Source organism: Ylistrum balloti, unplaced genomic scaffold, assembly GCF_031769215.1.
Source record: "Ylistrum balloti isolate Yb309-2 unplaced genomic scaffold, AGI_CSIRO_Ybal_v1 Utg369642, whole genome shotgun sequence".
Taxonomy (NCBI): domain Eukaryota; kingdom Metazoa; phylum Mollusca; class Bivalvia; order Pectinida; family Pectinidae; genus Ylistrum; species Ylistrum balloti.
The window spans coordinates 517,436-589,524 of NW_026781902.1; the positions used below are offsets into that span (position 1 = coordinate 517,436).

Consider the following 72,089-nt stretch of genomic DNA (forward strand, 5'->3'; position numbering starts at 1 on the left):
GTGTGTAAGTACAGGTAGGGAGTAAATAAGGGTACATTTGGTGTGAGGTGTATAGGTACAGGTAGAGAGTAAATAAGGGTACACTTTGTGTGAGGTGTATAGGTACAGGTAGGGAGTAAATAATGGTACACTTTGTGTGAGGTGTATAGGTACAGTTAGGGAGTAAATAAGGGTACACTTTGTGTGAGGTGTATAGGTACAGGTAGGGAGTAAATAAGGTTACACTTTGTGTGAGATGTATAGGTACAGTTAGGGAGTAAATAAGGGTACACTTTGTGTGAGGTGTATAGGTACAGGTAGGGAGTAAATAAGGTTACACTTTGTGTGAGATGTATAGGTACAGGTAGTAAGTAAGTAAGGGTACACTTTGTGTAAGATGATTAGGTACAGGTAGGGAGTAAATAAGGGTACACTTTGTGTGAGGTGTATAGGCACAGTTAGGAGTAAATAAGGGTACACTTTGTGTGAGATGTATAGGTACAGTTAGGGAGTAAATAAGGGTACACTTTGTGTGAGGTGTATTGGTACATGTAGGGAGTAAATAAAGGGTACACTTTGTGTGAGGTGTATTGGTACAGGTAGGGAGTAAATAAGGGTACACTTTGTGTGAGGTGTATAGGTACAGGTAGTAAGTAAGTAAGGGTACACTTTGTGTAAGATGATTAGGCACAGGTAGGGAGTAAATAAGGGTACACTTTGTGTGAGGTGTATAGGCACAGTTAGGAGTAAATAAGGGTACACGTTGTGTGAGATGTATAGGCACAGTTAGGGAGTCAATAAGGGTACACTTTGTGTGAGCTGTATAGGTACAGGTAGGGAGTAAATAAAGGGTACACTTTGTGTGAGTTGTATAGGCACAGTTAGGGAGTAAATAAGGGTACACTTTGTGTGAGGTGTATAGGTACAGTTAGGGAGTCAATAAGGGTACACTTTGTGTGAGGTGTATAGGCACAGTTAGGGAGTAAATAAGGTTACACTTTGTGTGAGATGTATAGGTACAGGTAGGGAGTAAATAAGGGTACACTTTGTGTGAGATGTATAGGTACAGTTAGGGAGTAAATAAGGGTACACTTTGCGTGAGGTGTATTGGTACACTTTGTGTGAGGTGTATTGGTACAGGTAGGGAGTAAATAAAGGGTACACATTGTTTAAGATGTATAGGTGTTTCGTTACAGTCAGGGTTATATTTGAGTAGATATTGACATTTGTGCGAATCAGTCACAAGAACAAGTTTGATGTAAGATGTATGATTAATGGTACAATAAATGTCATTTTGTGCAGGATAATTATCGTGTCGTGTATGAAATATTAACACGAGAGGGAACATAGTAATGTTTTCCTGGAAAGATACATCATTTCTAACGACCATATATGTCATAATAGAATAAAGTTCAATTCTTAGGTAGAGGATTGTGTGCATGAAACTTGACCGTGATCATTGGGGAAATAGATTTTTTTCTCGTTTTGTTTGTTTGTTAAGATTTTGTTTTATGTTATCAGCTTTTACTTAATGAATATATTAAACTTTATCATTTACAATTTCGCCTGCTTGTTTAAGAAACAAATTCAGTGCACCTACCAAGAATATTTTTGAATGTTTAAAATACACTTATACCTTTCTTGGCAGTTGCTGACGGACGATGCTTGCAAAACGAACGGTAATGATTACATGTATATTGTGTGGAGTTCGATAGCGATGCTTCATTAGAGTTTAAATTTAAACATTTCTTATCATGTTTATCTTCGGTGTTCCGTCTGTTAATTGGAACTGATAACACAGATGGTGCTTAAGTTCATTAGCATGAAATTAGGGGAATCAGCGGTGTTTTAGGCGATGTGATCTGAAATATAAATACATGCTGTACTTTGGTTCACTGAAGCATTTGTCCTCGTTTTTATAGATGTATACTGACAGACTATTGACAAACGATAAACTGTGTTATACCTCACGGGGAAGTCACACAGTAATTACATATAGTAGATATACTGTGTTATACCACACGGGGAAGTCACACAGTAATTACATATAGTAGACATACTGTTTTATACCACACGGGGAAGTCACACAGTAATTACATATAGTAGACATACTGTGTTATACCACACGGGGAAGTCACACAGTAATTACATATAGTAGACATACTGTTTTATACCACACGGGGAAGTCATACAGTAATTACATATAGTAGACATACTGTGTTATACCACACGGGGAAGTCACACAGTAATTACATATAGTAGATATAATGTGTTATACCACACGGGGAAGTCACACAGTAATTACATATAGTAGATATACTGTTTTATACCACACGGGGAAGTCACACAGTAATTACATATAGTAGATATACTGTGTTATACCACACGGGGAAGTCACACAGTAATTACATATAGTAGATATACTGTTTTATACCACACGGGGAAGTCACACAGTAATTACATATAGTAGATATACTGTGTTATACCACACGGGGAAGTCACACAGTAATTACATATAGTAGACATACTGTGTTATACCACACGGGGAAGTCATACAGTAATTACATATAGTAGATATACTGTTTTATACCACACGGGGAAGTCACACAGTAATTACATATAGTAGATATACTGTTTTATACCACACGGGGAAGTCACACAGTAATTACATATAGTAGACATACTGTTTTATACCACACGGGGAAGTCACACAGTAATTACATATAGTAGATATACTGTTTTATACCACACGGGGAAGTCACACAGTAATTACATATAGTAGATATACTGTGTTATACTACACGGGGAAGTCACACAGTAATTACATATAGTAGATATACTGTGTTATACCACACGGGGAAGTCACACAGTAATTACATATAGTAGATATACTATTTTATACCACACGGGGAAGTCACACAGTAATTACATATAGTAGACATACTGTTTTATACCACACGGGGAAATCACACAGTAATTACATATAGTAGATATACTGTGTTATACTACCCGGGGAAGTCACACAGTAATTACATATAGTAGATATACTGTTTAATGCAATGAACAATACATGCAATTGGCAGGGTCCTGTTCGGCGATTCACAGAGAATCAAGAAAAACAGTTCTCACACTTTTTATAATGTTGACCTGGTCTGTTGAATACACCCATTCTTACTACATGTATATGTATATGTGATTTACAAGTCCTTGTTATACAGTATCAACTTCAGAAAGATTTCAAATGTCTATGTTAATTCATGTAGTTTCGCTAAAAACACATGAAATAATTTTTTTTTCTTTTGCATTTTAAATCATAATTGAACAGAACTTTATCTAAACTCGCTATACATGAAGAGAATGACACTGACCAAGGGATTCTGAATTTTGAATGTTACTTCACACAACTAGAAACACATTATGACATTAAATGTTGAATCTCGCTGTTGATGGTTTTTCTCGCCTCCAACTCTTCTTGATAAAAATGGATATTGAGGTGTCAAAACAATAACAATAGTCGATTAACTACACAATTAGAATCCTGATAATTCCTATTTCATAATGTATTGACAAAGTCTTTTATACATACTAAACATCATTGGAAATAGCTGCTTATCTCAACTTTTCATTACGACGAAGCCAACGTGGGTAGCTTTCCACCAAGTTGTATGGTAAACGTGATGATTTAAATTTTCCTTCTTTGTTTTTTTTTCATTTCTGGATAAAAACATTCCTACATCCAAATCGTAGACGATAATAAATGACTTCGTGTCAATGCGAAATGAAGTTGGGCATTCTTTGGTGCTTGTTAGTTTGCCTGGTACTTAAATGGTTCTTCAACTTATTCTCGTATGGGAACGTAATAACATTTACTTGGAATGACTACGATTTGCATGGTAGATATTGTCGATGAAGTAGAAGACGTTTACCTTTCCAGAACACCTGGTCTCAATCTTCTTGCACTTTACAAGAATCTTCATGTAAGTATTTCTTTTGTTAATATTTTGCCGTAGTTTTTATGGCATTTGAGTTTAGATTAAAATTTTGTCAAAAGAAAAAACAAACTTCTTCTTTACTCGTAACAATCACGTATGGGACCTATTACTGTGTTAAATTAGGAATCACTGAGCAGTGTGACTTGTTTTCATGTGTTTCATTATCGTGAGTCATTTCCGGTATTTCCATGGGGATGATTGCCGACGGATATGGCAATATATAAAGCCAATAAGCACTGTTCATTTTGATCCTTGTGAATGTAACATCGGTATTACATACAGTTTTAACTGGGGGTGGCATTAACAACAAATAATTGATAGCCAATAAATATAGCGATATTAATTAGGTTTTAATGAATCAAGTATTGCATGTGTAAGATCAGACTGACGTCAACAAAACTCATCAAACGGTTATGTAATTGATTTCGAAATCAAATTTTTGAAGTTTTCCTACATCTCATAACCTAATATTGACAATAAGTAATTAACTGAACGCTACATTTATAGACAAATCAGGGCATGTTTGTGTAGTCTTTTGATTAGGAAGACAATGCATGTGTTGCCCTTTTCTGCTGGCCCCAGGGGTTAGATCAAACGATTATATAAATTACCTGAGGCACGCTTTTCTGGCATGACCTCATTGAAGCACCATTAGATTACGCAGGTATATGAGTCGTTGAAATAGGTAAACTGCAGCCACGATGTTTGTGCTTAGTACGGAAACATGTTATTACGATTTACAACTTATGGAAGCACATACAAACGGTTAAACTATGTACATTGGAACTAGAATAGTTAAGATAATGATATAAAGATCATCCCTACTCGATACGGAAACATCTGTTATTGTACAACACGAGAACACTATAAATATCAGCGGAGAAGCGAAATATACCTTAGTATTCTGAAAAAAAAACAAAAATCAAACCCCCAGTTGCCACCTGTGACAGGTGGTACAGGTATCATAAATGTCATTCATTCACCCATATGTCGAGTAACATTCTGAATATGAAAGTGAATAAGAACGAGTTGAATCGATTTTGTGCGATGCATATTATTGTTATCTATATTTAACAAGAATGTAAAGCCATATGATGAAGTTTTATATTACACTCTCTCCTTTTTACTGATGTTCCATATCAAGCTACATAAATGTCTTTGTTTTCTTGTCATGAATCAGTCTGTTGTATTCTGCTGGAAATGTGAGAGTATGAACTATCATAATGTTCGTGATCTTCCAGCCGATTATTTACAATGGAACAAACTACGTCTGTTTCTTGAATTGTTTATGTTTTCTAATGAGGTTGAATTGTCAAAAGCCATCAGAATGGATTAACGCAAACCTGAATAGGAATTCCAGTACAACTTTGAATATATTTTTGAACATTTAATAATGAATGCAGTTTTTTGCACATCAGCCTTCAAAGTAACATTCACCAAGTTTGGGCGATGACAGTCTCATTATAAGCAATATGACATCTCTTTTCTCATTCCAATTTCTATTTTGACAAACTTTTTATCATGTCCAAATGCATCATTGACCGAATAGACAGGTTGACTGAACAACAAGTACTCGTTGTCACTACCAAATGGCACACACGCATGATGGGGCCCAATATGCGAAGTTGGTGGTGAACATGTATTATTGATAAGCTGTGAGGTATTTTCACATGATTTACAGGACAGCATTTGACAGTACTAGTGAACAATAAAAGTTAATATCATTTTGCAACAAAATCGAATTTCAAAAATTCAAAAATTGAAATACTTGAAAAAAAAATATGTATATACCTTGAATTTTATAAGTTCTCTAAGTTCCTCCTCCACAACTAACGATCTGTGCTAGTTATGCTGATCTCGTTCAAGCTGTCTGGTATTTAAACATTTCTTTAGGCACATTATAACAATTCTTTGTTCTTTATTTATCTATGTTTATGCGGTTGACGTCATATAACTAGGAATTCGTTTTGTTAACAATTTTCTGGGTTTATATGATCATAAAATAAATCTTATTTTGCATTAGGTTTTAACGCCATAACATCTTAAAAACGTTTTCTATTTATATAGAATCATAAAATGAATCTTATTCCTTAGCGGAGACAAGAAAAGTTCTTCTAAGGAAAATTTAATAACTATTTCTGAGTTTGGCCACCTAATCGAAAAACAACAGAAAAAGACAAATTACAACCCGCAAGTAGGAAAATAAGATGTTTGTTTGGTAAATCGTGTCGAAACAGCACAACATGGTGTGTAAATACTACATATCAACTGAAATTCGTGTTCAACATACTTACATGTCGGCGTATCCCTCTCTTTACAACAATGCTTAGATATATCATAAAACCAAATGAAAGGTAGCATTTATAAGAGAGCATGCAGCAAGTCATCGTCAAACGGTATCCGTAACTCACGTGATTTCCTCACATCGATAGGCTATGACTGACAAAGATATCTTTGAACTGGAACTGGTTACAGCACATTTACGATATAACATTTGTGCACAAATTACAGGAAGGTATTCTGTTGTGTTCCTTAACCTTCTTGATAGTAAACTAGATTTGTTGTATTTACACATCTTGATTGTTTATGTATTAATGTAAAGGAATTACATTGTATCTATATAGAAAACTGTAGACTTATACTCAGGTGTTAGATTTTGAACAGTATGACATGATATGTGACAATAACTAATTCTGACTACAGTTCTGTTTTATCTCAAACTCAGAGTCAGACTACCCAGACGACATGGCTATACCTTTCTATATCAATAAGCTGTACAATTTGTTGACATTTTACAGTACATCGTACTTCAGCAAAAGCACATTGCTAGATATCACTGATAATGGGTTTTGAATCGCCATCTTAACATTCAGACATAAATTTAATATAAGGAGTCCAGCCCTCGAGCCGCTTTTTATCCACTGAGATACGTGCACAGAGGATTGTAAAGGAACAGCGAATGTCTATACGATTGAAAATATTACATTGGCCAATGAAAGTTTCCGTTCTTGAATTCACAACCTTTACATACCGCAATCCAAGATGTCTCATTGGACTTAGTTGTGACAATGTAAAAAATCATTATAATATGTTTTGCAGTCGACAGCAGTTTGCGTGGGATACGGTACAAGCCTTTTAAACAAAAATATTGTTGACAGTGTCTCAGTGTTTTTAAATGTATTTAGAAACGTATCTGCAATGCTGCTTGTTAATTGGTTTTCAAACTTCTACCCGCAGATCTAGAGTTCCATAGTCCAGCTATGCTGGAACTAAAACTGAACATTACCAAACCCCGAAAGTCTTGAAGAAACGTGTGACACATACATTTATTTACATCTAAAAGGTTAATATGTATCTTGATGGATGAGAGGATGACATTTTTTGAACGCGTGAAGCATTTCAAATCTCGGAAGAGGAGTAGTAAAAGCGATACTTTAACCATTAACGAAGCTTTACTATCAGTGCCGATAAGTTCTTTTTTCTAAAAAACATGCCCCTTTCCTAACTCGCCGTGCCCAAATCTTTATACATGTTTAAGTCGCCCTGTTATTGCAGTCATTGGCATTGTATAGTTATAGTAAGCGACACCTAATTTGAACCATATCCTTGCTAAGAGGATAATAATACATACCAAAAGAGTGCAGCTCTCTATGACAGGAAAGGGAACGACAAGTCAAGCGCATTTTCCGTAATATTTCAAAGGAACTAAATTACTTATATTTGTATATGAATTGTGTAATATCAGAAAAACAGAATCTAAACAATCACTTTAATTTCATTACAAAGTAAAACAATCAGTATCTGCCGTTCATGCACTGAACCAATGGAAATATTCGAAAGAAGGGCGTATAACATGATTTAAAGAGCAGTAAATAAGACAGCAAAGTATCAAATTATAATAAAACTTAACATTATTCACAGCAAAGAATGATGTGAAAACTACAACCACACGCCAAACTTCACGTAATCGTTAATTGGTAGAGCGAACAAAAATAGGTAATGTTACGAAAAGTGTAAAGTTGTAATCAGCAGCATGTCATTGTGCTAAAAACATTTCATCAATACACTTAGGGCTAAATATCAGCAGACTTGATATCTAGGACGCACGGGTGTAATTCTACAATGATATTCCAATTACAAACCAAACAAACAAAAAAGGGAATATTCATCTAACTTGTATGACCCCGTTCTATTAGCGGGGTGCATCTGCACTTTAGATTCGTTTGTAATCACATGAGGCGGTACACACTTGTGAATTATTATAGGTAGTATTTCAGCACTCATTATTACAGTCTCTGCGCTTTAATGAAAAAGAGCTGCAAATCGTAATATCAGACTGTGACAAATTAGTGGTGTACGGGGTACATGCACTCTTATCTGTATGTTAACTTAGCAATACATTGCCACACAACGATAAATGTGTGTTTATGTGGTAAAGATACAAGTACCTTGCAATGAGTTATTTATTGATGCTTTACGTCCTATTAACAGCCAGAGTCATTGAAGAAGTTGCCATGTTTGGAAGGGTAGGAAAGCCGGATTCTTAGAGTAAAACCACCGACCAGCAGGCAGTACCTTGCGACTGCCCCACGTGATCTAGAGGTGCAGGGATAACGATAAATAATAATAATAAAAAAATAATAAAAAAACCAAAACACGAGTTTTTAAAAACAACCGCTTTCAGTACGTGCACAAGCATCACAGTATGTTGTCGTGCATCAGAGCAAGCACCTGTCAGATTAAAATCATAAAAGTGCAACTTTCTGTCGTTTTTTATAATACACTATGTAAAAGGTCGTTTTACCAGAAATATATACTTTTATTCACATGGAATATATAACGGTTATATAGAGATCCTGAAATAACTATAGATAATAAAGAAAACTAATCATCGACTGTAAAGGCTATTTATAGTTTTAGGGTATTTCCAAAGTGATCAGGAGCAAGCACTTGTTTAACGGGACCTGACTAATTTTGCCAACACAGTAGGATTTGCTGCTAACTGTGTGTACATCACAAGTTATTTCATGTTATGACTCAGCAAAATAATGACATGTCACAATCAAGGCAAAAAAATTACCCGCGCTGAGCTTGAACATGAACTGAATGTCAAAACCGCGACCTGTCAGTAAACCGGTTTGCCGCTAAGAGATTAACAAGGCGTTCATCTTGCCACCAAATCACATCAAAGGCATTGTAAGAAAACCAAATTGTATTCATGTGATTATGATGATATAGGTCTACATGTGTATTTAGTTTTAGATGTATGAGGCACATAAATGTAAACATGTATGGACATCCCTTCGTGTATACTTCCCTTACTAACAAAGCACATATAGATAATGTATTTTGCGGATTGACAATAACACGAAACGAAGTTTTGCTTTTGATATACTACAAGAAACGATGTATGAAGCTACAGATTATATTAATATGACTTTACGCTGAATGAATAAAAATAAGAAAAAGGTCGTATTGGAAAGTGTTTACCTGTGATAGAAAACATTAAAAAATCACGCACAGACATAAACTCTATCAATGAAAAAATACGTTGAGCACTGAATTGTCCGAGCACTAAATCTAGCAAAGTATCCGATCACAGACCTCTAGTAAACAAGCACAAAAAAGAGTTTCACTTGGAATTGTGGGGATCAACTTTCGTCAGAAAGTTCGTACTGGTGTGACGGTTTCATTTTTATCGTTCCTAAAGATGCACACAACCAAGCAAACTTGTTTAACTTAAAGGTAAACAGGTAACTCACTACTACAGGATGGTAAAACTAATTAAGAAGTCAACATTTAATTGGGTAATTACGTTTCTCAACAAATTCAAAATCAAAAACGTATTTTATATACTGGCGGTTGACTAAACTATTAATTCTGTTATACAAACATTATCGTATGTAATGAAATTTGGGCAGACAAAAATAAACTTTTCCAATTTTAACAAGATGTTATATTTGAAAAACGATTTGGTAACCATGGCGACAACCGCGAATCAGTAAATCTCTGGTATCCTTTAGTTCCTACCCTAGTAGTTCACAATACTATGAAATCCGTAAACAATTTTTTGTTCACTTCCGTCATCAAAATGATTGTAAATTTATATTTTTCAGGCATTTCTGGTTGCTATGGTAACATCATTATTGGTAAAATATGAATTTTGTCGAAAGATTTGAAAAGCTGATATTCTCATGTTTCTTGAAGTTGCTTCCAAAAAGTTGACAAAAAGGCGTGAAAATTCATGTTGAAGCAAAATGACTTCAGTTTCATTAAAACTCCTGGGAGGTAAGGGGCTATGTAGTTGGTGAGAATACTGACTAGAAGGGTATCTTGAAGAATCTGGAATATCAAATGTATTACGATTTTGTATCGTATTCTGATATCATAGATATAGTCATAACACATTGAAATAAAACATAAAAGGAAATCTAATATTGGATAGTGATTTTTGGCAAACAGGTCAACACAGACAAGACTGACATAAATGAAAAAGAAATAAGAGGCAAAAAGAATGTTTAATGCTTTGAAACAATGCAGATCTTTGTAAATCATGTTATCTGGAATATTTAAAAGATTTAACTGGATGTAGGATTTCTTACACAAAGAAACTTAAGTGTACCAATAATTGATTTACATTCCAGAAAAGAAACGTTTTTCGTGTTTTTCCTTGACAGCAGAGTGGACAAAACTAGATACTTTTCATGAAGGATATACGCCGTTGTGCAAGAATCCAGAGATAAAAACTGTCGAATATTCTCTTCATTGAAATATGTCACATCAGGATAGAGACAATAGTACTTTTATCCTACCATTCATTAAACCAACCATTTTCATGTTTTTTAACATCTGCTGTAGGTGACAACATTTTGTATAACATTGCCACCCATTTTATAAAAGTAAATGATACATGTCAATGTAAAAGAGTAATCGCCCTATGATCCTCTAAGTTTGTCTATATACAAGTATTGTTGGTACGTCAGTAGTGTAAGATATGTTAAAATGTTTTTTACCGGTAATGCTGATCAGAAATCGATTGTAATGTCATAACACGGAACATAACGTTACGCCAGTAACTGAAAATGACTCCCTCTGTTTAATTGCGTCCTTAACATTGTGTCTTTACTTACAACCAGTCAAAATGCAACTTTAGTGAACCATATGATAAAGGGTATCTTAAATTTTATAATTTTGTTGAGACTAGAACAAAAAAAAAAAAAAACTCACTCCTTAGAGAAACTTTTAACTATGAACTTCTCGTCTCTTCGTTGATGAAGTGCATTTCGAGAGCATCAATAATTCAATTTGTAGAACTTATTAAAACATACTACAGCAGGTATCTGCCTAAAACGCAGCTGCTACACCGGAATATATGGAGTGCCTGAGCATTTCAACACCGTCTGAGGGCAACTGAAATACAGTTTTAATATGACGACAAATGAGTCTGGAAGATATAAGCTATCACATAACAACCTCCCAGATATCTATCAAGGCGACAAGGATGTTTTACCTGTTGATACTTAGCATGCTAGTAAAAAATGAACAACAGTACGTTTAGGCGTACTCCTTCAATCAACTCACCAGAGTACAAAGTACTGAAACGGTAAAGTTGTCTTGTTGGCCAATCAAAATCTTAGCTGATGGTTTAATCGTTTTAACCTTTAGGTTGTTATTGAGAGAATGTCGCTATGTGACCATTGATATTATTTTGTCTAAGGACTGAATAGCACTTACAATGGTAAAAATTGCTAAAATAAATCACCGAGAACATCCTAAATTGCTCCAGTAGAAATATATGGCTACGTATCCAGACATTACGTGAACATATGAATGTGGCTGTTACCTGTCCTTGAACATTTCTCTAACAATGTTATATCTAGTTCACCATTCATGCGATAGTAAAACTGGTCGAGACCGCCATTTTAAGGTCAATCATGATATTAAAGAGAAAAAAAAAACAAATAAAAAAAATATTCAAAAGGAAAAAGTTTGAATTTTGCCAAAAGGACATTCAAAATATGAACAGAAATTATACAATCAACACCTGCTTGTTTACAAACCAATAAAGCACCTGCTTTTGAACGGATAATTTATCGATAAATGAAGGGCCATTTATAAGCAAAAGATAGCTAAACCTATAAAGGAACCGTCTGCTTTTTATTGACAATCACCACCTTTTAAATTAAGCCAATTTCAAGTTATGCTGCGTTTCTTAAGTGAACATATATGAGCATCGAAGAAGCCGAATACCGCATATACATGAGATTGACAGAAACACAAGTCATCATGGCAAGTTTTGGAAGCAGGAATATTACCATGGAGGAACGGAAATACCATCGCATAGGTATCCATGTGACCATGCATATTATAATTAAAAAGAGTTAAATGGTTCTTGTAGGCTACTATATAATCAAAAATTGGAATTGACAGTAAGTCTATATATGTATCCAGATAAACGCCACAAATGCATATTAGACTATAACAAATAAAACTGAAATTAATGAACAAGGTCATTATCAGATGTACTTTGCTCTTGAAAAAAATAGATCAATAAATTTCATAAGAGAACATAAGTAAGACGTCAAACAGCGTGAGACAAACGCTGAGATTAAACAAAAGCCATATTGCGGATGTCGCCGAAGAAGCAGAAGATGCCTACATTGCCGGAACACTTTCTCTTTTTTGTGAACATATGAACACTGTAGATAAAGGAAACTGCAATGCTATCGTCAAGAAATGGAAAATTCACGATAACGATCTCAATAAAACGCTTATTATAAAGATGTATAGAAAGGTGCGACTGTTCATTTCATTGTAGGATGAGATCAGAGAGTGTGTTTATTAGCTCAGACGCAACAAAAATCTGTTAACGGGAAGTTGAATATTTGTATTTATTATAATTGTATTCTAAATATATTCACTGTAATTATAGTCTTATTTTTTAACATATATATCCTTGTGTTGTTTCTTCGCATATTAAAAATATTGAAGATAATTATATTTTCGAGATTTAAGACTTGTTTAATTATTCGAAACTCAAATCTCATGCTGGATGGAGGTTAACTGATGCTAAAGGTTGAAAGTCTTCTGTAATCTTAGGAAAACCAAACGATTCGAAAATTTATCGCTCAAATCATTGCCGTCTTATTGTATTAACAAGCATCATCTGGTTTCATTTGCCACAATATTTTGTAATGTTAAAAGTCTCTAATACACAGCTGAAAATAGAACAACGACCGACAATCTTCTCGCAATATTGGAGAGTTCACGACAGACTTGTGCCGTAGATCATCAACTGCTGCTCGTCCTGACAGCAAGTAATGTGATTCGGACAGGCCAAACAAATATGTCAGACTACTGTGGATACACGTAACATGGTATCATTTCAAGCACGTCATTTACCAACTGTCTCCCTGTAAAGGATATCTTGTTTTTCTTTGACAAGTTTGCCCTCGTTTTATCGTGGTTAGTTTTAATTAAGATTTCGTTGACATTGGTATACCATTTTGGAAGTGTTCGATGCTCCTTAGTCTGCTTGTTGCTTTTATTGTTATGCTGTTTATTCTCTTTCGGGAACGTGAAATTACTTACTTGGATTGACCAAAATTTGCTTGATTGGTATCATCGTTGATGCAGAAGACGCCTACCTTACTCTTTCGGAACACCTGGTCTTCTTCTCCGTGTATATTTTCAGAAGAGTTTATAATATTTTTTTGATCATATCTTATCCTATTTTTATTGAATATGAGTTTGGACCATGATTCTGTTGACAAGTGTATAAATTGTTTTCATCAATATGGCGATTTGCTGTTTCGTACACTTTTTGTAATGTGTTGTTGACCTTTTTTGTAGTTATCGATACATTTATGACAAGATTGTATTAAAATCTATGAATAGCATCTAAAGAATTTAATTATCTCTTAACGAGGATATCTAATCGGAAACTGTGTAGAAATAGATAAATACACATTAACAATAAGGAGATATTGTGGTATATAATAAATATCGCACTTTAATGTTCCAAGGCTAGACTTATTTGAGTAGTGACTTGGCTAATGATATATACATTACGTATTTAAAGTTCTCTCGAAATGATCCGATTTATAAAAATTATGACATGTTTCAATGGTTGCGCTGGTGCAACTCGATCTAGTTTTTGACGTGACAATTTTCCCCAAAGAACCCTTTTAACTTTCAACATATCAGCCTTTTACCATCACTGGTAAGTCTTAGAAGGACGAAACAGCTGTAAAATGAAGTTTTGTTTGGTTATATGGTATCTTATTCTAAACTTACATAGAAAGGTGTTGTTCTCTGTTACGTCTTTTGACAAGTTATAACAAGCTGTAACATACCTTCCTAACAGATCAATAATCTTGAATTCAGATACAGTTAGATACTCATATCCATGCTTACAAGAGATGGAGATGACTCATAAGAGATATTTACATGCTATCAGGTTAAACTTAACGTATATTTTTTACCATTACAAATCATTAGACAGGGTCGAATTTCAAGTAACTGTAGTCTTAAATATTTCTTCATAAACTGAAAGATAAATTCACAATAAAAAGCTCCCTGAGGTGCCGATGGATGAAAATTATGGGGAACCTGGTGGTTCCGTTGTTGTTTAACCTTGTTCTCATTAGAGAACTCGACATTACTTGCTTTTATTGACCAAGATCTACATGGTGGGTGTCGTCGCTGAAACAGAAGATGCTTACTCTTCCAGAACATCTGGTCTTATTCTTGTACTTTTCGATATATTTTTTCTTTTGTTCATAGAAGTATTTTACCCTAGTTTCATCTACATTGAATTTGAATTAAGATTCTGCTGATATATTACAACTTTCCTCAGTCATCTTTAAAGATATTATTAATATTAATTATTAATGTACATTCATGGACGAGAGTCGAAATCCGTAAGGATAACGTAAGTAGATAACTGTCAAGATAGGCTCTTTCTTCATACACTAAATCTAGTGCATTGTAAATTTTGTGTTCAAAATACTAAGCGAAAATATCCGGTAGTGATGTTAAATACCAAAATTTAAAACGTTCATGTGGCGTCTTGGGTAGATATAAAAACTCATAATGATTCGACGACGTTAAGTTTGTTTGTTTGTTCGTTTGTTTGTTTGTTTGTTTGTCTGTGTGTGTGGTTTTTTTTTTTTTTTTTTTTTTTGACGATTTTTGTGATCTATTGAAGTGCATATTTACACAATGTTTTTACGCCTTCCTTCAGTAAAGAAGCAGACTTTATTTGTCATGGTATCGCCTCGTGTACAGCTATGACATTTAAAGATATACAAATGTTTCTATTTTCTACCGTTACATAATATATCTTACTCTATATAACACATAAGAGAAATGAAGAAAACTATCAACAGTAGTTATGACATTTCCTCGGAAACAGTCAGTCATTGTGAAAGCCTAATGACTGCAGATAGACGACTGATGATTGCTTTGATGATACGTATGAGTATCAAACGATGTTTTATCTAATTTCTACAATATGGTTCAATAGACATAACCGTACATATATTCTCCTCTGCCGCACAAAACACAAATCACGGCACAAGATGTTACCCAGAAATCTCATTACCAAAATGCTCCGTGGGGGGACCTACAGAGATTGCTTGTAAAGGCAAGCGATTCGTTCAAGGAAATATCAGATTATATTTTCGTAATCCATAAACCCTTGAGAATATATCTGAAACTATCCATTTATTCGTTATTTAGCCCAGGAACTGCATTGATAGAATACGTTAGGAAGAAAGGACACACAGACATAATCGAGAGCTTGGATTTGAGTGGCAAACTATGACTACACTGGTACGTCGTTCTCTGTTCAAAGGGCGATAACTCTTATTGTTTATGATTTTCATTACCTTTTAATAAAATAAATAAAAGGCCACCCGGTTGTGAACAAAATTTCCCCGTACAATTCAATTTTACTATAAAATGTAACTTGCGTGGAATTGTTAGCTACTCAATTTTTTAGAAGGATGGTGGCGGTATTTTTCATCTCTTTGTCGTATTTCATATAGAAATAGTTCGGTTAATACATCAGAAGTCAAACTAGATATGAAACATTCACGGATTGAGGCAAATATATGACGCATATTGAGGCTGGAATGACTTTACAAGTTTCTGACAAAACGCTACATTTCTTACTGAAGTGAAGGTTACCATTTAATTCAATTACATCCTGGCAACCATTTTACATCCATGTTTTATTATATATAAACCAGTTAAATAGACAGATTTTCCGAACTGCACTTAAATACCGATACACAATCTCATGCTTTCTATCAGGAACATAATCCAATGCTGTAAATACGTTAAGATAAAACTCTAGTAATAGTATGCTGTTAATGTCATTGGAAATTAAAAATCACATGTTTTCCTTACATGGGTAAAGGAACAAAAGATATATAATTAATGAGATTCGTTCAGAAGGGCAACTCCTTACATAGATTCCAGTGTGTTCACTTTTCACAAGCAGGTCGTCGTGCCCAAGTCAAGTTCAGTATTATGAATGGATTTCGATATCCGTTGACACTCGAGCAAACCAAATCTTCTGCTCTCATAAGTTTGAAACGATATCATCGTTTTATGAAAATTTTATAAATATTTTGTCAATGCGAGTTATGTCCATTTCTGTACTTCTCGATCGGATACAAACTCTCCATTTGGTGACGTCACGTTAGAAGGAAGGAGAGCTAGATAAAGAGGCGTGTCTGCACCTAAAACATATGAGATATGTATCTATAAATCTTTACCGTAATGTTTAATCAAATACTCACTATTTTATAGAAATTAGTTTTAGCACATGCGGTTATGTAGTTTCAACATTTGCACTGGAGTAAGAAAAGGGCTAAAACTGCATCAGAAGATATTGTCCATACACCATGTTCTGACATATAAATAGTATCATTATAATCGAGATGTTGATCAGTGCCATTCCCTGTTATTACAGATTATTTCAGTCGAAAAAGAACACTGTACCTTGCTCGGGGGTCTTTTTGCCTTGGCCTGACGTGAGATCCGTTTGGACATATCCGGGACAACACTGCAAACGTCATGAAAGTCTTGATAAGTTATAGCTTAATCAAAATGATATCTGATGAAACACTTCAAACAGTCACGACAGCATTATATATCATATCTTTGTTAAAGTTATATCCGGGACAACACTGAAAAAGTCATAACTGTCTTTATATATCATATCTTCGTTAAAGTTATATCCGGGACAACACTGAAAAAACCATAACTGACTTTATATATCATATCTTCGTTAAAGTTATATCCGGGACAACACTGAAAAAGTCATAATTGTCTTTATATATCATATCTTCGTTAAAGTTATATCCGGGACAACACTGAAAAAACCATAACTGACTTTATATATCATATTTTCGTCAGCGATATATCCGGGACAACACTGAAAAAACCATAACAATCTTTATATATCATATCTCCGTCAAACCAGATATCAGAAGTTTTTAAAATCCAGTTTGTAATGAAGTGAACGACATTGTTTGCAAGTATAGTTAAGATAGAAAGGATAAAATTTTGATTTCAACAACTGTTTCAAAGGCAAACATTTTTTTGTACAGTGTACAAGGAATACTTACACTATTGATAACAATACCCGGTCGACCGTCCTGACTAAGGGCACGGTGTTGTATGAAGGTCAACACAGTCATTCCTATTTTAGAAACACCGTATGCCATGTCAGCCCATCCTTGTTTTACGTGATCACCTGTTTGTGCTGCGCTGTAATTAACCAGACAATAGTTAACCAATATCTATAATAAACAAACAGTTTCAGAATCTATTTTGAACTTGACGTGGTGAAGGAGGAGTGTCAGGGAACCTTCATGTGACTATATTATGAATACATAATCAGCGACTGCTGTTTAAATACGTTACATGGTGGGTGCTTACTCTTCCGGCACACATGGTCTTATTTTCCTTGTACACGTTTAAGACTCTGCGTGTAAATCTTTCTTTTGTTCACATTTTGCCCTAATTTTATTTTATTTGAATTTTGATTCTGTTGATATATTGGTAATGCCTGTCTTTGAACTTCTGTCCCTACTAACTTCCATAAGTGTCATAAAAAGTAAGTTTGATGCTGAAATTTTACTGTGTACGATGTCTACCTATCATCCGGCCCTGATCATTTCTACATTCTGTATGTCGTCACTCACTTGATGAACTCCTGTACTAGAGATTTCAGTTGTGCTGTAGTAATGGTGCTGTCCTTAAACCTGGCCTGTATGTCCGAACTACACTTGACGATTGACCACTGGGCAGCCATACTCGACATATTAACAACTCTGGTCAGAGAAGAAAAAACAAAAACATTGTGACTAAATATCTCAAAATTAATACACACTGAAACTTGTGGTAGACGCGGAGGAGAACAGTTATGAATATTTCAAAAGATATTGAAAATCAGTGTACATTATTCAGATATATATGAACAAAACTTTGATTTACATACATCTGTTTCATCTTGTTTTAATTTGACAATTTCATTACCTGGCGTGCGGGCGGAGGAGAGGAAACAGAGCATCACACACGTCCACTTGGGAGAAGAAATTTACCCCACATGTAACGCGGGCCTGTTCCGAAAATGGCGATTCCGTGTCTTTCTGTACACAAATGCTGTTACTTATAAGGTTGACAAAACAGATATTCCAGACAAGCAACAGTAATGAAGAGACAACTGCGTAATAATTGTTTACTAATATAGAAAAATATGTCCGTGTTTATCAGGCTAGACCTTTGAGAGATGTGAAATAATTTATAACTGGTACATAAAAATGCCAACCTTAAATGCCATTCCGGCGTTGTTGACAAGAACATCGATTCCACCATAGTGTGCCTGTAAGTGGTCCCTCAGCCTGGTAATACTGGCGGGGTCGGTGATATCGAGCTGGTGGAACTTTGGGTTAAGACCTTCCTCCCTCAGACTCTGGACAGCCTTCAAACCGAGGTCCTCGTTTCTTGCTACAAGGATATTTTTTCTGAATAATACCACTCAAACGAATTGATTTTCACTTCGGTTAAGACGCCCTCGAATTAGATATAACAAATCTAAAAAAATCGCATTTACAGTATACTGTCCTTATAAATATGTGATGTTTGAAAGTAAAAAAGCGAAAATTGAAAAGCTAACCTCTTGTTGACTTAGTGTAGTAATTGTTTTGTTTGACGTGTATAGATATCAGACATTTTTGAGGTATATCTCAGGAATAAGGCAAATTATATCCTGGGTTATTGCGGTACACAGGTCATTGAGTGTTTGTAAGCCACACATGTTACCTGACAGGTATTTCTAACACAGGCACCTGACTTATCTTATCTACCTCCGACACAGGCCTCAGTCTTACTTCAACAAGGATCTTACCTGTCAGTCACACGTCCCCATTTAATCTCCGACACAGGCCCCAGTATTACTTCAACAAGGATCTTACCTGTCAGTCACACGTCCCCATTAAATCTCTGACACATGTCCCAGTCTTACTTCAACAGGGATCTTACCTGTCAGTCACACGTCCCCATTTAATCTCTTGACACAGGTCCCAGTCTTACTTCAACAGGGATCTTACCTGTCAGTCACACGTCCCCATTTAATCTCTGACACAGGCCCCAGTTTTTCTTCATTAAAGCTCTTACCTGTCAGTCACACGTCCCCATTTAATCTCTGACAAAGGCCCCAGTTTTTCTTCATTAAGGATCTTACCTGTCATTCACTCGTCCCCCCTTAATCTCCGACACAGGCCCCAGTCTTACTTCAACAAAGATCTTACCTGTCAAGTACACGTCCCCATTAAATCTCTGACACAGGCCCTTGACTATCTGCAGGCCAATGCCTTTATTTGATCCCGTCACCTACGCAATCATTAAGAAATGACGTTAAATCAGATTAAAGGCATGCCTACAACACAACGTGTAACACAGTCACTTTCTCTCAACGTTAATGTAATATCAAACAATAGTATACCATACATAAATACAATCGACACAAAATACTTTAGCTGTCGTAGTACAACTTAAGCTATAGGGGATTAAGTTCATGTGAACTTAAAGCGAGTGCTAACCCGAATATAGTATGATTACCTTCAAAATGGAACGGTGACAACAAAGAAAATATCGACATGATTTACTTAATCAAAATGAAATCCGGTAAAACTATTTAAATTCATGAACAACTGAAGATTAGCACAGAGCCTCTTCAAAATGTATAAGGATAGCAAGACCAGGTGTTCAGGAACGGTAAGCGTTTTCACCTGCCATGTAAATCGTGGTCAATAATGTCACGTTCTAAATGAGAACAAGGCAAACAACAACGGAACCACCAGGCATAATGAGTAGTCATATGAGCGAATAGGCTATATTGATTATAAAAAACCTGTATTTCTTTACTTAAATGACAGCAAATACCTGCGGTTAATTTCTCTAAACCAAATCTCACACACACAAACAAAATATGATGGTATTATAGTAGTCCGTGAGATAAACTAGTTTTGATATCATGAATCGATACGCACAAAGATGTATCATCGTAGTTAACGTTCTTGATTTATAAATTACATATACGAACACAGACACTGACATACCTTTAAATGGCACGATAATATAGAATAAATATTTAATCTTACCACTGCAACTGCTTTCGTTGTTGTCATCGTGTTGAAGAAATGGTCAACAATGTAACTTTCCTTGATTATAGTAAAATAACGCGAGGGAGAGTTCTAGTTATATATCTCAGCAGCACTCCTGTACAGGGGATTCGTAGAATTATAACTCACTGTTTATACATACATACAGGATGTTACACTGCGGCTTGCGTACACGCATATTTATCGTTACTGTGTAAACAATGACGAGAAAAGTGGAGTCATTCATCCTGGTGTAACTACAGTATCCTGTCTTTATTGCTGATTTTCCCTTTCAGGCAATCGATACAATCGATTGTTTTAAATAGAATTTTATTTGGTATTAGGATAATTAATTGTGTGTAGACACTGATATTATATCATACATTGTGATGATATGAAGTACATAATGCATATATAATATCATGTACGTGTTATATTTTAAGTATAGGTCAACAACTATGTTATAAAGATTTTGTTTTTTGTTTTTCCAGCTTTTGGATTACTAGTTATTTTATGAGTTAATTGGGGTCAAGGCCGAGCCTTCCTTTAAATCAGCGACCATCTGTATTTCCGTTGATCTACAATTACTAACTAAATAGTTGCTATCATGATATCATGAACGCAAAAATCCATATAAAGTTTTGATATCGCAATTTTCATATGTACTTTGTACCATGATAAGTAATTACTGAACAATCCACTTTATCGTATATTAAATCTATATTTGAAGTTCATAAATCCTAATCATAGAATAAGACAGCATATCAATGACGTGACTGCTACGAAATGGGTTTTCATTCGGCGATATATATCTTGAAGGATATACAGCATTATAACATGGCAGGCTATGTGTAGCGGTCTGTAACATCACGTTGTCGAGTGTAGAAATTCCGTATTATACCTCAAAATAAAATTTTGTCGAGATAACAAAAACTCGAAGAAGACATATTTCGTGCCCAAGATGACATCATTGATACCTGTCGTGTTTATTAAATCACTGACATTAATATGTAAAGACTGCTTACTTAAGAAATATACATATTACTTTTTACACGTCGTCTATTGAAACTAATGTGATTACATCTAGCGCTTGATTTGTAACTAAAAGACTTGTTCCTAATTTCACGATTTTCGGTCAAGATGTCGACAACTGACTAATAAACTCGAATTTAGAGAAGTGCACGTCGATGAAATTGGACGTGCTCGATGCTCGTGAATATGCCTTATGTGATATAAAGTTGAACGAGCTCAATGCTCATTAGTATGACTTATGTGATATAAAGTTGAACGAGCTCAATGCTCATTAGTATGCCTTTTGCGTCCATTGTTGTTCAAACTGTTAGCATTGGGGATCGCGGTATTACTCACTATGATTGACCAAGATTTACAAGACAGGTGTCGTCGATGAAGCAAAAGACGCTCATCCTTCTGGATCACATTGTCTTATTCTTCTTGTGTTTATCTTTTAAGTCTTTGTTTTGGTCATATGTTACCGCAGAGCTATCGACGTTGAGTTTCTTTGACATTTCGATATCTACACGTTGCCTTGTTCTATATTATGAAATAAAAGTTAATCAATGAAAGAAAACAATTATTCCACGATGTATGTTATCATCCTACGCAATATAGAGAGTCGTCTGGTGTGAATAATCCAGTAGAAATCTTAATCTTGTAAATTCAAGTAGGTCATCAGCTAACAAAATTACTGATCAATAATTATAACCACGTTGCGTAACTTAATCAACTAGGTTAATATTTTCATTACGAGGCGAAATAAAATATCATTACAAACATCTCATTGTTATGTTATAAATGTTTGGATAAAAACAGGTAAAGCTACCGAATGATATCATTAATGACATGAACTGGTGACATTAGGAATAAGATCAACACCTGTTCTATCCTACTCCTATTTAGGGGATATTAACTGGGGACATTAGAAATAAGATCAACACCTGTTCTATCCAACTCCTATTTAGGGGATATTAACTGGGGACATTAGAAATAAGATCAACACCTGTTCTATCCTACTCCTATTTAGGGGATATTAACTGGGGACATTAGGAATAAGATCGACACCTTTTATATCCTACTCCTATTTAGGGGATATTAACTGGGGACATTAGGAATAAGATCGACACCTTTTATATCCTACTCCTATTTAGGGGATATTAACTGGGGACATTAGAAATAAGATCAACACCTGTTCTATCCTACTCCTATTTAGGGGATATTAACTGGGGACATTAGGAATAAGATCAACACCTGTTCTATCCTACTCCTATTTAGGGGATATTAACTGGGGACATCAGGAATAAGATCAACACCTGTTATATCCTATTGATATGTCACGATCGACACGCCCTGTGAAATCCAGAGGTTTTATTTAATGTCATATAATTAGTTAATATTAAGTAGATTTAAAGGGATCTTTTGCTCCTCCTACGAATCTTTGTTTTCTTTTGTGATTGTCCCAATAATCATGTACTCTAGAAGATTCGATACAATCCCCAACCTCGAATCATCGTCTTTTCTAACCAACTGTTCGAGTTAGCTCCCTTCTTACATTACTCATTATTATACATGTATTGCGTACCATCGTTACTACAAACTCCATCTGTTCAGTTACCTCTCTATACTTTCCAATTGTTTTACTGTCAGTATCTAACTAAATCAGTACTACGTATCCTATAACCATACAACTTTTGACTTTGCCTTTGATTTACATCAACCTCAGAATTAATTTACTGCAGTGTGATTTTCGCATGCTATGGAAGCAGTACACAGATTCTCGGTGTATGAAGGTTTTAATCAAAATTAAGAAAAAAAAATCTTTGCTATAAATTGGTCTTGTCTTGCTGAAGTGGACAATTTCGGGTTTCATTTTTTCAGAATAATATTTTAGCTTTGTGTTGGAGATTACTATTTGGGCGATCTCGAACCTTTGTCTACGCACCAAAAACTAGCTTTACAGGAAGTGAAGTTTTCAAAGTGTTTATACTTGGTCACGCTGTGAAGGATTTCCGAGTTGGAATTTGCTAAAATGTAAGTAGTTTGTTACCATTGCTGTGTTGTTGATGTTAAGACAGGTATTCAGAAATCAATTTCTTCCTTAAAGCTGTAGCCGTAGGTTGGAATTAGCAATATTTTTTGCATTGTTAGCATTTTGAGTTGGTAGCCGTGGCAATCACATTTCAGAAATCAGAGGAAACTTTTGATTTCCACAGATTTTATCTCTCTACTTTTATTGTAATTGTTATGTAGTTTATAAATATATAGACATGTAAGTATGTATTTTTCATAACTAAACTGTTATACCTGTATATCTTAAAAAATTATCAATGATTTCAGGAAAAATGCAAATTAACTGCTTCTTGCTACCTATATTTGATTTTGCTTTGTTGAAATTATCGCCCTTTGTTCACAGCCATGGACATTATGAAGCTTGATATCCTTGTGGTGGCTGCCTCACTTAATAACATATGAAAACATAAATAAATATATTATATATATATATATAAATCTTTCTGAGCGATTAGAATTGTGTCTTGACTATAAGGACACAACCGCGCCAGCACAGACTGGTCTGTTCATCGGCTACCTGGGAAATAAAAAAAAAAAAGCAGAAAAAACTTAATGTTGTGTCATGTAAATGTAGGTATATATCAGAATGAATATTTTAAGAGTTAAAAATCTATTAAATACCTCACTACATCTTAAATAAATACGACCCGTAGGCAGAGACATAAACCTTGGAATAATGCCAATTCCCTGTCTTTGTTCCACTGCGAATATAATATTTGCTAACAGACACGAAGTACTCCATGTCAGGACACAGAATTACCTGATTTATGCTTAATGAAAATGGGGTTGGTGATTTTTTTTCACTTTCGTATGTAGTCTATGATAATAATTTCATATATGAAATAATGGGTACTAGTGTTAGGCATTGAATTGTAGACAAAACCTACATGCGTCATTCAGGCGACAATTTATAGTTTTCTATTTTGTCTGTTTGTTGTATTATACTTCTGAGTATTTCCTTCCTGTGTACAGGCGTAAGAATAGAAAGTAATGTCCCATGACTAGTCTGAGGTAACAATGAATGGAGTAAGATTGTAAGATTTATGACAGGTACCAGCTACTCGTACGTCCCTGGTACACCACTACGTTATGCACGGCTATTCAAACGCGACCTTGTTCCAATTTGTGTATTGTAGTCAACAGCAGTCGTATAGACCGGTTAAAACAAAACAAAACAATACGTCTGTTATTAATTGTGCATTCATCACCGAATAGCTGTAATCCAGGAAGTAATAATCGTTTGGCTAAGCACGAGCCACTCCTAACTCCTGACTCCTTCCTGGTCTGTTCATTTCTGTTGGAGGCGTGAAAATGCGATCATGGACGTATATTCAGCTTCTGTCTGGACTTGCATGTCTAGCAGGTAGGGATGAATTCACTTCTTCCGTCTAAGTAGCATTTATTTTAACGGGTTCGAAACAAGTAAGTTGGTTATTACCCAGTTTATATGATTGAATTCGTCATTCATGGCTGAATTGCCTTTCCCGATGTCTCTTAAGATTCCTTTGTTCCCAAGAATGCCATTCGATTTACACGGATCTCGTTGTGATTTGCAATACCAATTTATGCGAGAGACTGTCGGGGCCATTTTGGAAAAAAATATATTTATATATTTCTCCTTAAACGCGATAAATTTCTCTTTAAAACGTTTTAGGTATTTCGTTAAAACGAGTTTACAACCATATTCGTCGTTTTAACATTATGCTTATCTCGTTTTAACGTATTTGTTATATATACAGTCGAACCTCGTTATCTCGATCTCGTCGGGACCACGGGGAAACCTTGAGATAAGCGACTATTCCATTTAAGTGAGCTCAAATATTTTGTGTAGAGTTATGCAGGAACCGACGAAATGCTTCGAGTCAAATGGGATATTCGAGTTATACGAGTTCGAGATAACGAGGGGTGACTCTTTAATAGGTAAAGCTAGTTGATATAAAATTGTCGGGTTAAAACGAAAAAAACTCGCATGTTTTAACTACATATACACATATATATCTATTTTCAAATTTAAATTCTCATATACTAAGAAAGAATGTGCATTAATACAGCCGACCAAATTCACCATGACCGAATTCAGGAAGTGAATTTTTTTTTTGAAAAATTGCCAAATCAACGCGTGTGTTACGCCTGTTTTATTTATAAATTGACCTATTCTTAATGTCTCTGTAAGAAAACACAAATAATAGTGATAAAGGAAGTTAAATAATTTTCTCTACTTTTAAACATTAGCAATCTATTTGTGATTGATCAGTCGGCGAGATATCAAATGTAAAAAAAAATGTAATAGATGTTTGATGACGGAAGGGAAAACAAGTAACATTAACTATCATTGTATGTGTAATAAAATGTCGAAGTATTTCATTTAGATATGGTTACTTAAGAATTACTTTAGGTAATAATACTGCAAATAACAGTACGCACAACCGGGAAATGTTACATCCGCGACTAAACGAAAACTGAAAAAAAATTCATAATTATTTTTTCCTTAACTTATAATAAATGTTTTGGTCATGTTTCAGGTGCGGAATATTACGTATTGATGGCAGGTGAAAAGGGCAATAAGGGAAATATAGAAATTTATAATGGCACAACCTGGTTTGACCTATGTCCGGACGGATGGGATGACTCTGACGCGTCAGTCATGTGTCGTATGCTGGGATACTCAGGGTAAGAGAAAGTTTGATATATATATATATATTTATCATTGTTGGTCAGTTATACGTCACATTGTCAAGATAGAGTTTTATACAATAATTTAACTGTAGGTCAGTTAAATGGTTCATATAGTAAGATGAATTTAAAATTACCGTTCTTTTTTAATCAGTTATATGGTACACAGACTACTAGGAAGTTTAATATACAATAGTTCAACTGTAGATCAGGGTCAGTAGTTACGGAATACACCATAGTTTAAATGTTTATCAGTTACAGGTACACAGAATATGAGAAATTTTTCATATACGGTAGTCTAACTATCAATCAGAAATAATATACACAAAATATACAAGGTCAGAGGAAATTTATAGACAAGAGTTTAATTGTTGATCAGTTTTTGGGTTCACAGGGTTAGAGGAGAGGGAATTTATATACAATAGTTTAAATGTTGGTCAGTTATAGGGTCCGCAGGGTATGAGGAAGTTAAATATACAATTGTTGAAATATTGGTCAGTTAAAGAATAAACACGGTGAGAAATTTTAATATGCAATAGTTTAAATGTTGGTCAGTTATGAAGAACACAACTTAAGAGGAAATGCCAAATACGGCACTATCGGTCTATCATAATCTTTTGGCTAGACATTTGGAGCATGTCCTAAATACCTCTGCATAATATACACAAAGCATTGTCATCTTTACAAAAGTTTATTGCTCAAAGAAATAAAAAGATTATTAGTAAATACTGCACATAAATGACACTATTATGGCATAAAGCAATGCATGTTTCTGAAGTAAACAGATTTTGTTTCGTTAACGGTGTAAAGAATGTAAAAGATTAATAACTTGAGGTTTTGCCTTAAAGTGAATAAAACAGTACATTGTTATCCTTTGTCCATCTGGGGCAAAACTGGAAACCCAGGAGGAGGATAAGGAAAGTAAAATCTTAAATGAATAACGCAAATTAACTGAAGATTAATTTCTATCAAGCAGGTTTTCTTGAATATCATTAAAACACATATGATTTCTTGAAGTCTTGTAGGATGCCTTAGAATTCTTATAAACAATTTTCAGAAAACAACTCTAAATCAGACCTTTTTGAGGAGTTTCGGTTAAAAATTCAACTTTGCGTACTAAAACTTTTTGTAATAGGAAAAAGGAAACCAAATTTGAGACAAAATGTAGGAAGCATTTGCTGATCTGACACGGATTAAAGATATATATTATAACATGACATTTCTGTACCTTTTGATTTTCGACGAATGAATTCTCACTTTCCAGTGACAGTGCTAACGCTAGCGTTAATAATGACAATGTAACGGTTTCTTCCCTGGGACAAGACAAATTTGATTGTGATGGTAGCGAAACATCTCTTGACGATTGCCCAACAAGTAGTAATAATGCCACTGCTTGTGAAAATACTACTCGTTCGCACCTATCATGTGCTGAGGGTGAGTGCATTCTGTAAATATTATCATAACACATTGTCATGTAAGCTGCGCTTATAGATTTAACATTTAGACAACTCTCTGTTGATCGTTAAAGCGATATTTTGCATGCGTTGACTAGTGTCTAGATGCAGCCAAGCGATCCCAATGTTTAACTGCTCACTTGCCTTATTTTTGAAATGCGATTTAAATGTGGAAATGTTTGTAAAGCATCTAGACGTAATGATACATGTTATGTATTTTGCAGAAAAGTAAACAAAAGCATCCATTCAATCATTTGTTCTCTGAACTATCAGCGTTGTCATTGACGCCCAAGTCGCCCTAGGTAAAGCTCCCCTTCAAAAGGACTGTTAAGTTGCTGTTCTACAATACATCTGATTAAAATATTCATATTTAATTATTAGTATTATTCGTTCTTTGTATCTGTATTGAACTGTATTAGGATTGCTTTAAATACAACTCGATCAAAAACAATCCTTAATTATAATTACAGTTCCTGAGCCTAATGATTTCTTCCTTATGTCGTTTGGATCTGTGATCACAAAAATGAATCGAGCGACTGGTAGTCTGTCCATGGTGCAAGCTGGAACAATCTCACATGTCGTTGTTATTACTTATGACCATGCACAAAACGACATCATTTGGACGGACAATGTTTTGAGACAGATAGCGAAGTGTGATCTCAATGGAGGGAATATAACCGTAATTTTCCAGACTGGAAACGGTAAGGTTTAAACTGATGGTAGACATTACTATAAAGCCAACTTAGCCTTGTCACTCGACAAACGACACACTAGACAAAAACACCTTTCAATACAAGGTTTGATATAATACAACCAAATAGATTAATTTGAATATTAAACTGTCCATTTAGGATTTGTCTATGACAATAGAGGCATGGATTTTGATCTATATGAGACGCCACAGTATACAAAGGGAGGTGAATCTTATACAAGACTATTAAGCTAAGGTTTAAACAATTTCATAGTATACTCTTTTCGTTCTCTTTTCTTTCTGAAACAGTTAACGTATACATTTTATATATACGACTATATATACATGTATGTAACTCGCAATATCCTAATAATTAAATGAATTTTAAAAGATCAGATGGTTTTTAAGAACGTCCGATAGCTTTGTGTATTCATTACCGTTTCATTATTCAAATTAATTTAAACACGGGATGCCGGCGAGGGAAAACCTCAGGTACTCAAGTACACGAGCAGCATCTACCACCTGCATTTTCACAGGCTTGTGAAGAAAACGCAAAACAGAATAGTACCTTAATTAACAATGAATTTCTCCCATTTAATGGAATCATACCGTACATTAAAGATTAAAATTTATCTCTCAATGTATGTGATTCCTGTGATTTATTTTCCATTCCAGATAGTGTCATGGACGGCATTGCTATTGATGTAGAATCTCGACTGATCTTTTACACTGACACAGGATATGATGAAATCGGAGTAATCAATGCCGACACATATGACAGAACCGTTTTGATCAATACCGATCTGGATGAGCCAAGAGCCATTGTTTTGGATACCACGACAAGGTGATGAAACTTACACTAAGTCCATGTTATAAACGTCTGTTTAAAGTAGCCATTCGCATTTTATTATCTTTAGGTTATAGAAATAATCATGAATTTTGTATTGTTAGTACATGTATATAAATGGAAAATTGTTTAATGATTTCACGGTGTGGATTGTACAAAAGACACACAAGTAAATAGCATCATTTCATAAATAAGAGTGAGATACAAAAGTGCCAAACAACGAATTTAACTGCATCATGCAGCTGTTTGGTCCTTCTAGGTTTCGTCAGTGATGCTAAGGGCCTAAGATTTTAAATGGATGTTAGTTCTATCTTTTGTTTGTTATGTTTTTTCACAGAGAAATTTTCTGGACGGATTGGGGAACTAATGCATCAATTGTAAAAGCAAATTATGACGGTTCTGGTAGAACTAGTATTGTCAGTACGGGACTTGGCTGGCCAAATGCTATGGTGCTCGATGGTAAGTCATTGTATGTTAGCAGTGTATGTATTTTTATTTATTTATTTACAGTTTTTTCACAGATGTTTTCTTGTTTTCAGTAACACAAATATAATTGGTTTGATACATAATTAGAAAATCAAATAAGAAGAAGGGAAAATTGTTACCCCTTGTTAAGAGTGAAATAATGACACCAAGTGAGTGGCGAGTTTAATTAGAGTTCCGGCTCATCGTACAATTTTAGGGTGTCTGATATTAGCCAGTACCGTGTCATATAAATTTCATACTGTCAGGACACTGGGCGTAGTGACCAGCCGATGACCAGTTAATGTTGTAGTGTGCAAGATCAGGTCAATTAATGACCCCTGCTGGAGTTTCAAGAGTTTAAACAGACTTTAGAATTCCTTCACTCTTATCTTCATCTCTGATAATTATTACTTTCATCTGTTTGATTGTATCTGTAAATTATCTGTATCATGCATGTTTTAACCTCCGAGCTAGGCACACGTCACTCGTACCTTCCAGTCTTAATACAGTTTAGAACCGAAGACAAGAGTTAATTATTATTTTCTCTATTGTATCCGGAGGCTGAAGGTAACACCCATGCAAAGATAAATGTCCAAGTCTTTTTGTAAAATCTTCGAAGTAGTAGACACTGCTGGTGGAATGAAAGTCTCCGAGGTTTGATGTAACTTGTATGCCACGTTGTAATTAATTCCAATTGTGGCACGTTTTAAAATATCATTTGACGATGTTCGTAAATTATTTGATAAAAGAAAATTACGACATTTGTTGTATTATGGGGCTGGTACACGTCCACATCTAGATTTTAACTTTTCTTGCGATTACTTTGCAATTTCCTTAGTCGCCTCCTAGACTTCAAAATTTAGGTCCTTAGCATCACTGACGACTCCCACGACGAAATAGCAGTATGCTGCAGTTAAAATTATTGTATTGCTGTTTTGTATCTTTCTCAAAATTTGTATTTGGATATGCCATTTATTTGTGTGCCCTTTGTACATTCTTGTGTATGTTTCTGCAGGTGACGTGTTGATATGGTGCGATGCTCAAACGGATGTTTACGAAAGCGTATATAGAAACGGCACAGGGAGAACTACATTGTTATCATTATCTGGCACTCACTGCTTTGCGTTTACCATCTACGAAGATTACTTATATGTTAATGACTGGTTGGTTTCGTAAGTACTCTAACAATTTATCAAAACCAACAAGTTCTAAATGTACAGGTTATAAAACCCGTTGTGTCTTGTAGAGTGAATCACTGTTAATGACCCAATCAATCTTGTAGAGTGAACCACTGTAAATGACCCCATCAATCTTGTAGAGTGAACCACTGTTAATGACCCCGTGTACCATGTAGAATGAACCTCTGCAAATGAACCCATCAACCTTGTAGAGTGAACCACTTATTAATGACCCCATGTACCTTGTAGAGTGAACCACCGTAAATGATCCCATGTACCTTGTAGAATGAACCACTGTAAATGACCCCATGTACGCTGGAGAGTGAACCACTGTTAATGAACCCGTGTACCATGTAGAATGAACCTCTGCAAATGAACCCATCAACCATTGTAGAGTGAACCACTGTTAATGACCACATGAACCTTGTAGAATTAACCTCTGCAAATGAACCAATCAACCTTGTAGAGTGAACCACTGTTAATGACCCAATGTACCTTGTTGAATGAACCACTGTTAATGACCACATGAACCTTGTAGAGTGAACCTCTGTTAATTTTTTTATGAGTAAATATATATTGCCTTGCTATTCTGCTGTGAGTGAATTGTACAGTTATTTCTGTATCCTACATTTTCCCTACGTACATAATTCTTACACAAAAGGAAAGTTGCAGAGTATATATAACTTCTTTGTTATATATATAATCAAAATATTCTTTGAATACATGTATGTTTACTCTTGTTTGATAATAACCTTTATTTAATCTAAACTTTCTCTTGCTGAGCTAAACATCTAGGAATTATCTCAAACAGTTTGCATATGACATATAACCTTGTAAACTATATTTATAGACATCGTACATTTTCATAACGGCTGACTTTAAAAACATCAAGAAAATACCAACATTTCTGCATAATATAATTCAAACTAAAATTCCATTAAACTAGGACAGAGTAAGAGTAGAGAAAGCGTCTTCTGCTTCACCGGCGACACATGTAAACGCTGGTCAATCCAAGTAAGTAATGTCACATTCTAAAATGAAAACAGGGTAAACAACAACGGAACAAGCAGGCAAACTAACGAGCATGAAACACGATAAACAACAACGGATCCAACAGTCAGACTAACGAGCATTAAACACGAGTGAGTATGAGAGATAGACTGAATGATAATTAGAGAAGATAAGGAAATAATGAAAGCAAGATGAAATATCTTCTTTACAGTGCAACATTGTGTAGAAGAATTTGATTCCATGGCTTCTAAACCTTGTATTCCACAAACTGATGCAAAATAAGGTATTCTTTAACCATAAAGATCAATATTCACTTGACGCCATCAGTTGACATGCCCGTTATATAAACAAACCAGAAATAAGCGCCATTTAAGGTATTGTGATTGGTACCCATCGTATGGTCATTAAGACGTGATTATCTTTGCACAGAAACGTCGATGTTTCACGACAAAATGACCTCTCCATTTAATGAATTACACTGTCGGTAATGAATATCTTAGTCTAGTTGAATCAAGTCTGGATGTGTTTGATACTAGTCTGCAGACTCCTTACCGTATTCGCCTTTGAAAACGTGACACTACTTACTTGGATTGATCAAGACCTACACGTTGGGTGTCGTCGATGTAACAGCAGATGCTTCATCTTTCGGAATATCTAGTATTTTACTTCTTGTTGTACGCTTTCAAAAGTCTGCTTGTAAATCTTTGTTTTGTCCATACTTTGATTAGTTTTATTGAATCTGAGTGTAGATCGTGATTATATTCAGATGTTGTTAAGACACTATAATAACGCTTAATATGGTTTTTGTTTGCAAAATTAATTCATTTTGGCCGTCAAATGTCATAACAAAGCAGTTCAATGCGCAAATCTAGCAAAATTTCTAGATCTGAATAAGTGATGTCTTAATCACTATGAAAAAAATGTCTTTTTTAAATTCGTTTACAGAAGAGTTATTCAAGTGAAAAAGGATGGGTCCAATGCTGTTACCTTTGGACCAGAGTTGTCCAAACGATATGGAATATTTCACTACATAAAAGGTAATATCAAATAAAGTGGTAAAGACGTCTTGTATTCGTTAAATATTTGTTCATGTGATAATTTCAGTCACAAAATTCTACTCATTTTACGGAAAATGTACTTGAAATTGTTACCTCCTTTAAAATGCATTGTGTGAAGAAGGAAACTTAATTATCATATCGCGTAAATGTTTCTTAAATGATAGTATTGTAAATTCATCGTATATAACGCGCGTCTTCAAATATAACATAATTCGCTGATGAATATTAATTTTATTGGAATTTGTATGTTAATTGAATTTCCATGTTTACTTATGATCTGATTCAATTATTTCATATTGACGAGAAGAATAAATATATGAAGAATATGATTACGTATATATGTATATGATTCATTCAAAGTAATTTACAATTCATATTTGTTGATTCTTATTCAAAGTAATTTACAATTTATATTTGTTGATTTTTATTCAAAGTAATTTACAATTTATATTTGTTGATTCTTTTTACCTTTGCTTCCATATCATGATTATGTATTTGCTTGCATGTGTGGCTTTGCATCGTAGTTTAATTTGATATTGGAAAGTGTCATAAGTTTATATTCTGTGTTAACTATATTAAAACATCACAATGGTCGTTATGAAAGATTAAAGGTAAGTTGCATTTCTTAATTAATGTGGAGCATTAAAATCATGACGAGGATTCGTGCAACATCTTAACGTGAGTGGGTTTTGTGATATATCATTCATTATTATTTTTCATCATTTTGTCCTGGCATATTAAGTGCAAAATGTATTGAAGGTATTTGGAGCAATTATTGACTTTTCATTTGATGACTATTACTTGTATGTTACTATATCTATCTTCCAACTTCACATCGATTTTCTGTCTTTTCTCTACAGATATGAATATTCAAATTCCCTCTGTTTTACATATATTGCATCACAATCAAACGTAATTGCAACTTAAAAAATATGTTTTGTCGTCATGCAAATATAGCTAGTACATTGTATGTAGATATTTTTCTTTCAATATGTCATTGTATGTTAAACTTATCTCTTTATATATATATATATATATGTGTGTGTGTGTGTGTGTGTGTGTGTTTATGTGTGTATGTATGTAAAGAAATTGTCGTTTTTATGTCATTGTATGAATACATTGTCTTTTTACATGAGATGAATGTTGACATGTCTTTTTGTGTCCTCTACCGAATGAGTAACATTTGTTATTATAATTAAAAATCACAAGCAATATTATTTTCCTAAAACAAATATAATACCTGACGGAGTCCTGGGAAGACATAAATGTAACTTGGAATCAAAGCAGGTAAGTAGTTATGTGAACAATTAATCAACACCGATCGATAGAAAGAGTTCTATCAAATGAAAACAGAAACAAAAATGATCAAGACAAAGTGAATCATCCATGCACATGTATATTATGAGAAACATTATCACATTGAGAATCAGATGACCAAGCACGTTTTAATAGTATCACTGTATTCATCCATATGTTCTAACCCTTTAGTGTAACGATATTCCGGAATTATAGATATACTGATAGTCTTATTACTTTGCTTCGACGTATTTTAATCTACGTGGTTGAAGTCACTTATCTCCTTCAGCATGGCGTCAATATTTACCTGTAACTAGAGGTGTAAGCTTTAATATACATATGTTTATTGGATCATGCACATGACTACTTGGCAAAAAAGGCTCACGTTTAAAATGATCCGAAGTTAACCGAATACACTTCTGTCATCGTGAATATGACGATTGTTTGTAAAGCTGTATTGCAAGGATAAGTTATGTAAGTAGTTTTGTTTCCTTTTCAGAATCGTTAGAAACATCTAGTAAAGATACTGTAGAAACGAGTCATGTAACAGGGTCCAACTGTTATGGAATGTAAGTATCAAATCATATTCAACGTGACCACAATGTTTCATGAGGTTTAATTGAAGGCTTGTACTCATGTTAAGAACATAATTATTAATCTAAATATGACGAAAAACTTGATTTGTTCAATAGTTATTGTTAATTACATTAAGTTATATATACAAGTACCTAAATTTTCAAGTTTCTCACATTCATAGATATTCCTATCAGACCTCGATTTATTTCTAATGCTCGTGTTTGGTTAAAATACTATTTTGTTTGTAATAATTACCCAACCTTGCTAATTATACAATGAAAGCATTTGTCCAAAATAACCCAGATATTTTTTTTTACTTCCAGTAACTGCTGCAATCACTCCATTCCCCATTACAAGGAGTCCGCGTTAGAACCGTCAATTGAGTCATCTGTTGTATTTATTGGTGTTTCGTAATAAAATTTGAGCTGATATATATATAATTTTTTTTCTCATATCATTATGATTTTGTTGTTAATTAGTAAAATCCTTTACGTAATAAACCATTCATGTTCTGCTTTGTATGTGATGTTAGAAGACGTCATATATGAAATTGAAAATCTCATTAAAGATCTAAATTAACAAGGTAAAGTTAACACAGCAATCTTTAGTGTACTGCCGGCACATATGTGCGCATGACGAAGTCGACAATGTATTTCTATTGATTGAGTCAATATTCTATCAAACTAAAGTTTCATCAATATAGACTGAGGACACTACAGTGTAAGTCAAATATCCTACGGAATATGTATGAACAAGAACTCATATTAACACTCATGTTATTATCTTGTCTATTCATATTAAAGTACATTTGATTTGTTCAACACATTGAGATATTTCCGCAGCGTGTTATCTAGGCATTCAATTCTTTTACTGCAGGATATTTAAAATCAATAGAATGTATATAGGTTAAGAATAGTGTCACCCAAAACCTTGAACAACAATTGAGTTTAATTACATACACAAACAAATTCTAACCGATAAATTTGGTTTGGTGTTATATCGACTTATGTTCTGTCAACAACCATGGTCATTTTAGGCATTAATTTAAATAAATTGTATAAATAGTTTTTATCCACATCCAAGATTTATATGAATTTTACCCGTTTTTCCAATTATGACCTTTGTAACGAATATCCTTATAATATACTGACATAAGTCTTCCAGCAAGCTAACGACTATTTTATTTCAGCTCTCACAATCTATCTATCAATATACATCAAACATTTTAAATCATAAATGTAAGAATATTTTAAATTATGTCAAGAAAAATGCTTTGTTACCAAATTCACTGTTAAAATATAGCTTTTTCGATCCATTTTTATTGATATCGTGTTACCATAACCTGTACAAAAAATTTAATAGTGAAACGTCCATTATCAAACGTATTCATTTTGTACTACTAAATCGCATTGAAAAAATATGTCAAGATTTTTATAGTCTACATATTTTGTTCCCCCAATACCCTTTGTTGCGTACTGTGTCGTTAACATATTAACTTATTTTATGTTAGTTATGATTACAACACATGACGAAAGTTACAGTATTAGAAAAAAAAAACAAAACAAAAACAAAACAAACATCCCCCCCCCAAAAAAAAAAAAAAAAAAAAAGAAACAAAAAAAAAATAAATAAATAAATAAATAAATAAACAAGCAATTAAAAAAATAAAACAATGTTTTATTTGGTAAAATTTATTCAGATTGTAAACATATTATTACCTGTAACTGATCTTTTTCCCATTTTCATTTCTTGCCAGTGACAATACACATTCAACTTTGCAAAAAAAAAAAAAAAAAAAAAAACACTTACTACCTTGCTTTGCTATTTAACACCACGAAAACGTTTCAAGAATGCATTTAAATATATCTGCTCCTGTGTCTAACCACGTGGCATTATACTGTGTTCTTTAAGGACCATAACTTGAAAACATTGTGATATAAAAAACATCTTAATATATTCAAAAGATCAAAAACGTGTTGAATTAGTGCACGTGATTATTTATCCTCATTGTAATTACTAATCGCTATAGGACGGCGATTGAGGAAAACTCGATCGAAAGAAAAGCCAAAATCTAGATGAGAAAATGCACAAGTGTGACGTGTCGTCTATGGTTCGACCCAGTCATCACTGGCGATTCCACCCCGAACGGAGTTTAACAATAATCTAGTAGAGCAAATATATACAAAATGAAATATATAGCCTTTTCTAGCTCAGGGACATTGCCTTTGTCTGAGCAATCACTTTCCGTGATCACGTACAACCTGTACTGAGAAATATATACAGGAAAAGAGTAACACTTAAGAAAAGAAAGAGCTAATTTAGATATATAGGGGAACAGAAAATAATAATTCAACAAAACCTACAGTGCGCCTACTTGTTGAAAACGTGACAGACAGCCTAACTACTGATCCGTTACCGTCTACAGCCCACGTGTTTACTAGACCGAGATAGCTTACACCCTTACTACCATGAGAATATAGACACCGACAGTACACCAATAATTGTCACGTACTCCTTACGTCTACACTATTCCCCCTATACCCAGATTCACACAGCCACACAGCATACACAGGACTGCATGTGAGCTGACCCTTGAGCTCCCTTCCTGCTCGAGTTTGTCATATATAACTCCCTTGGTGCTCCCCGCTAGCGTCCTTACTGAATGTATATTTGGGTATACGATGAAAATAGAAATGTAATTATATTACAACGGTCAAACCGTCTACAAAATATGGCAGTGAAAAAGGGAAAAGAAACCCCGTCCGTTCTCTCACGCGACACACAGCCAAACTCCCCTGTTAGAGAAAAACCAGAGGGCGACTTCCCATCCATACTATAAGACAAGTCGTCAGCATTTGTTATAACTAGCTTGGTTCCTAACCTTCTCAAAACGACCAGAACAGAAGGCCAGACACACCACGGTAACGGTGGCCTCCGGTCGATTGTTTCACATTACTAGGGGCCGGACAGAGAGGCCGAATTGCCGAGGACATCTCCCAATATAGAAATTGCAATTCGTCTTTACTGCCAAACACCGCACCTTAAACATTACACACGAGTTCCATCACACAAGCACCAATATTCAATAGATTTAGCAATTTTATATCTGGTAACTCTAGAACAACATTATGTACATGTGTATATTCCGAACCGTGCCAATGAGTTAATTAAAACGTGGTATACAGGTAAAGATTATGCAACTAACGGGCGTGTAGAAACGATAAAGATCCTTTAAGGTAAAATCTAGCCATACTAAGAAACTGACGGCAATGTTGGGGTGATATTGATTATAAGACTCTTTTCTATATGGGTATGTAGGATAGGGATATTCCACCCGAGGGGTCACAAAATGTGGTAGAGATCCGAGGGTGGAATATCCCTATCTTACATACCCATATAGAAAAGAGTTTTTTTTCTCTCATTTCTAATCTCACGCCTGTGTAATAAACGTCTATCATGACCATGTTTATTACCCTGGACAGGCCTATCTGACACAGGTGTAAATGAGAGAATACAGGAATACATATTAATTAGGATTGTGTTTTACACTCAAGTTTATGTCTCCGAGCGATATCGATGTAAATGATGGCGATGGCTGTCTTATTCCTTGAGCAGATTCGGTCACACTTAACTCTAGCGTTTATGTGAAAGTCTAACTGAACAGAAATCTGTAACGTAGGAAGTTGGTAAATGACGAATCGTGACCTTGGTGTTTACAATGATGTTTTATTACCGAATTTAATTAGTATATCTGTTATATAATTCTGAAAGGAACTGTTTTTTTTAGTTTGTGTATTTGCTGACGTGTGTACTTTGCATATAATACACTGCATGAATTCTAGCATTAACCCCAGCATAATCGGTATTGACAGTTTCTCACCATGTGTGACTTTACCCTGTGACAATCTCCCTTCGGTCTATCATGCCTCATTTCTAGAGACTGGAGGGCAGTATAAACTTCGCCATCAGCTTTAGGACCCGTCCTGTCCCGATTTCCTCTCCACCGACCTGCACTTCATGCCTCCGACATGAAAACTTTATCAATCACTAACTGCTTCTTGGGGTTAGTGAACTAAAAGGAAAATGTTTGTAATCGTTTTTGTCAAAAGAAAATAAGCGTGTGTGCTTTAGGCGACTGATTGTTGAGATATTGTTCTTAGTTTGAAACACAATCTCGGAAAGGGTTGATTTTCCACGTCTTCAATTCATTCTTATCTGACTGTGCGATTGAAATATTGTGGTTTGATAATTAACGAAGACTTTAGGCAACATTTCGTGAACACCCTCCTCCCCCTACTATATCATTTTATTACGAAGACCAATGTGAATGACAATTGTAACGGGACTATATCATTGTTGAGTACTTTTCAGTTATCATTATTTTTATATCAGAAGAAAAGTCGTCTACAGTCCTCTAATAATGAACCATGCATTATGAAGCAGAGTGAAATGAGAAGGTGAGAAGTAAAGTGTAAAATACCATAAATCATCTGATTACATTATAACTTCAAAGGTAGGTATGTAAAATGATGTTTCAATGCCGAATCAGGACACTTCACGTACGCATTTATAATATAGATGATAGATCATCACTTATTCTCAATATTTCCTAGTAATTATAACCAGTAGCCATACTGTCCCGAATGTTATTCATTTCTAACAGTTTGATTTCGTTTTTGATGAGTAATAAAATGTGAAGATTAAGTAAAAATAAAAGTAAAATAACTGTTAACCTACTAACGGTTTTATCACAATTACCCTTGCCCATTAATAGTCTTATCACAGTAGCTGTAAACATATTAACGGTTTTATCACGATAACCCTTACCCATTAAAAGTCTTATCACAGTAGCTGTAAACATATTAACGGTTTTATCACGATAACTCCAATACCATCATTAATGAATGACATTAAAAGACTGTCTCGACTTTAAACCCAAATCCTGCAACTAACTTTAAATGACTTCATGTCAAGTGCCTCCAAAACATATTGTATTCTTTTGCTGTTGCTCTCATAAGTTCCGTTGACTTGTGTATTAATGTGCTACTTGATGTCGTGTAAATAGAAAAAGATTATCAATGCTAAGAGTAATTTCACAAGATAATGTGACATGCACACTTATAGACAAAGGTAGACTTGTTTGTTTAGAAAATTGAAGGAATTAGGCCATTCAAAATCTGAAGAGACGGACCCTGTTGAAGAATTATTTCGCTTTACGACATATTTTCGAACAACAATAACATTTTTCGGAAAAAAATTTAGTGAGAAGATATAAATTTCCGTCTTGATGTTTTACGAAAGGAAAACCATTTTATACTTTAAATTATTCTTATAAATCATCCTTATATATCTGAACGCAATACACTTAATGTCTGCTATAAATAAAGGGGAAATGTGGCATCGCCACTCATATTGAAGACCGTATATCTCCAAGTTCGACCAGCGTTCTACCTGAACATTGCAATCGCGTAGGAAGCAACCTACATTTATTATGAAGTCAAACACAGTTCACGACTAGAGAGAGGAACAAGAAAAAGAAAATTATTTTGTTGATAAAGGAATGAAACCCTAAAAATCAAAAAGAAAAACTAGAACAAAAAGAAATACCAACATGTCAACATAGTAATAAAACAAACTCAAATTTAATAAAACTGAGGCAAAATATGAACTAAAGAATGATTAACGATGCCTCGTGAAGAAGGGAGAAGACTAGGTGTTCTGAAAGAGTGTCTTCTGCTTCATCGACGAAAATAATATAAAAATAATAATAAAAATAAAATATAGAAAATATCACAATTTTCATCAACCTGCATCTCTTGAAACCCTGTGTTACGAGTTTGTCCGTCAAAGAACAACTTCTAGCCCGAAAATTGCGATTATGGGAACAGGCCCTTGGATATCGGATCAACTACGACATGTAAACGCCATATGATACGGGCGCAGGGATATTGCTATATAGAAATGGAAAATTCACAAAAGGGGATTAAATGGAATCATCACGCTTATACAGTTTGGTGGAAAGTTATCCATGTCGATTTCGTTGTAGGAAAATATGAGATAAGCGGCTCATGCGGAAGAGTCTGTCATGTTCTTGGTTTTCAATTCTGGTGGGTATATACGATGGAGGTGGTCAATTGATTTTTTGTTATCTAAAGAAAAGACGTCATGAGTATATCGACTTTACAAGATATTTTTGACCAGCTTTGATAAGCTCTTCGATAAACTCAGCTTCGCATGAGAACAAATACAAGTCAGCGAATATAGGGGTACAAGTAGTTGCTACAGGTACGCCAATATCATACCATCAAACTCGATGAAGATGTTTTCAACCGGAAACCTGATCATATTTGTGATTTCGTCCTTCGTATCTTTTTGATTTGGACGTATTTTGCACTAAATTTAATACATTGTAGTTCACAACCTTATATTTGTACCGCCGTTCACCTTTCCTGGAAAAGAAAGCTCTCATAACAAGAGAACGAATCAGTAAGGATGGTCAGACAAACCACGCATTACAAAAACATCAAGTAGGTGAGAGATGCTTGTTTTGCTGCGTCCCATATACCGAATCTATGTCATAACTGTGCTCTAAAACAAAATATTCGTTGGTACCGTTTGTAAATATTAAGGTAAGGGGCAGGAAGAAACCGGAGTAAGGAATACCGTGCTACAAATCAATTATGTCAGTATGTTATCCATTTATCAATAGGTTTTAGAGTAAAACCTCATGAAAGGCTCTGGCTTGAAAGTAACAGCTTGTAATAGCTATCATTGTCACACGAAGCGGCCAACCTGTTAAGGATGAGATATGAAATTGTGATAAAGGTATTGCGTATGAAGTGTTGGTCTTATCGTATTGACTTAGATAGGAGACCTATATTACTATGAGCACCTGATATATTGGCATACAATGGGTTCTGTTAGGTACAGATGTGTTGTCACAGCAGGAATATCTGTGATTCTGCTGTGTTGTTTTTATATGTTTGGACATTACTATAATGATGGTGAGTACATTTTGCATATTTAAGCTCGCCAAACATACTGATAAATATTTACATCTTATCTATTGTCATATATGGGTACGTCGCAACGGTGATAATAACAATACTACATTACAGCAGGTATTTCAATACTGTCGAACATACCAGACAATTTTACCATAAAGTCGCATCATATCGAGGACGAGTACATGTTGCAGTAACATTAAATCAGACTCGATATACAGCAATGTCAATAGTCCGCTCTGTTCAATGAACATGGACAAATGATAGTGGACGTATATAGATAGGGTAAATCACAATTGATATACAACACACAATGAGTGCATCAGCGACAGAAGCCATTACACAGGATAACTGATGATTGCGTTTCTTGTAATTATTTTCGTATAACAGTAGTTCAAAATGTAAGTATAATTATTGTAAACTCTAAGATTGTCACAGAACATTCTGCGGGAGATATATCAGAAATGTTTTTAAAAAATCATACGGAAAGAAACTCATGTAAGATTTTCTATGTTTCCTGTGATTTTAAAGAGTTTATTATTAACGATAAAAACCGTCTTGTCATGTATCCTTGTGAAAGTATCTGTCATCAAATTCGTTTTCTAGGTATCAGTGTCCTCCTATACGTAATATCTTGATCAATCTTTTCATTGCCCTTAAAACTTCATTATCTTGTTTGTTATAGCTTACCTTTACGTAACTTTGATAAACGTGTGTTGTTATATCAGGATTGTTTAATACTGACATACAAAAATGATCCTGTATACTTGACCTGACCACCGTTACACCACGATAAAGCCTGGATAATGACTTACTAGATGAATGGAAATCAGTGTACATGACACGTGTCACTGATGTGATTCATGTGGACTACTGGAAAACATGATATTTTTAAGATGATTTTAATACAATTTAGCGGATTTTTTTGGATCTAGCAAATCGGTTTCAAGATCCAGGGTCCCAAGTGCGATACCATATTCAATCATCAATACTATTTCAAATATCAATAATGAAACTAAATCAGAACATCTCGAAACATGCAAATTCGAAAGGTAACAATACTTTTCTTCTCGGACAACTTCAAATTTAATGCTTGCCACATTTAAAGTCACTCGAATAGTGACAAGGTTCAGAAAATACACATGTACTTGTCGCTGTTGTAAAATGGTCTAATGTATGAAAATTACGAAATTTATCTAATTATGCTGCTTTTAACCTCCTCGTCTTGATCTGACTTTAGATATTCCTTTAACGCCTCTTAGGCTCCAAATTGTGTACCTTTAGAATCACTGACGAGTTCTAGAAGGAAGAACAAGCTATATGATGCAGTTTAATTCATTGTTTGGCTCTACTGTATCTCACTCTAAATTATGAAAATGTGCTATGCACTTGAATGTCTTTTGTACAATCTTCTGAATTATATCATTAGTTCTTTTTCCGTTATATTCTTATATATTCATGATTATGCTCTGAGGCTCTGTTTTTTACCATATGATATATATTTTTATATCTCTAGTGTGTTTCGATTGTCTTCCTTTATTTATCATTTTCTACAGATTTACTTATCATGTTTCAGACAAACACATGGTATTGAAAGAGAATCAGATCTCAGGACATCACATTGCCTACGATACTGGACTAAAGGATACATGGAATGATCGCATCCATCATTTACAGAAAGGATGTCACCAAAGTGGCAAAAAAGACAAATATAAAATCAAATATCAACAAACCCCTGGAATTTTCTTCCAGTCTATGAAACTAAATATAAGTGTTTGTAAAGTAGCAAAGGCAGGTAGCACGTTTTGGGCTATTGTGTTTTTAATTGTAGAAAAAGGTATGGCAGCTTCAAAGGCGTTTAGCATTCCAAGACATAAGATACATTCTATGAGCGGTGGACTTACCAAAAGGTTACCCACTGAACATGAACAACTGAAGACAAATGGTGTTGTCGTTTCCCGTGACCCATACTCAAGATTGTTTTCAGCGTTCATAGACAAATATTACTTATTAAGGTTTGTGCAGAATGCTAAATCACTGGCGAAATCCTTAGGAAAAGGATTTTTTATGACAGAAGTTGGTAAGTGTGGGTACAATGTTTCTTTTCAAGATTTCGTAGACAGTGTAACAACAACAGCTCTACAAGGAAGAGGTATCAACCGACATTGGAGTCCTGTTTACACCATGTGTAGAGTGTGTGACGTGGAATATCAATATGTCATACAACAGGAAACATTGACAAGGGATACAGAGTACATCATTAATCAGCTGGAGATAAGTAACGAAACAAAAACAACACTGACACGGATGTTTCACGGATCCGGTACGAATAAAACCATGGCGGGAGTGATAGAGACTATGTGGAGTGCTATTGACGGCCCCGCTATGAGAGCATGTTGCAGCAACAAACTTGCCTACTTCATGAAAATGTGGGAAGGATTCAAAATACAAGGCTACATTAGAACAAATATAGCATTTCCTTTATCAGCATTTCAAGGTAAAAACAGCGTTAACGTCAAAAACATTACAAATGCTGTTTTGAAGGCGATGAGTACTAACCCTTTATCAAGTACAGAACGAAAGACACAGCGAAGACAGGCTTTAGTTGATGCATATGTAGGTATGCCAAAACGTATCATCTCTCAGGTACAAGAAATGTACAAAATGGATTTTTATTTATTTGGTTATGATGTTAATCCACCCTCTTGAATGCTTACCAAGAATGGCATAGAAACAAACAAATGTTAAATACATGTCATAATGATGTGCTCGTATCTGTAGGCTTGCATTTTGTAAACCATGGTTTGAAACCTTTATACAAATACTAAAACGAAGTCACAGGATTGAAGCAATGCGACTGGTAGAACCCGGCAATGGTGATAGAAGAAAATAATTTACCCGTATTTCCTGCCCTTATATCTCTCTACCTCGATAAACACATCGTTTAAGTTTCCCTAGAGAATAATTGCAGGTTCACTTGGAATACATCATTATACCATATTTACTATACATTATGTGAATAAAAGGATTCATCAGCCTTAAATTAAAAAAACGTGCAAGTGAATACTGGAGAACTCGTATCAATCTAATGTTAAGTCAATAATCGTTCTATGATCAGACAGTCATATATCATACACTAATGCCTGTAGCACCATCTGAATCAAAACAAATGCGAAACATTTACACTAGTAAAGACAATGTTCAGTAGCTCCACCGGTATATTTGGAATGTTTCCATTTCAAAATTTCTGCTATCACTTCTCATAAATCGTAGCAAATAGTATATTACCCACAGATATGGAAGTCACAACACGGAATTCATGTGATGTCATTCGGGCAAAACGGTACAAGTACATTTGACCAATCAGAGAAGGGCAAAACAAGAGGTCGCACAATAAGGTATAGATGTAGTACTTCCCCATAATTTGTTATACTAGGCTTTTCCTCCACATAGTTTAGTAGTGTTGTTAATGATAGTTCAGCTGAAGATTGTCAATCACTACTTCTAAAGTCAATGCACTCAATGTTCTTTTTCTCATTGAAGCTGATTGTAAGTAATGCAGTTGTGAGAAAATCTTTGGAATGCCACATAAATGTTGTTTTTAACATTTTGCAGTTAAACGGGGAAATAAACGATGTGATTTAGTAAAGCCTTGGAATTTCTGTTTTTTTCCCCAAGTATACGTGTAACCGTAATTATTTTCTATTTCTTTTACGGCAAGATACAAAACGCATCAGCGCAGGGGAGGGGGATCATGCACATATTCCATCGGTGTCAAAAAAGTCTATTAGATGATCTGTTAAACAGCAAGTCAAGATATAAGAACGATTATCATATTAAATTTTGTAACAATAATACTAATGCGAGACACCAAACCTATATTTTCGTGACTTGGTCAGAGAATCAAATGGTTGCTGAAATACACAAGAGTTAAATTAATGCAAACCATAATTTGATTTCTAAGTGTTCATGTATATAAACATTTTTAAAGGAATACCCCAAGTGTACGAAGCTTTAGCGGAGAAGATCACTCCATCACACTGACACTAGAGAGAAGATTGTGAAAGATGATTTAACCACGTAACAATCTCAAACTCACTTTAAATAACTAGAAAGATCAAATACAGTGATGCGTTTTCAAATGCTACAAGTAGCTGTGGACGATTAATTTTCTACAAAGTGGTTAAATTTACATATTTTATAGCTAACCATATGGTGGAGATAAACATCACTTTGAGCGGATTTACAGGATAATAAGACATACACGTCTACACACACAGCATATGCCGCAGACATACTTAATAATACAGAAATATGTCACATTTTCTATCAGTGTGTGTACATTATAATTCGGATTGCGACATCGCCGAATGAAAAGTATACGTAAGTAAGTGCGCTTATCCTTTATTCTAAAAAGGATATTTTCTATCGTTGTCTTAGCTTTACAACGTGCTACTTTGATGTCATATTGATGGGTTTTCTGACAGTGAAGTAGATAATATCACATTCTTTTGATGGGACAAAACAAACTATATATATTTTTAGAAATCGATGTACACACGCATAGAGCATTTTATATAAGTCAAGGTATGATTGATAAAACATGGGCCATTAAAGATTGTACGCTTTTATTTTGGATTTGAATACGAACATTTTGCACAAAAAAATTATTTATTTTTATAAACAAATTACTCAGCTGTGTAAAGTGTTATCAATTTTAATACTTTCCAAATTAATTTCCGAAGTACATCAGTTTATATAAACGAGGGTTTGAATACTACTAGCGTGTGATTTCACTCGTCTTCAATGTGTTACTAAATATTACGTAACATGACCACGCCATTGTTCTCTTTTCTTTTTCCTTCCTCTTCTCCTTTTTACTAACTTAGCACATTGTTATCACTGTAATCAACGCAACATTAGTTCAGTGAACCGGAACACACTGGTATACATAGAAATAAGACTTTAGTGAAGTGTTTTGGTATTTCGATTCAGCTGAATGACTCGAGATGACACTAGAAAATGGTTGACTTGCAACTATATTATGGTACCTGACCTATTAACCCCTAGATGTGGCGGATGGGTTACCCGTGTTGGGGCTGTTCGTCCAGTCTTAAACTGGCCCCTGGTGATGGTGGTCGACTTCTATTCTTTAGATTTATTAAGAAAACGTTGCAAGGATTACCCTGCCATCGACATTGTGAATGGCTTGATATCCATGAGACCCTCTCCTAATCACATGAAATGACGACTTCCTACTTTTTTGACAAGATAATCTTGTGCTGAATGGTGATCAAATGCCTTAGCTTTAATTAAAGCACAGTTAATTTATAAATGCTATAGGCAATCTATATCCCGCCTACTTGATTTTCAATACATTACCAAGGTCGATTCATATCCAGTTGATTAAAAGAGATCATGACACAGGTAAAACATACGAATTGCAATGCCGTCTGAACCAAATGCTTGGTAAGAGGAGACTAGTTACGCAATCTAGCCTTTCTTTTCCCTCAACATTTTTTCCTTGCGTCTCCCTTGATACTGTTCGCACATACCAAAGGTTTTTAATTTGTATCTGCCACTACCACTAACGTTAAGCGTTGTAAAGTTTAAAAACTTGTTTTCCATTGTCACTCCATTATAATATAGGGATGCTCGTATGTATACTGAAATGTGGTATTGGTATAGAGCCGACTTGGATACCGTACCTTGTCAAGGAGGTTACAACAAGCATATCACATCCCCTCACAAAGACATGTACTCAACACATGCATTCATGTCGCTGACGCTAGCTGGTGATAGGACGTCAAGCCACATAAAACTGAAATAAACCTTACAAACGTGATTTGGCGACAAGCCAGTTTTGACTTTCTTCCCCAAACTAAACTTGACATTACATTTTAAGGCATTGTCTTCTCCAAAACCATGTTTCACTGAGAATGTAAAGTTAAGCTTACACATTTAGATTTTGAAACGAAAGATTTCAGATTTGACTGAGAATTGCCATATCAATGATTGTATAGCGTAATAGTTCTCCCTATAGCATGATTGGTTAGAGGCGACATAATAGGGCATCTAACATATTTCATTCTTTCTTAAAATTTTTTTTTCCTTCATGTCTTTACACTGTCTCCATTCTGGTTTCTAGTAGTAATTCGCAGCTGCGAGGAAGGTTTTGTCTTATCCCCTGGCCGAGATATATTATAGTCTTTAAAAAACAATAGTTATTTAGCAATTTGGTAGAGTAACGACCAGTTAGCCCGCTATCATTTTAATTTGACCGGGAAGGGTACATCCTGCAGTATACATCAGAATGGTAGCACTATAAAGTTGATTTCACCTCCGCATTATAACAATGATGATAAAAGAAAAGATAAAAGGAATCACATTGCTGACACTAACTGTTGATTGGGCGTTAAGCAATATGAAACCGAACCATCAAAACTGACCGGCATGACTTTTGACGAGCCTGTGGCGAGTCACGTTTTGCCCATCTGGTCTAAACCAAAACCAAGTTGTATGTATTTAAAGAGACTGACATAATCGTTACTGGTGTTTCATTTAGAGTGTGTTTGTGCGTTGATTATGAAACGATAGCTCAAAATCAAGAAATATGGAGCTTTGAAGGTGGTATTTGACCTGACTTTCGTTAATGAGATGCCGTTAGATTTCTGCCTTATAGAGCCCCCTATTGACAATTGAAATGCCTACCCTAGTTTTATGTAATGATGATTTTGTTGCCAGAAAACGTAGAGCCATACGCATTGCAAATGCCTTGTTATCGAATAGACCCTACTATCCAGTAATTAATCATATGAAATAACGGCTTCTATTACTTTATCCAACATAATCTGAGACCAAGTGATAATTAGGTATACCTTCGTGTTCAGTATGACATAATTACTGAATTAATAACTACATGACGTACACTACGGTCAACTCGGCTACATGGGCTAGAGTATTTAATTATTTACAGAGTCAATACACATCCAATCAAAACTGACAATGATGCAGCAGGTAAGACGTACAATTTTGCTGCATAATTGTTAAGAGGCGACTAAATATGACTTATGATCTCTCTCTCTCTCTCTCTCTCTCTCTCTCTCTCTCTCTCTCTCTCTCTCTCTCTCACACACACACACACACACACACACAAACACTCTCTCTCTCTCACTCACTCTCTCTCTCTCTCTCTCTCTCTCTCTCTCTCTCTCTCTCTCTCTCTCTCTCTCTCTCTCTCTCTCTCTCTCTCTCTCTCTCTCTCTCTCTCTCTCTCTCTCTCTCTCTCTCTCTCTCTCTTTTTCAGGTGCGAGGACGGCTTTGACTTATGTCCCTTGGTTATGTCCCTTTATTCTTAGTATCATGGCAGTGTAAAGACTGGTTGCTTTTTACATAATGTGACCGAGTGCTTCGGGCCTCTAATAGAGGCTAGAAAGCACAATAGCCTCCCATAAATTGGACGTTAACTTAAACCAAGTGATGCAGGTTTATTTTAATGTGTGTCTGATTCCTTTTGGTATATTTACAACTGAAATATGTTTAAATCAAATAAAACCATATGAAATTTGACCAGCGCCACTTATTTTTAATAGATGCATCCCTTCCGCAAGGGAGTTAATTTTGTACGCTCTCTTGCAGATCATTATACATGTATATGTACATAGTGTATTCAGTAAAGGAATCATTGATGCAATGTGTTTTATGAAGTGACGTTGTGAACAGATGGAAGTTTCTGCCAAGAGACATGGCCCTTGCATTGTTTACTTTATCTATGCTTGTTTCCTTATCGTTTTATTAAGCTGATATGATTATAAACACGTACGCAATAGCAAACGATCGTATATGCAGTACATTTATCATAAAACATGAAGCGCCACTGTTGTAGGTGCACCAAGCTTTCGATTGACAGGTTGTTATTCTTGTATTGAAAAAAGTTATTACCCTTTTCCTGCTCTACTATTTCCTGACTATGTACGGCTATGTACCTGAAGACTGGTGTCATTTTGTCCGTTGATGTCGAAGAGGTAGCACTCTAAAGTAAACAAGGCAAGTGACTTTTGCAAAGTAGACAAAATCACGGAAATAGTGATTTAATATTTGCATAAGAAAGGTTTGACACCTAAGGATATCCATACAGATATGGTAGCCACAATAGAGAATGATGCCCCTTCATATGCTACAGGGAAAGATGGATGGCAGAATTTAGGCGTGGCAGGCAGAGCCTTGGGGATGATGCCCATCCTGGAAGGCCTGTCACTGTTTCAACCCCAGAAATGGTAAATAAAGGCCATGATATTGTTATGGCTGACAAGCGAATTACAGAGAGATATATAGCCAGTACAGTTAGGATTTCATAGGAAAGAGTACATTCCATTCTTACGAATGATCTTGCAATGAGAAAGCTTATAGCTCTTTGTGTACCTAGACTTCTGACAGTTGATCAGAAGGACACCAGGCGAACTTTATTGCATGCTAATATGAACCTTTCAGAGGCAGATCCTGTTAACTTCCTGCAGACGTTTGTGATGGATGAAACGTGGGTCCACCATTTCACCCCAGAGGTCAAACAGTCTAAACAATGAAAACACCCTTGTTCACCCCCAAAGAAGGCAAGACTGTTCTATCAGCTAGGAAGATGATGCACCGGTTTTCTGGGATGCTGATGGTATCCTGATGGTAGACCATCTGCAAAAGGATAAACAATCAATGACACATATTATAAATCACTTCTCAGGTGGAAGGAAAGAGTAACTATTTGACTGGCGGAAAAATAAGTAAAGATGTGTTGTTCCACCAGGACAATGTCCCTGTTCAAAAGTCTGTTATTGCCATGACTGCCAGTATCGATTGTGGCGCTATGTATTAATATGCCTTATTCGCTTGATCTCGATCCATCTGACTTTCATCTGTTTCCAAAGTTGATCAAAGCCATTTCCGGTACCAACTGCCGGTCAGATGACGTCATACATGTAGTGGAGGACTCTCTGAACGGTTTGAAAATTGACTTCTTTATAATTGGTATTGAGGCCCTTAAACATCGTTGGGAAAAATGTAACGGATTATGTTGAAAAATAATAAGATATATCAGCCAAAAGTCAAATCCTTAAATATAAGGTTAAAACTTATCAATAAGCTATCTTAGAATATTGATAATAGCAATTAATGATTTTATAGGAATACTATTAATAACAAGGTCAACCGTATTTGCCTAACCATATCTATTCCCTAGAGTTTTTACCAAACCCGACGTTAAAGTATTTCATAATGTTTCATGTTACATTAGTCCTTGGCCGTATTTAAGTTAGGGGCACCCGTGTCATCCCAGTTAGATAATAAAAAGGAGTCAGATGGCTCAGTGGTAACGCACTCGCCTTTCACCTGGCGGGCTAAGGTTCGATTCCCGGAACAAACATGTACAGTTTCCTTCCACAATAAGACCCCTGGGGTGCTCATATCAGTGCCAACAAGAGTGAAATAACATACTTTGCTAGTGTTTTGAAATAAATAAAGTTGATGTTATGTGTGTGTATGGCGGCACTCCTCCACAATTGTTGAGGTCCTATAAAACAATTGAAAAAGTGCCGACGAGAAAGCAGAATTTTGCAGACGTACCAATTAAAACAAAATTTAATATGTCATTTATCGCACATTGAGACTAATCCCGCTATATGCTTTGAAATATAACCTAGTATGTGCCGTAATCATAGATATTCGTTAGAGTTCACTATTAGATTTAAATTATAATAAGGACAATTAAATTCAAGAGGAACAAAGAACTGTTGATTGTGACAATCCGTTAAAAAATGCCTTTAAATAATATTTCGTACTGAAAATAATATCGCCATTCGAGAATTTGTCATATCAGAACCAGCACTTAGGACTGAACAATAAAAACGAAGTTTATATGGTCAACTATTTCACTTACAATATAATAAACATTCAAACATATAAGGGTGGGAAATGAGATAAAATAATTCCAATCCATTCTAGCCAGAGACAAACCTGAAAAATCAGCATTGGAAATAATTAATGATTTTTATGTGTAGCAAACGACATAAATTCGAATCAACAGTGACGATCAGATACTATTGAGCTTCGTTGGTAATTACGAAACTATGAATTCGATTATAATGATACAAAGTAGAAAGTTTTTCGTGGTTTTGTCTTATTCGCCTAGGTCATAAAGCGATATATTTAATTTGAAATGGGAAATTATGTACTTGGAAAAGTAAACAATAACAAACGCCAGACATACCAGGCACACCAGATTGCTCATCAAATCATAAATCGACTCAACAGATATTCATCAAATGTAGGATTGCGTGCGCAGACTATTTCTATGAGGAAGAAAGACAACTCCGTGAAAATCAGACAGTATATAAAATGTATGTAAAGTAGATGATGATTATTTTCATTTAGAAAATTTGCATGGAAGTCACTAGTTACAATTATATAAGATATTGTGGTGTCAAAATCAAGATCTGTAGAATACACAATGTGAACACATGGATAACAATGGAGCATTGGGAGGCCAATATTTTTGATAAATGTGAAAAAATTCGACCCAAAAAATAATAAGAAAAGAAATAGAGATATAACTTATCTGAACAAATCATGTCTTCTTTATTTATACTGTGACTTTCAACTTGTACATTCCCCGTTCATGTTTATAAGGGAGATAACTCTTTTAAACTTAATAATTTTACTGACATAATCCACACATGTAACATTTATGTTTTTGACGCATGAATATAAACCTAGGGATGTCAGCGAATATTTGAATATAGTTCCGTAGGGCGGTATTCCGATGGTTAATGTTCGAATATACGTTCCGTAGGGCGGTATTCCGATGGTTAATGTTCGAATATTCGTTTTCACAACTTTTGAAGGATCGCTAAAAATAATCAGTTTACTGTCGACGAATTGTCCAATTTTCTTTCCGAATAGACTTTTGTCAGCTGTAAATCATCAAGGTATTACCTGAAGTTGTTCACCTGTACAAATTCATCATGACGCTAATTAGCCTAACACCAGAGGACATGTATTTATCCCTAAATCTGCTGGTATTTAATGAGTTTCGCACCTTGAGTGCGGGAGACAACAAAGATCAAAGCCGTTGCTGTAATGTCGTCGTGGAGATGGGCCATACTTGATTGTCGGTCTCTTTAATAGGCATTTAATTAGGTCATTCCTATTGAACTGTCGTGCAGATATCAAATTATCGTATGTCGACATGAGAACTTCGATTCGTAAATGGCGAAGAACATATATATTTTCACAATCCTTTGACTATTTCAATATTTATTTTCGTTCACATTTAGTTTGAGTTCACGTTGTTCTGGGCCTCATATTTGCGGTACAAGGCAACATATATGTACAAATGTATACATACTTTGAACTGTAAACCATCCCCTAATCAAAACGTGGTACCCGGTAAACACAAAAAAAATTCAAATAAGTTAATATATAGTTAATATGTATGTAGAATGCAGCCAAGTATGAAAGTAATAAGCTATGATGGTGATGATGATGAAGATGATGATGGTTTTTCGCCTCCGTTGACTATTCCTTTACCAGGCGTTGTCCATTCGATTAGAGTTGATTCTATGGCGACGTGATGGGGGTGCTCCCCTCATGGGGTGTAGTTGCCTGTGGATGGGATTATCTATAATTTGAAGACTACTTCCTGACCTAATGGTTCCTAACTTCTCTTGATGTTGAGTGACTGTACTTCCTGTGGTAGAAGGATCCTATCCTTGATGTCATGCCGATAACCGCAGGATGATCTTTTACGTGTGGGATAGGACGTTTGAACCGTGTATTAAAGCGGAACCTCAGTAGCCGCCTGGTGCCTATCCAACGACTCCATTATCCCAGAGACTATGTGTAGGACAGAATGCATCTATACGAAGACAGTTTCCACAATTATTACCACCAACTCTGAGGAAATATGCAAAATTATATTTGTGTCCTGACAATGAGTATTTGAATTTGTCTCTTCTGTACCATGAAAATAATGAGTTTATGACCCCATACCCATCTAATTCTGTAACCATAGCCGGATCTTATTTTGTTACATTTGCCTTCGAACTACAGTGAAACCTCACCTAACGACCACCTCAAAATTAAGGCCACCCCGCTATTCCGTATTACGACTACTTCCTACAGTCCCAACAACCACTAATTAACGATAATTGACCACACAATTACGACAAAGTTCCGGGGTCTTGCCTGAACACCAACTCTGTCTATGACAACATGTTTACATAGGAGGTCAGTTGTGATGACAGTGAGTTATAGTCTGATGCAGAATTGTTGTACAGGTAACTTGTTCAGGTAAATCAGATAATCCAATTCCCAGCTGTTCAATGGTAAATGTATAAAAGCCCAGTACATTTTGGAGAAATATCATATTTCAATCTGCACTTTGAAGCATCAATTTCTCATTGCTTGATTTATTACTTAAATTTTGTCACACATATATTAGTTAATCTTGTACTTTTTTTAGTTTAGCGTACATTTGATAACTTTTGTCATATATGTTAATTAATCTTTTTTTCAGCTTAGTGTAAAGTGTGTTTAATTTGAATGATATTATTATCTGTGTTGTTTGATATAAGTACAGGATGGCTAACGCTCAGATCAACGTTAAGTTCATCACCAACAGAAGAGGCGGACAGAACCTTTCGCATAATGTATTCATCTACAGACAGATTCGAAGGTTCGACCTCAGGCTGTTCAGCATCCCTATCGACAGTAGACAACATACCAGCTAACTTTGGAAGAAATCAACATAACCACGCCTCACACCCAGCCAGTGTTGTAGCCAAACAAATCATGAACCAGATCACCAACAAAACAGAATCTCCAACCCATTCCGTCCACCTTTGCGGAGGAGCTCAACCAACTCAGAGACAACGACTGGGATGACACTTGCGAGGCCGTGGTCCAGCGACTGCCAACATTCTATAAGTCAAATCGTCTCTCTACCGTGATCGCCGCAACCATTTCTCCTCTTTGACGACGGTGAACAGGACAACAGGATGGTCACATTCGCTACATTAGAGGACCTGGCCGAACTTGCAGCATCTGACACATTCTTCTGTCATGGCACATTCTACACCTGTCCAACTATGTTTCACCAGATTTACAGCATCCATGTACAAAAGGCTTCATGACCCCAGTTGTATATGCACTACTTCCTGGAAATAGTCATGTTATCTACAACCGTTTCATCATGTTACTACAGGATCACATAGCACGCTTCCAGATTCCATTCCGACCCACTATAGCATTCGTTGATTCTGAGGTAGCCGCACACAATGCCATCCGAGGTGTAATTCAAGGTATGTTACAGGTATTTATATTATGGCTTTACTCAGTTTTAGGCGACAAATGTGTTTGCAATTGACTACTGGCTGAATAAGAACGTGAAAACAAAAACGTGGACCAGACCAACAAACTTCCCATGCAAGTAAGGCACTGATCAGAGTAAATGACAGAGATGCATACACAACTTACCTGTGTAAAGTTTCAAGCTTTAGTTAATGAAATCGAGCAATACATTTTACACATGCTCATTTTATTTTTTTCCACTAGTATATATAGCTGTATTTACTTCAACTCAATCTTTACATCGCTCAAGAGCATGGGGTCTTTTTACCATGAAATAGTAACACATTCCATGTTATTAATCAGAACACCTGAAATGAAAATCAGTCCACCAAAACAATACATTGTATATATAACGACAAATACTTAACAAAACCAACCGCCCGTCTAAGCAAATAAAAAAAATGAACATGCGAAAACCTGCCAAAGTATACTCGTAATGCCAAATACAATGTCTTTCTCGCTTTTGTTAATTTTCGTTATTTCGCCAGGTCCCCTAGTACTTTTACCCAGGCAACAAATATGACGACGAACGGCTACATATCAACAACAATACGTCAGCATAATTTTAATAATTTTCGTTTTTTCTCATTGACCGCCGCGTCTGATACCGATTTTATGATTTACTGAACACTGCAATTGGGTAATTTAGAATCTAGAACGTGATTGACAAAGCAGTGTGTTGGATGTGCTTGTCACTCGTGGTCGTTTCCCAGCCACCTCATGCATACCATACACATTTTATGTTGACCCGGTGGTACGGCATCGTGTAAAGGACAATGCCGTGTCGCCATTGGTACAAAGGTATCGGGCTGCTCATTGAACGGTCTGTAGTTATCTTATAATAATTCGTGCACAGCCAAAGGTAAAATTTAGAATGCAGAAAAACCTTTAAAAGTGTCGAAATTCTGCAGTGGTGTCGTGTTTTCTGACGGTGGTAAACTTGTGTATTAAAATTCTAATTTTCGAAATCTCTAAAAACTAAACAGACCCCAACCAGAAACGCACGAAAAGGGAAGGCGGTGAAAATGTATGTACATTATGTTTTAAAATTCTGATAGTGTTCCTCTTGTCTGCTGGTGCGTCGTGTCCGTCGTTGGTCAGTCAATCGGTATGCTTCGCGTCCGTCGTCGGTCAGTTGGTTGGCAGGCGTCGCGTCTGTCGTCGGTCGGTAGGCGTCGTGTCTGTCGTTGGTCAGTCGGTCGGTAGGCGTGGTGTCCGTCGTTGGTCAGTCGGTCGGTAGGCGTCGTGTCCGCCGTCGGTATGTTGGTCGGTAGGCGTCCTGTCTGTCGTCGGTATCTAGGTCAGACACCTACTGACCAATGGTACGTAGGTATACAGGTGTCGTTTCAATCGTCAGTACGTAGGTCAGACACCTACTGACGAATGGTACGTAGGTATACAGGTGTCGTTTCAGTCGTCAGTACGTAGGTCAGACACCAACAGACCAAGGGTACGTAGGTCGGTAGATGTCTGTCGTCGGTAAGTCTGTCGGTAGGTGTCGTGTCAGTCCTCTGTATGTAGGTCCGTAGGTGTCGTGTCAGTCCTCTGTATGTAGATCTGTATGTGTCGTGTCACTTTCGGAACATAGGTCGGTTGGTGTCAATTCTTTAAAGTGTTATGATCATCTGTATAATGTTGATGATAGTTTTGTCGTAGGATATTACTTGTTTTACCTTAATAAACAATGACTGTCCAAGTCTTTCAAATAAATGATGGTTAGACTAAATGAGAGAAAAGAAATGTTAGTCAAGTGTAAATGGATAGCGGGTGCATGCTGCATACTTACGGTAGTCTGTCTTGTGTCTGGCACTTGAAAAATTAACTCGTTTTGAATCAACATAAAATACACATATTTCCATTCTTTTATTCCATTGATTTCAAAATACAATGAAAATCGAATAAAATCAAAACAATTGACAATATATACTTACAATGATACTGTTTTTTGGCAATCTTCTCTTTTCCTCTTCATTTTGATGAAAGAAGAACGGGCAAGGCAGGGGCTGGGGGAAAGTGATATTGTCAAAATAAAAGAAATATGTACATTTTCAGGCATTTTTCTCTAAATACATTAAATAAATTGGGTAATTTTCAATTGATTTAATGGATCAGAAATCATGACAATGCATTGATGAAAATTCTAAAACAAATTGTAGTTATATGGAATGATCTCCTTTTTTAAGTTTCCGTACAGATTACAATATATTAAAAAATGTTAAATGTAATATCTATTTAAGTAAATACAAACAGATGTACATGTTTCTTGGGGCAGTGGGGACATACAGGCAAACTTACTCAGACTTTCTTCTTGTTTTTTTTCAATCAGTTTCCTAGTTATATAATCTGTAATTCAAAAAAAAATGAAATAAAGGTTATTTACTGTTACAGAGTAATGTAACGGGTAGTAACAGGCAACAACAGAAAGTAAGAGTGAAAGTAGAGTATCAAGTAGTAACAGTTGATAAATAAATGTAACTGAAAATGCAGTAACCAGTGGGAAATATATGAGTTCAGCTGAAAGTGGAGTTACAAGTAGCAGCAGGTATAAAAGAGGAAAGTAACTGAAAGTGGAGTAACAAGTAGTTACATGCAATACAGGAAAGTTATGAAGTTAAGGAACAAGTAGTAAAGACAAAGGAAATAACCTGAAAGTGGAGCAAGTAGTTAGAGGTAATAAAAGGAAAACAACTGAAGGCTAAGGAACAAATAGTAACATTCCTTAAAGGGAAACATTGAAAGTAGAGTAACACGTAGTAACAGCCAACAAAGTAATGTGACTGACAATTAAGTAATACCATGTGATTAATGAAAGTAACAGAAAGTAAGGTAACAAGTAGTAACAGGCAGTAAAGAAAAGTTACAAGTAGCAACAAGCAAAAAGGGAATTAACATAAAGCTTAAAGTGGAGTAACAAGTATTAACCGCCAATAAAGGAAAGTAGTGCAAAAAACTTCTGACAACAATAAATGAAAGCAATGTAACTGGAAATAGTAACAAGCAGTAACAGGTAAGAAAGGAAAGTAACAATTAATATAGTAGCAAAGAGTAACAATTAATAATAGGAGGAACTGAAAGACAAGTAAAAAGTAGTGCCAAGAAAGAGAAGTAACTGAAAGAGGAGTATCGAGTAGTTACAGCAAAGATAATGATAAAGATATGCAAAGTAACTGGAACGAATCACAAGTAGTAACAGGCAATAAATGAAAGAAACACTGAACGTTGAGTAACAAATAGAAACAGTCAATAAATGGGAGTAAAATGGAGCAACAAGTAGTAACATGATATACAGGAAAATAATAAAGTTAACAGACAAGTAGCACAGGCAATAAAGAATAGTAACACATACAACTCAAGTTACAAGTACTGACAGTGATAAGGAAAGTTACTACTGAATGTATGATAACAAGTCTTTTCAGATTAGAGAAGTAACTGGAAAGAGTGGCAAATACTTATATGCAATAAAGGAAAGCAACTAAAAGTAAAGTAACAAGTAGTAACAAGCAATGATAGGAAGAACTGAAAATCAAGTAATTAGTAGTAACTGAAAATAGATTAACAAGTAGTAACATGCAATACAGGGAAATAACAAAGTTAAGTAACAAGTGGTAACAAGCAATAATAGGAAGAACTGAAAATCAAGTAACTAGTTGTAACTGAAAATAGATTAACAAGTAGTAACAAGCAATAATAGGAAGAACTGAAAATCAAGTAATTAGTAGTAACTGAAAATGTATTAACAAGTAGTAACATGCAATACACGGAAATAACAAAGTTAAGGAACAAGTAGTTCATGCAATTAGGAAAATAACTGAGTGTGGGTCAACTAGTAGTAACAGGCAAAAAGGGTAAACAGTTCTTACAGAATTAAGAGAAAACGAAACTGTAAAGAAAAACAATTATTAAAAGGCAATAAAAGGAGCGCAAGCGAAGGGGAAAATTAGTAGTAACAAGCAATATAGGAAAGTATCAGAAAGCTAAGTAACAGGAAGTAACGGGCAATAAAGGGAAGTGAATGGATTATTCCTAAAAATTTAGAGTAACAAACAAGTGAAAGTTCAGTATCACGTAGTGACAGGCAATATAGAGAAGAACCTGAAAGGGGAGTATCTAGTAAAATGTGACACAGGAAAGTAACAAAGTTCACAAGTAGTACAGACAGTAAAGGAAATAAGCTGAAAGTAGAGTAAAAAAGTTTTTTACAGCAACAAAGAAATGCAAAGTAACTGGAAAGAATAACAAGTAGTAACAGCCACTAAATGAAAGAAACACTGAAAGTTGAGTAACAAGTAGTAGTATTCAATAAAGGGGAGTAACTGAAAGTGGAGCAACAAGTACTAACATGATATACAGGAAAATTAACAGAGTTAACCAACAAGTAGTGACAGACAAAAGGAAAGTAACTGAAAGTAAAGTAACAAGTAAAAGTTTTTTAGGAAGAAACAAAGAAATGCAAAAAAACTGGAAACAGAGAAACAAGTAGTAAATGGCAATGAAAGGAAAGAAACAGGGGAGAAATTAGTAATAAGAAGTATCATCATCATTAAAAATGGAAGAGTCATAGTATGACTGAAAGTAGATTGCAAGGGAAGTAACTCTAATCCTTCAATGTTGATATACACTTGGACAAATTAATTTGTAGTATTTGTAGTGTAACCAGTACAGTAAGTTTTTAACAAAATACGATAATCTCAATAAATCGCTAAAGTCTTCTTCATAAAACAATATTTAAGACAAAGAAAAATATATGCAACTTACTTCCTTCAAGTCCAGTAAGAGCTTTGTATTCCCTGAATCAATGTGGTTACTAAGGTCCTGTATCAAAATAAATAAAAATAACTATATATCAAAAGAAATTAATAATTAAAAGAAATAGAACACATTTCAACATGCAATATGGTGAAACTTAAAACAACACTTAAAAATTTGGTCACATGTATTTGTTCTATATATAAAAAACAAGAAGTAACTCTGTTGTAACAAACTTCAATATTTTAACTGATCATCATCATTAAAAATAATAACCTTTTCTCAATAAGAATATTATGAATTCCAATGTAAAAGATTACTAAAAAATGCAGAACTTTGGCTATCCTTCAATGTTTTTAAAAATCATAAGCAGGCACTTGCCTTATACAAATGTAATTTGTAGTATTTGTATTTGTAATTTTGTTAGTACAGTAAGTTTTTAACAAAATACGATAATCTCGTCATATCCCTCTTGTCTCTTATGCTTTTTATATTTCGTTCTTTATCCTACCTTCCTTCCTTCTTCCTTACTTCCCTTCTCTCTTCCCTACGTCTTTCCTACTTATCACCCTCTCAAACTAGCTACCAGATCGCCCACATATGGCATTAGCACACTGTCTATGGCAGCCAGACAAGCACACATTCATTATCCGCCGTAGTGGGTAATGATTTGTGTGCATGGAGGGCCGCCATAGGTAGTTTTTGCTCTAAATTATCGACAGTTCTAATCAGTTTCCACTTTTCAAAAACTTCATTCGATGCATTATCATACATATTTATTACTAGCATTAGATGTTGGATTTTTACCTTGTTCCTTACGTTTTTACAAATGTCTACTCCAAATTCAAACATAGCAATTCTTATCTATATTCTTTTGGCTATTGCTGGGGATATCCATCCCAATCCCGGTCCTAAATCAAACAACAGTTCCATCATCCACTCATTAAATATTCTGAACTTAAATATCAGAAGCTTGAGAAACAAACTTGATTATATCCAAACACTGACTGATGACATAAATGTCCTTTGTCTGACAGAAACACATCTTGATAATACTGTTTCTAATGATCAAATTATAATAGATGGTTTTTGTAAGGAACCCTTTAGAAAAGATAGAAATATGTTTGGAGGTGGTGTAATAATGTACTATTCTTCTTTAGTTGCAAAACGTCTAATTGGTCTTGAATGTCTTAACGATGAAATTATATGGGCTCAATTTGTTTTTTAGGTAAAATTTTTGTTATTGGTAATTTATATAGACCTCCTAATACAAGTAACTTGAACGGGCTGTGGCAACGTATAAATTTCTCTCTTGATCGGGCTTTTGAACTCACAAATAATGTTATTCTATTGGGAGATCTTAATATAGACTTTCTTAAACCTCTCCGAGGTGAACCTTCTACCATATTTACATCTAACAACTTAAAAAATATTATTACAGAACCTACCAGAGTCACGAATGAATCTTCTTCTTTATTGGATCCAATTTTAATTAGTGACAGCGTGAATATTCTCTACTCGGAGGTTATAACTATCGATAGATCTATTAGTGATCATGATGCTGTCTTTGTTATTATTGATGTACCTAATATTATAAACAAAGTGGTCAAAAGAAAGGTCTGGTTATATAATAGAACTGACACTGACGGACTTAAGAAATTTATTTCTGATATTCCATGGAATCACGCTTTGAATGAGTTAAATGATGTAAATAATATGTGCGAATTTTTAACTACCAATATTTTAATTGCTGCAAACACATGTATTCCTTTTAAGGAAGTTCAATTACGTACTCATGATAAACCCTGGATGAACAACTCTGTACGTCATCAAATTAGAATAAGGGATAGATTAAAAAAACAATATATTCGAAGAGGTAGTAACTTTAATAAGAACAAATATAAAACTGCAAGAAATAAGGCTAATAATATGATTAAACGGGCCAAAGAATTTTTTATGAAAATATTGATACTATTATCGATAAAAGTAAATCTGAACCTAACACTTATTGCAAACTCTTGCGTCTATTGATGAAAGGAAAGAAAAATGTTGAAATACCCCCACTCTACGATGAAAAATCACATGAATATATTTTTAATGACAAAGACAAGTGTGAACTCTTAAACAACTTTTTTTCTTCCATATCTTCACTTTCTGATAATGATAAGTCTGTACCTCACTTCAAGAAAAGAACTAATTCTACTCTTTCTGATCTCATTATTTCACAAAATGAAATTGAAGATGTAATTCACTCATTAAATGTAAATAAAGCTTCAGGTCCAGATGGGATTAGTCATAAAATGTTGAAATTTATTTCCAAAGAAATTTCCTTACCCATTTCTATTATTTTTAATTTTTCTCTTTCCAAAGGCTCATATCCCGATAAATGGAAATTTGCTAGTGTAATGCCTATCTTCAAATCGGGTGATCACAACAAAGTGTCAAATTACAGACCCATATCTCTTCTTAGCTGTATCGGTAAACTTTTTGAACGTGTGATATACAAACACATATATAACTTCCTTTTTGACAACAGTCTTGTCTACAAATTCCAGTCAGGTTTCTTGCCAAATCATTCTTGCACGCATCAACTTATCGAGTTGTATCATACCCTCCAACTTAGTTTAGAAAAATATGAGCATACTGCATTTGTCTTTTGTGATTTTTCTAAGGCATTCGACAGGGTTTGGCATATTGGTCTTCTTTATAAATTAGAAAAACATGGAATTAAAGGTAAACTTCTTCAATGGCTTTCAAGTTATCTTTCCAATAGAACTCAATCTGTCTTTATAAATGATTCTCGCTCTACTGTTATGAATACCTCTGCAGGAGTTCCTCAAGGTTCTGTTCAAGGGCCTCTACTTTTTCTAATCTATATAAATGATATCTATACAGAACTTACATCTTTATCACGCTTGTTTACTGACGACACGTCTCTCCTACTCTTCTCGAGATATAGCTGTCATAGAATTGGCAGTTAATAGTGATCTGAGAAAATTAGAAAAATGGTCGAAAGATTGGCTAATGTCTTTTAATCCACACAAAACAGAAATAATGATAATATCTAACACACGACCTGATCACCAACCACAATTTATTTTTAACAATAGTTATATAGAACTTACAGATCATCACAAACATTTAGGAGTCATACTGAGTAATGATGGATCATGGAATAAACACGTAGAAGAAGTTACTAAAAAGGTATCTAAATATATAGCAACTTTACGTAGGTTAAAATTAATTCTAAACAGGCACACTTTAGAAAAAATGTATCTCACATACATAAGGCCATTATTAGAATACGCCTGTGAAGTTTGGGATAATTGTGGAGTTAATATGTCATCAAATATTGAAAAAATTCAATTAGAGGCAGCCCGAATTGTGACTGGTTTACCCATTTATACTAGATCTGACTTTCTACTAAATGAAACGGGCTGGGAAGAACTTAAATTACGACGTCAACATCGCAAGTTATCTCTTTTTTATAATATAATTAATGGGATCGCACCATCTTTCCTCACTGACTTTATCCCTGAACATATTGGTAATCTCACTAGGTATGACTTACGAAATGCAGATCAGTTACGACAACCAACTTATCGTCTTCAATCTATGTGTAACTCTTTTTTTCCTTCTACAACTGAACTCTGGAATAGATTAGATGAATCTTTAAAAACGGCTGGTTCACTAAAATTGTTTAAAACCAAACTACGTCCAAAAAACTCCAACAAGCTTAAATCGTGTTTCCTATCATATGGCCCCCGTCAACTGAATATTCTTCATTGTCGTTTAAGAAATAGGGCAAGCTCACTCAACTATGACCTATTCAGAGCCAATCTCATGAACTCAGCATCTTGCTCCTGCGGACATCCCTCTGAAGATTCCTTTCATTATTTAATTCATTGTTCGAACTACATTCAAATTCGTAACACCCTGTTCACCGAACTGTCGTGGTATCAGGGTGATATCTCGATAGATGTACTTTTAAATGGAGACGTACGACTAAGTTCAGCTGAAAACTCACTTTTAGCTAGAGCTGTTCAAAAATTTATTGATGCCTCTGGGCGATTTGGCTAGTTTCTGCATTTCTTCCTTTGTACTATATATTCCCTTTTTCCTTCCTCACCTATCCTCCTTTCTTCTTTACATCCTTCTTTTTTTGTTTCAATGAAAAATATTATGATTCAATATATTGTTACATTGCTTGTAGTTAAGTATTGTTTTATCATTCATATAATAGAGAGGGCTTAATAAGTTGAAAAAACGTGTGCCCAATCCAATTGTACAAAGTTTTGCAATAAAATAATTATTAAATCAAATCAAAACTTAATCTCATGGTGTTGATTTGCTATAAGTGAGAAACATATTACTGAGTCCTTGAGGTCTCTTCTGTCTCTAACCAGTTTCTCCAGGCCCGTTGAGCGTGCCCCAGGGTACCGCCGGCCAGAGACCCTGGATTCGTCGTGGGTTGTCGTCAGTAGTCTGCTCATCGCCCTCCATCATCAGCATCAAATCACTCTGTCCACATGGTCCCTTTGTTCTGTAATAAAACAATGGAAATATTTTACAAGGGGAGACAACTCAAGATCCTTACCAAAACTATACATATACACGGAGACGTCTGTATTATACGTCCCTGATATACATAAGTATATATATTATATATATATTAAGATATAAAGGTTGGATTCAGTATTGTGAAACATATTGAAATAACTTTTCAAACAACACATCAAATTTAATTTTAGCATTAGCCCGTTCATTTCTGAATTCCATGTGTTCAAGTAATGAAATTAACACTTACATCTATTTAACCGGTTAAAATTATAATATAAAAATAAATAATCTCTGGAATTTTTCTTTTAATCAAACAAATAAAACAAACACAAGTATATTTCGACTTGGAATCAAATCAATATTTAAAGACAAGAAAAATGAAATGTATGTGTATAGATGTATTTATAAAAAAATCATTCAGTTGAGTAATGATCGGCACGAGTTATTCCCCTTATTTACACAACGTAAAAAGGATACTTTTCAAAATCGAACTAACAAATGCAATCATATTATGAAACTTGAAATATGGTAAACATGGCAGTACTCGAAAATACTGAACATTCTACCATTTGATTAAAAAACCAAACAAAAAAAACCCAATCATTTCCCATTGTGTGTGTGTTCACAACAACATGTATATCAATCTTTATAATAATTATATACGTAATACATGTGTAAGTTGCTGGGAAGTAACAAATTTGACACAGACCTTATCCACAGAGGCAGTTCGTCCGGACATTTTTTCGCTAATGAAAAATGCGCCCAATTTTTTCACAGCAGCAAAACGTGCAATTTTTATATGTATTTGATTAGCTGTGACTATGTACGAACGATTTCATTGGTCATTGTGATAAAATGACCAAGATATTCCTACTCGGTATATAGATATATAATATACGTTTGTGTATATAACAAAGGAATGGACACGGTTTAAATTCTGGACACAATATAGTTCCTTATATCAAGCAATATATTTGGCTAAATATGCGGTACCAATATAATCCATATATATATGGTGAAAATAAAGAGACAGTTACAGAGTACGTGTTTGTAACTAAAAGAACACAAAGACTTCAAATTGTAATCCGCACTATATGTATTACATATATGTGTGTGTGAGTGTGCTTGGAGAAATTATGAGTAGATGTCACCGATTTTCACTAATCGTCCCAGTTACATGTTATATGTGTGGTATACACAATATGTCGACTGAAACATTTTAAAATCTAGTTTCAACCTCGTCGTGCTTCTTTCAATTTGGTATGTCTGTAAAGAATCTGTCTACACATCTTTCCCAGTCCGTCAGTGAGTCTTGTTTGTACTTAACAAAATACCTATGATTTATCAATCTACATTGTAGATTAATAATTTGAATAAGTCATTATAAAGCATACTGCATTGTTGTCAGATTGGTATAATAACAGATCCCCACCCCAACCCTAACCCCTTCCCCATCCCTCTCCTAACTTCTCCTATGACACTTAGCTAATCATTATAGATTTAATTATCATGTCTAATAAGCCACTAGTAACTGTTTGGTTAGATATGTTTTTATGACGCATTATTATACATTAAAAAGATTCATGCATATTCTATAATGTCTTTAACATTACGATTTGTGTGTGTTCGTGATATATAAATACGATAGGATATGAAAAGGATATATATATATCTAATATATTTAAATGTTTAAATTCTATGTGATTGTAGTTTAATTGAATCATTCTTAACAAAAACCGTTTTCATTTGCCAGTTTTCCAAAAAGTTTTCAGACGACCTTTCCAGTAGATGGCATTCAGTGACGATTTACACGTATCGAGAAATAGAAGTTTGTCGACTAATACATTTAAATCAGTGATATAAGACTCCGATTTGAGCAAGAGACTTGTAACATATATCCTCGAAATGTTGTATGTATTCCCAAGTACATGTGGCGTTTTATAGTTACTGTAACTGGTATAAAAATGCCGACAGTTGTTTCAATCGCCACACAATCTGTCAATTTAGAGCGTGCCAGCAGGAAGCTTAAGATGAAATGTGTCTCCAACCTATATTCTCTTTCTCCTCATTCACTCCCTTGTTCCCATCATTCTTCTTCCCTTTTCGCGTTGTTTGGTTCGATTGTACCGGTAACGATTTATACTTAAACTTAAACTTGTCCAATATCCATCACGTGCTTCTCAGCAGAAACGTACGCGTGTTACATACGTCTCTGTTCTTAACAAAGCGCACTGTATGTAATAATAACTCGTGAATAACATAGCTGAGCATAAAACCATGGAAAAATGAATTTCTAATGCGGTATCACTTTCCGTCCCTCCATCCAACCGTCTGTCCCATTTCTAGAACAGGTCTTGCTTTCAGTGCAACAACGGAGGTGGGGGCATCAATCGTGCCCCCGATATTCCATATCCAAATCTATCGGATCTACAGTGGTGATAAGGACCTTGAAAGTCCGGTCATTTTTGGAAAGAGGCTCTGAATATCAACGTTCATGAAGGAGATGTATGGCTCTAAAAACGGAAATTTCTTCAGAGAACGTAGATAAAGGGAACTGGGGTCATATTCACTTGATAATATTTTCAAATACATTGCAATTACCATATTAAGAACTACAGAGAAAAGAACAGGAGTATGTTATAAGTTTATATGCATGTGACGATGAAAAGATGATGATATCGAACTGCTGATACCCAGTGTGAACGTAAAAAAACATAGTAACACAATAACAGTTATGGCTGCGAGAAAGCAGAAAAGAAGATTTGAAAATTGTATTGTGAAGACGTGTATATGCAAAATAAACCGAAACGTGTACTGAGTGAAATAACATCAGCCATGAAAAGTACTGGGAATTATAACCAGAAGGATTGGAAGGGGACAAATATAAGTTGAAGAGAGGCGTTATTGGGTGTCAGGAGGATTATTATGGAATTGTTGACGCAACCCATCCTTCTTACTACCCATTTACTATTTAACATTTGATGTTAGATCAATTACTGATCAAATTACTTCAAAATCCGAATATAAACTATTTTGAAATTTGTATTTTGTTTATTCTTACTTATAGGTACATGTATTTTATATAGAAAGATAACTTGATAGCAGTGAGACTTTTTTGTATCTCTTCCCCATAAAGCGATATATATTTTCCCGCTATTTTTTCCCGCCAAGAAATACAGCATCTAAGAAAATGGCAGAGGTACCGAATGGGAAATTACCCATGATTCCTAGACAGTCGGTTTACAGTGAAGTGATAGTCCATGATACGTATTATAAGGAATTTTCCATGTTTGGCCTCATTTTATTCAGATTTACACCAGGATCACGAAAATATACCATATGTAATTGTGGGGAACTAGAAAATTCCCCACAAACTGAACGAACCCCATAACGTTGGTCCTAAGACTGCTGAGAGTTCCCCACAACGTAGCATATGCTAACCCACCCCTCCACCCCCCCCCCCCCCCCCCCCCCCCTCTCTCTCCCCCCCCCCCCCCCCCCCCCCCCCCCCCCTCTCTCTCTCTCTCTCTCTCTCTCTCTCTCTCTCTCTCTCTCTCTCTCTCTCTCTCTCCATTTCAACATATACCATTTACTGCAAATACTATCAATTGCATCAATTCACTTATCGATTTATTTCTTGCATTCATGATGTATTTCGAAAAAAATACTTTTACAAGTTTTGAAACCTTCTGTTCAACTATTTTGTAAATATTTATTTGCGAAGAAATATGTTTGAATAAAAACGATATTTAAAAAATATAACGTTGTGTTCGAAAGTGGGTCTACGCTGACTTTCTTCCACTGTCCGAGAAATCTCCGTATCTTAAGTTGAATACAAATATCTGTCATGATCGCCAATTTCTCCAGGTTATATCATTTATGTCTGTATAACCCCACCTGAACGACAAAACCCTGAAATCTATACTAAGTGACCCTAGATCATACAGCATGTTGACAGAATGCAATTTACAGCAGATTATGCACATAAAAATAACGGATATTCATTAATACATACCATAAAATAAGGATACAGTCAACATGTGTTCACACGAATCCCAAATAATGTATAAAAACTCAGCATAGCACAACTGACATACCACGGTCACACTCATAAAAACAACTAGTAAAAGGGATAATAAGAACGCATTTTCAGGAATTTTGTTCAAGTGACAACCTAGGCCTTCCAGGAAAATCATACTTGGTCTCGTTTTGAAGACGTGAGTTAAGCTCGCTTTTGAATTCTTTATATACAATTAAGATAGATCCTAAACGTGCTGTTTCAAACCTGTTCATTTCCAAATACACTAAGTTAAAAATGCCAGCGAATTTAGGCGACTTCATGAAACCAATTTGAGAAATACGCCAAAGTAAAGAAGGTGGGCGTATCTTTCCCAAAAAGCAGGCCTTCAAACGGTATTATGTCCAAATTTGACAACATATGAAAATTGGATGTCACGTGATATTGTCGGTCTGAGCTCCGTCAGGTACTTCGCATCGTAAAATTAATCAGCAAAGACTAGAAAAGTTAGTTTTTAATTTGCAGCTGAGTGGAACATTGAGAAATGTGGATTTACTGAATACCTTTACAATTTCTATTCATTACATGATATGTGACTCGCCAGTAATTATTTAGAATTGACAAAGGTAGAAAATGTCAGGGTTTTTTATATTACGTTATTGGTTTCGTCTGTAAACTTACTCTCGTTGACCTTGAAGACGGTGACGGTCAGATTTTTTTTCACCTAACAAATTACATACGTACACGTGTATGTCCAAGTATTACCAAGTAGGTTTCTATGGAGATTATATTTAGAGACACACGAGTGAATATATATAAAAATCTGTAGAGTTTAATACAGTTAATAATGAATTAAACTGAATCATACAACGGTTTTGTCCATCTAGCACCCGTCAGTGATATTAATGGCATAAATTTCAAATTCTTGTATATATATAGTCCTATATTTTGACATAGGTTTGGAAATATGAAAGACTGACTCGTCTGTTTATTCCGGACATTACTAGTTAAGGTCTAATGTCTATATAAGTTTTATGCAATCTTCTCCTTGACAGATACATGTTGATATAAATGTTAAATTTTAAAGTCATGCGAGCTGTATGAGATTTAATAAATCCACAAATGTACCACCTATAAGTTTAACTATAATCGAAGTATTTATTATTTTTAATTAGCTGTTGTGATTAGTCATTGTATCAATCTGATATATTTTTCAAAATGTGGCAAACATAAAAACTGTTATCATAGTGGGATGGTAACCCTTTTAATTTCACTTTCTAATATTCGCCGACAGGGGAATACAATGTACTGTATATCTACCCGCTAATTTTCTGTTAGGATGGGGCGGCATTCACATATGACATTAAATTTACGAAACTAAAATATATAAGTAACTTATGACGAAAGCAGGCAATAGTTGGAAGACGTTAAGTAGGAAAATGGCACGTGACTTTTAAAAAGGTAGTAAATAAACACTAAAACGTTGCTTATAAGATATAGCTTTATTGCATATAGGAATATTCCTGAATAATTGAAAATAATCAGTATGATAGACTTTTAACAACTTTTAGACGATAAAATGTTTGCACTTACAAGAATACATTTAGCGTAAAGTACATCTGACGGAATATCAGATACCACGATATTCCCTATCTCTGGCATGGCGTCCATTAACCACTGACCACCGGGGGAATTTTCGACTGGTGTCCGAGCTGTATCCATTACAGTCTTATCTCTCCTATTATCATAACATGCTAAGTAACTTCGTTAACGCTAATCAGAAACCGGTAATTAGGTGAGAGGCAGGCAGTCAAATTAGTCACATGATAAGTGGACGGGTCAGTGTTAAGTAGAGACAGCGGGTCAAACAGAGAGAGTTTCATGTTCATTCGTATCAGTTGAACGGAGTTCGCTCTTCGATCTCTATTTCACGTCACAGAGCAAGGATATGTATAGCAAGGCCATGTCACGTGGTGATAGTACGTGCCCTTGGTAAGGCCGTGACACATGGTGATAGCTTGTGTCTATGGTAAGGCCGTGACACATGATGATAACTTGTGTCTATGGTAAGGCCGTGACACATGGTGATAGCTTGTGTCTATGGTAAGGCCGTGTAACATGGTGATAGCTCGTCTCTATGGTAAGGCCCTGTCACTTGGTGTTAGCTCGTCTCTATGGTAAGGCATTGTCATGTGGTAATAACTCGTGTATACAACAAGGCCCTGTCACATCGTAATAGCTCTTGTCTATGATTAAGTCGTGCCACCTTATGAAAGTTTGTTTTGGGTCTTGTATATTTGCTTTTATGAATAAGTCTCGCTCCCCCTCCTCGTTTCGTTATTAGTGTTCTCTCCTCCCCCGTCTCTCTATCCCTAGTACTAGACCGGTTTCCCACCCTACCTGTATTATCCCTCTGCTCCCCTCTCCGTCTCTCTATCCCTAGTACTAGACCGGTTTCCCACCTTCCCTGTACTATCCCTCTGTTCCCCTCCCCGTCTCTCTATCCCTAGTACTAGACCGGTTTCCCACCTTCCCTGTACTATCCCTCTGTTCCCCTCCCCGTCTCTCTATCCCTAGTACTAGACCGGTTTCCCACAACCCCTGTACTATCCCTATGCTCTCCTCTCTACCCTCTCTATATCCCTAGTACCAGCTCGGTTCCCCACCCTCCGTGTATTGTCCCTCTGCTCTCTTCCCCGTCTCTAAATCATAAAATCATGGCCAGCTCCCGTGCATCACTCCGCCTGTCGGGTTAAGTTGCGGCCAGGTCCCAAGCTACATAGATAACGTCCAAAGTCGAAGGTCTGCTAACGGCATCAATGACACCCGATAGCGACATATCAGCTTTGTTTAATGTTTCGTATTAAAACAAGATTACACGGTGAATGATAAACCCTATAGAAAATGTGTTTAAAATGGAAAGTAGACCACCCGTGTTAACATGGCATTGATGTGTGAACGTTCTTAGCGAGAAGAATTTAATTGACAGAAGTTTTAGTTTTAAGTTTGCCTTTAACCAGTGTAATTGGCAAGGGAGAGCCGGTTAGGTTTCCATGTAATCCCTTATCAACTGTATAGATTTAATTCAACCCTCTGACACGTACAGTGTGCTTATTTTCCCCTTTATTCTTTCTATCCACTCTCATTCGTTTAACTGATGTGATCCTGATTTTGGACCTAAGTCTATGAGTCTAACCTTCCTACCATTTCAATCCAGATTGGCTAATTACCTTACCTCTTCTTTTCAAAGTTTACTTATGCTCTAATACATCTTTGTTAGGTATCTGCAAGCTTACACGTCAAGCCTTTTCTACACAGAACCTCCTTGTAATATCTGTTGGCTACCACGCTGAATAATATACAGGAGGCATGGCTTATACTAC

General features: G+C 35.2%; 3 protein-coding genes across 3 annotated transcripts; 2 read left to right on the plus strand and 1 right to left on the minus strand.

Moving 5' to 3' along the window:
• Positions 1-16,508: 16,508 nt before the first annotated feature.
• LOC132554892 (carbonyl reductase [NADPH] 1-like) lies at positions 16,509-20,677 on the minus strand. The gene is made up of 8 exons (XM_060219227.1): positions 20,651-20,677; positions 19,799-19,880; positions 18,817-18,995; positions 18,525-18,637; positions 18,191-18,319; positions 17,612-17,753; positions 16,983-17,046; positions 16,509-16,720 (listed from the first exon to the last, which is right to left on the minus strand). Exons 1-8 carry the CDS (start codon positions 20,675-20,677, stop codon positions 16,623-16,625), a joined length of 834 nt encoding a protein of 277 aa, XP_060075210.1. The 3' UTR covers positions 16,509-16,622.
• Positions 20,678-25,045: 4,368 nt separating this feature from the next.
• On the plus strand, positions 25,046-33,293 carry LOC132554722 (low-density lipoprotein receptor-related protein 4-like). The gene is made up of 8 exons (XM_060219037.1): positions 25,046-25,097; positions 26,257-26,404; positions 27,672-27,841; positions 28,332-28,562; positions 29,228-29,396; positions 29,737-29,858; positions 30,880-31,036; positions 32,999-33,293. The coding sequence occupies exons 1-8, from the start codon at positions 25,046-25,048 to the stop codon at positions 33,102-33,104; spliced, it is 1,155 nt and encodes a 384-aa protein (XP_060075020.1). The 3' UTR covers positions 33,105-33,293.
• An 8,600-nt stretch (positions 33,294-41,893) lies between these two features.
• On the plus strand, positions 41,894-44,696 carry LOC132554792 (carbohydrate sulfotransferase 9-like). The gene is made up of 2 exons (XM_060219108.1): positions 41,894-41,987; positions 43,564-44,696. Exons 1-2 carry the CDS (start codon positions 41,894-41,896, stop codon positions 44,694-44,696), a joined length of 1,227 nt encoding a protein of 408 aa, XP_060075091.1.
• Positions 44,697-72,089: the final 27,393 nt, after the last annotated feature.

What these genes read in the sequence shown, in the direction of transcription:
- LOC132554892 (XM_060219227.1), bottom strand. Translation starts at nt 20,677, where the DNA reads ATGACAACAACGAAAGCAGTTGCAGTG. An exon ending in TGGGGACGTGTACTTGACAG is followed by an intron (nt 18,996 to 19,798) that starts GTAAGATCTTTG and finishes ATATCCTTGTAG; the next exon opens with CAAGAAACGAGGACCTCGGT. An exon ending in CTAGTACAGGAGTTCATCAA is followed by an intron (nt 17,754 to 18,190) that starts GTGAGTGACGAC and finishes GGTTAATTACAG; the next exon opens with CGCAGCACAAACAGGTGATC.
- LOC132554722 (XM_060219037.1), top strand. Translation starts at nt 25,046, where the DNA reads ATGCGATCATGGACGTATATTCAGCTTCTGTCTGGACTTGCATGTCTA. An exon ending in CGTATGCTGGGATACTCAGG is followed by an intron (nt 26,405 to 27,671) that starts GTAAGAGAAAGT and finishes CTCACTTTCCAG; the next exon opens with TGACAGTGCTAACGCTAGCG. An exon ending in GTTTTGGATACCACGACAAG is followed by an intron (nt 29,397 to 29,736) that starts GTGATGAAACTT and finishes GTTTTTTCACAG; the next exon opens with AGAAATTTTCTGGACGGATT.
- LOC132554792 (XM_060219108.1), top strand. Translation starts at nt 41,894, where the DNA reads ATGGGTTCTGTTAGGTACAGATGTGTTGTCACAGCAGGAATATCTGTG. An exon ending in TGGACATTACTATAATGATG is followed by an intron (nt 41,988 to 43,563) that starts GTGAGTACATTT and finishes ATCATGTTTCAG; the next exon opens with ACAAACACATGGTATTGAAA.